Source organism: Ascaphus truei, unplaced genomic scaffold, assembly GCF_040206685.1.
Source record: "Ascaphus truei isolate aAscTru1 unplaced genomic scaffold, aAscTru1.hap1 HAP1_SCAFFOLD_1116, whole genome shotgun sequence".
Taxonomy (NCBI): Eukaryota; Metazoa; Chordata; class Amphibia; order Anura; family Ascaphidae; genus Ascaphus; species Ascaphus truei.
Window position 1 is genome coordinate 44,915 of NW_027453982.1, and position 62,586 is coordinate 107,500.

At 42.2% G+C, this 62,586-nt stretch overlaps 1 pseudogene; it reads left to right on the top strand.

Annotated features, from left to right (window-relative positions):
* The first annotated feature begins 23,368 nt into the window (after positions 1 to 23,368).
* LOC142475226 (cytoplasmic polyadenylation element-binding protein 3-like) lies at positions 23,369 to 60,706 on the top strand (annotated as a pseudogene).
* The last annotated feature ends 1,880 nt before the right edge of the window (positions 60,707 to 62,586 follow it).

Consider the following 62,586-nt stretch of genomic DNA (forward strand, 5'->3'; position numbering starts at 1 on the left):
GGACAGCGCAGATTACTGAACACACAGTATATTGAAGCGCTGTTTATTGTGAGGAGCTATTCAAGCGGCATTACCCACCAGTATCACCTGTTAATCTAAGGAAACAAAATGAGGGAGTGCACAAAGGATCCATTGAGCCCCAAATCTATCCCTCACTATAACTCCTTTGCTTTAATCACAAATTATATTACACACTGTTCTTTCTGGAGGTCATAATAGGCCAGAAGTCAAAGTATCTAATACAGGGGTCTATTCAAGGGCCACCAACAGATCAAGTTTTAAGGATATCCCTGCTTCAGCACAAGTGGCTCAATCAAATACTCAATGGAGTTTAGCGCCCAAGTTTCATGGTAACATGTAGACTGCATTGGGCTTTGGGGAGAGCTCTATTTTAGCACCCGGAACCCTATTTCAAACTTTTACATCTGCTCAATGGAGCACCAGACTTTAAAAAATAAAAACAGCTATGGAAAGGGCAGCAACATATCTTACAGTACAAAAATTAAATGCAAAAAAAACAATGATGCTGTTCACCCTACGAGGAAGATTTGAGTCCATGACTGAGCAACTTGTGCTGAAGCAGGGATATCCTGAAAGCCTGACCTCTTGCGGAATGGCGTTGTCCATCCCTTACCTAGTAGCTTCTGTGATAGACAACCAATACATTATTTGCACAGCTATATTTATTAACTAATATGTTACCCATTGTTATGTAATGGTTTTTTAATTATTATTATTTAACAAAGAGGGTTTGATGGCAAATTTGTGAAAATCAGTTTCTGCCAATGCATTCGAACACCAAAATAATTATATACATTGAGCTCAGTCAATTGTTGTTTACTATATTATTTACAAGGTACAAAGGAGGTCTTCTTCATTTCATATACATAGTGCAGCAACGTGGTTCAACATTCGCTATTCTTGCACTGGAGGTTACCATGCGGTAGCCATCTGCACTCCCAAGAGACTTGCATCTGCTCTGATATCGTTCAAGTCCTACAATGAGGCCATGCTCACTTCACCACACTCTACCCAACTGATATATGTACACTCCACTCGGTCACTTGCCTATGTCCCCAAAGTGCGCAGTCTTTAAAAAGATGATATTTTTTAAATGTATACAATTACAATACATATCAAAAAGAATAGAGTGCACACACAAGAGAACTTCTATGGTGTATTATCTTTAATGCATATGGATAAAATTCACATAAGCTAATGCACTCACAGTACAATAGCACATGTACATTTTATCCATATGCATTAAAGGTACTACACTACAGAAGTTCTCGTGTGGGTACTCCACTCTTTTCTATAGATTACCGAGTGACAAATGAACTTGAATTTGTGTGGAAAGATCTCCATTGGCTATGTACCACCAGGAGCACCCATTGAGTGAAAGAACTGCAATAAAGATTGGTTACATCAAAAGTATTCTGTTCAATTTTCAATTACAGACTTTGTTCAAATATAACCAAGACCGTATATTTCTAGCACATTCCCATATTGCTGATTTACATATGAAAAAGCTCTGTACACTATATTTCACCTGTGAAAAATTATAATGTTGGTTCATGAAATGGAATAATCTACAACAAATCTTATACAGAAATGCACGTTACCATTCAACAGTGTGACGTCTAACTTTAACTAGGTAATATTGTCTGATGGTACCATTGATTCATAACCGTAATGTTACAGGCCTATGGAGTAATATGATAGGCCAACATCCAAACCCAAACACAAACCCACTTCCTAACTAATCTCTTTAACCAAAAAACACCAAACTCTAGTGAACAAGACTTTTCTTGGTCTTTATGTATGTGCCCACTTTCAGATTTTACGGTATATACGTACCTAATGGTGGGAGAAAAGTTACAGTATGACAAAGTAAGTGGCACACTCAAATTTGGTATCAGACACAAAGAACCCTCTCTGAAGCAGCAATACCCACCAGAAGCCTGTATGAGTTTAACTCCATGTTCATCGCATATCCTGCACACTGAGCATATCCTACTCTTTAAAGCTGCAAATCAAACACTATCTTCCTACATGTTTTTTTTTTAATAAAATCAGTTATGTACTATGAGAAAATACTTGCAGCATTTTTTTTAAACAACTCTGACTGACATTTTTAAGGTATTTTAATGTAACAAGCCTTTTGTTTCCATAGCAACCATTTACAAAATCACAGATACTGAGTCAATACTCCTCTGCAGGCATTTAGTGAGCCCCCAAGTCAAATCTTCGACGATCGATCACAGGAAGACGGATGATCGGCACTTTAGCTAATTACTTATTGTGTGGATTGTATTGCTGAACATATTAAGAGGAGAGAGGGTTATTTATTTATACAAACAGCAGCTTGGTTGGACTGCTGCTTTAAAAAAAAAAAAAGGGGGGGGTGGGTTCCTGACGAAAATCATGATTTTCTTCATCTCTAGCGTCCAAGTTCCATGGATGGTAACCTTGTGACTGCACTAGGCTTTGGGGAGAGCTCCATTTTAGCCCCCTGACCCATTCATATTTCATGAATATGGGAAGGATGTTGATCCAGGGAGTAATCCGATTGCAAATTCTTGGGAGTCCGGAAAAAAAATTATTTTTCCATTTACGAGATATCATTGGATGATATTTCACTGGGGATTTTGTTTGCCTTTCACTGGATCAATATACTGTAAGAACGGATATACAATGCATAAGGTAATTTCTGCATTGGTGTTAAATGCATCAATTTATAATAATTAAGGTAAATTCAAAACTTTACACCACACTAGAATCTGGTGTGCCTGGGCTGTCAGTCTGTGTTATTCCTTCATTCTGGAGACTACGGCCCGTAATATAATGGGCGCGCTTGCTGCGCCGTGAGTGCACGCGGCAGTTATAGTTGGCTGTGGTTAGCCAGCCATTGTATGCTAGGGCCGCGAGCGCATGGCAGTGAACGTAGAGCCGGGCGATAGCGGGAAAGACTCAAAAAGTATTTGCGCCGCTAAAATGTATGTATGTGTACAATGTTAATAAATATTTTATTCTTATTACCGTGTCTTTTTTTTTTTTCATTTTAAAAATATATTATAAATTACACATACATACATATACATATATATATATATATATATATATATATATATACACACACACACATATATATATATATATATATATATATATATATATATGTATAATTTATGCTATATTTGTAAAATGAAAAAAAAACACATATATATATACATAAAACACACAGATCACTGCCAACCTGTCGCTCCCGGCAGCATGGACCACCATACACACAAAGTGTGCGTCACGTGCACTCGCGTTCGCACAGGCGCACGCCCGCACCTACTATAGAACAAGCTTAACACAACTAAAGTCTGAGGCAGCATAATATCCACTAGCAGGGAGATCTACTGCAAATGTGTAAAGGTAAAATATAAACACAGGAATAAAGTACTTTTTCTTAAAGAAGTATATCTTGAAGGCTTGATTGATACTTCATAGAAACACTATGGGAAGATTCACCAAGCACACAAATCAAGTTATTGTACCATAATCCTACGTTGACTGCCATTCAAGCCAATGGCAGTCACAGTGAGTGTGGTGCGATAACCAAGCAGAAGGTTATTTCAGTTTCACTTAGGGAGTTTATGTCATCTTGCATCTCCAATAATGGAGAAGGGGAGAGCTATTTTGTTTCATTTTCATTAAGGAAGCAACTGTACTTTAAGCTTTACAGTGGATGGGGTCGCTCAGCACCAGGGTGCCACCGGACTGCAGTGCACTTTCTGGTCCCAGGAATGATCACATGACACGACTGGCACCTGGATGTAAGTGCCTATGACCTTTAGCGTGCTAGGGCCCATGCTGTACTAGGTACATTATAAAGGCACTGTAAAAGGTGAAGTTCTTTGAATTAGTAAGTAGCAGTGCTCCTTACCAATGTCCATCATCACTCTAAAATGTATTCTGTTTAACACAATAATGTGTTCTTACATAGAGCTTACAGGGTGTGCAGCTCTGTAAATACACTTTTGTAGGCATGAGTCCCTGCCCTGTAGAGTCTACAATCCAGTTGAGGCACAAGTAAATAAAGCGACTTCTTGACTTCTGCAAGGTCACAAGAAGCTAAACTGGGCTCCATGCTACAAAGTCAGTGTTTTCAGAGTCAGGGCCTTTACTCGCTGAGCCGCTCCTGCCTGCCGCCCAAGTCACCCCACTTTGGTGGCCAAATAAATCACCTTTTGACTTGCATCAAATATTAATTGTGCATATTACAAGCTGGTGTTCTAGTACTCGCAAGTATTGATTATTACTACCCGCGTACTTGTATATCCTTACATGCTCATAATTACACACACATAGGTATATTATACACACACATACAGTATACATGAATACAACTGCCCCCTACCTCCTATCAGACAACACACATCCCGACACGCGTCCCCAGCCTGTGAGCATTCACTTCACAGTGACCGGCATGTGCACCCTGGACACGCGTCCCCAGGGTGAAAAGAGGTGAGCTCTGAGGTGTCCTCGCCTCCTCCCACTCACCTGTCCAGGATCTGCTGCAGGGACACGCTGTTCTGCTCGGACATGATGCCGACCCCTCCCCTTCTATCACAGCCACCTTCCCTGACTCTGCCCGGACTAGGCCTCACACGCGGGCCTCGCACCGCCTAGCCGCCATATGGGGAGGAGGACAGTTAATCAGAGCTGGGCTGGCGCGGGACTGGCGCGCGGGGGAATGATGGAGTCCGGCTCCCCGCGCGCGCGCGCTGATCACTGTGAGGTAATAAGCTAAGCACAAGCCGCGCGCCGCCGGTGATAGAACGCCCCCCTTCCCGTTCGTGACGTCACAGGCGCGCCTCTGACGACGACGACGACGGCGGCTCGCGAGCGCTGCTGCACGCGCAGCCGGCGGAAGCAGGAAGTGGATGTGGGTGAGCGCTTGGGAGGTGTCGCCTAGGTAACGGTAGCATACACCGCCATGATTTTGGGGGGGGGGGGGGGGGGGGGGTTCAAGGCCTGAGAAGTATCACTGATTTGGATTCAGCCTCACTGATTTATAGTATCAGCAATCTCACAGATACAAAACAGTAGTTTTCTAGAAAATGTATTTTTAAGTCCCGTCCCCCCTCATCTCTGCATAGTGAGCAGATGAATGCAGTCAGGCTCGGGCACTACAGGTGTCGCCTTCATAGGATAAATCGGCCATGGGGTTTCTGGAGCACAACAATGACTCTTTGATGGAAAAGTACTGCTTGAAAGTGAGACCTGTGAAGTCTGCGGGTGTCATATTATAAATGAGGGTGACCAGCCTCAGATAAGTGAGCCCCGCTGGTAAGGAGTGTAGCTGACTTCCAATAATTGAGACCACAGAGAAACATGTCCGTTATGTTTCTTGGAGTCTCATTTATTTACCGCCAGTGTCAACTGTTTTCAGTATCAGCAGCACCCCTATCATTTTTTTGGTCCAAAATTCCCAGCTAAATCTCACTTGTCTGAGGCATCTGGACTCGCTGAGGATGAGCAAGACTGCCTCCCTGATTACAAATAGGTGACTGTCACAGAGAATGGGTGGAACTGACTTCCAATAAGTGAGCCTCCCTTAACATGCAGACTGACCAACATTTTGTGGGTATAAAATAGGTACCGCAGTGGTTCATCTACTCCATGCTGGTCTGAAGTACTGCCAAGAAATCTCTATGGAAGTCCCACAACCTATACAGTTTACCACATAACTTTCTGTGCAATAGTTACCACTTTTCTTACGGGAGCTAAAAACCTAGTGTGCCTGATAAATAGGTACAGTTGGAGGGTATGAAAATGAGCGAGAATTTGCCCAACCATAGATACTGCTGTTATTATTATCAAATATTTACCCTCCTGGGGCTTCCACTGAATTATTCAGCTGTATCATAACATCTCCAGCTGTAGCTTGTCCTGTACAGACAGTCCTCGGTTATCCAACGGAATCCATTGTGGGAGTAGTGTTGGATAGTGAAACCGTTGTAAAGTGAGTCCCATGTAAGGCTGCCGTCCCAGTGCATTCTACAGCATGTGCACAAGCACTGCCCCCCAATCAGACCAGGCCCAATACCTACTTCGGCGTGCATTTGGCAGCCGCGCTGTACTGCAAGTTTTCACAAAAACAAAAAATTTGGAACTTGCGACTGAGGCGTGGCCATGCCCCTGCTGGCGGTTTAGCCAATGAGGGCGAGCCAGCTGCGTGAGGTCATGGCCATGACCCCGCAAAACCCCTGCCACGCCCCCATCCCAAGATCGCGTGCTACAGTGCTGACTGGGACCGTAGCCTTAATCAGTGGCGGCGAGCGTTGGTTAACGCATTCAGGCATCGGATAACGCATTACGGCGTCGAAAAACGGCCCACAGGGTTGCATTGTAAAGCGTTGGATATGCCATTCGTTGTAAAGTGAAACGTGGATAGCGAGGACTACCTGTACCTGGTTTCTATGCCCCCACATGCCACATAAATATCAGCTGCACATATTGCACCTGCCTTTCTGAGATCACAAAGATCCCACTGTCTCCTGTTCCCATTGGCTGATGCTTGGGACCTACACATAGTCTAAGCAACCGGCAGATTGATGACGCCACTACATTTAAAAAACAAAATGAAGATCTGGTAAGTATGTTCTCTTTTTATTTTTAAATCTTTATTTAAGTTTTAAACCAGATGCAGAAAAAGCAATTAAAAGAAAATAGATCGCAAAGTTACAACACGATAAGAAATCTTTCATTTGCAATTAAATTAAGTTGTGGCAATTATCCCATTAGATTGTTATTTAATTTGCATATAAGTGTGGACGGACTCTTTATTACATGAATATTATTTAATCTTAAATATCAAGGGAGTGTGAGGGTAAAAGATTATACTTTAAATTAGGAAATGGGGGGGGGGAAGCATATATTCAGCCATGGTTAATAACTAATGTTTCCAAAAAAAGGTGCAAAAACTAAAAAACCAAGATGCATGTAATCCGTTTTCTACACTTCCCCCTACAAAAGTAACCGTGTCCTAAAAACTGTAAGTGTAAATATAAAGCTAAGTAAATATTTAAAAATATACTAAAAACATGTTTAAAAAAAGTCTCTCCCCACAATGCCTTTCGTAGCACTTTGCAAGGCATTATAGGGTGCCGCTTCGGAGAGCAGAGCAGTGAATAACGACAGCTCCCGGTTCAGCTATGAAAAAAAAGTTGGGGAAAAAAAACAGGACCAAAAATTGAGATCATACTGCTTTAAGCACTTTCCTATAATTGCATCTAAACACCAGCTATAGATATTCTATTTCTGGTTACTTGTTTATTAATCACTTTAAAAACAAGTTGCATTTGTAAATTGCTCAGGGAAAGCACTAATGTAGCTATCACAGATGGGTTATGGGTTGGACACGCAACAACAACAGCTAAAAAAATACTGCTGATCAAAATAGAATATGCAATATAGCTGATATGGTATATCTATGAATATCAATGCAAAATGGTGCTACATTTAAAGATGTTCTTTGTCTGTGCAGGAGTGTTGCTAACCGCCCTATTTAAAGAGGATGCTGCAATGTACTTGTATTGCAAGGCGTTCCATCAGTGGAAGGGTTAAAAGACAATATTGTATATGATTTTGACCTTCTGGCTGGTTTTTACAGGCCTGTATCCTATCATGATAACAAACCTTTGCCCCTTGGATCAGCTGGTACTGTTTGGCTCAACAGGAACTGATAAGGATGCACAGTTATTTTGTTGCTCATGCCTCACTGCAGCTGGATTCTATGTAGATTTTCATTGTGGGAGCTGGCTGCCTGCCTGCCTGATTTTCTGCACCATCATACCAGCTGCAATGTCAGTGCCTTGTGTAGGGAGAGGGGCTGTTGCTTTGAGAACAAAGAAATGATATGAATTGCATAAACTGTAACCTAGGCGCTGTTATACAAAGGCAGCAGTATTTTTCCAGTCCTCTTTTTCTTTGCTTTTATTAAAGCCAGAAAGCTGGAGCTAAGCTGCTTCAATTTCTGAAACATTCATTTAATTAAGCATCACCTCTATGCAAGAAATAGCCTTTGTCATTCCTTAACAATGTGGCTCTGTCTCTGTTGGTGGTTTTGTATTTAATGCTTTATTGTTGTAATATGAATTTATTATGCTCACATTGGCTTAGTTATTTCCTTGGTGCTTTTTTCCAAGGTGCATTACAAAATTTGGTATACAAATGAACATTTGATTGCAATATATATATATTAAAATAAGACAAGAAAACAAATTGGAAAACTTTAAATATAAATATGATTTAAAAAAATGGCTGATGGTCAATAAACATTGTGTTAAGCATTGAGAAATCTAATTGTCTTCCTTAAATAAATGTAACCATGCTTAAAGCATTAGTAAATTGTGGGACTTCCCATTTTAAGGATATTTTGACAGAGATTATGGTGTAAATGAATTTAATTCACCCCACAATCTGGGACCAATGACATTTTTTAAAAATCAACGTTTTTGAAGGATAGTTAGGAGGCAAGGGAATAACGAGGCATTTCTAAGCAAACGAGTTATAACATATTGATCAACTACAAGATAATAAACAAATGGTCTTTATTGAACCCTGAATAGCCCCTCATGAATCTGACACGGAGAACAAAGGCCCATATTTACTAAGCTATCTTCTGCAATAAGACACGTTCTGGTGTTGGCTGACACCGTACTGCCCTTTGAATGGGACACAAGGTGTCTTCCGGTGCAGAAAGGGTCCCTGCGGGACAAATCTCAGAGAGAAGGCAATGAAAGTAATGTATCTATTGTCAGCATATAAATCAAATTCCAAGGTGATCTTCCCAAGTGAACCTGCATAAAGTGTAAATAAGATTGGTCCTTTACACAACTCCAATAGAGAGTGGTTTGGGATAGGTTATACAGGCATACCCTGCATTAACATACGCAATGGGACCGGAGCATGTATGTAAAGCGAAAATGTACTTAAAGTGAAGCACTACCTTTTTCCTACTTATCGATGCATGTACTGTACTGCAATCGTCATATACGTGCATAACTGATGTAAATAACGCATTTGTAACAGGTTTTATAGTCTCCCCGCTTGCGCACAGCTTCGGTACAGGTAGGGAGCCGGTATTGCTGTACAGGTAGGGAACCGGTATTGCTGTTCAGGACGTGCTGACAGGCGCATGCGTGAGCTGCCGCTTTCCTATTGAGCGATATGTACTTACTCGCGAGTGTCCTTAAACCGGGGTATGCCTGTATAGTGCCACCAATTTGGATATTTTGCATGTATTAAAAAGTGACACTATTACTTTAATATACTATGCAGTTGAAAAACAACGGAAACAAAATGACGATAAATTGCTTCAGTTGGTCTATGCTGCAAGTGACCTACAACCACTTTGTTTGATTGTTATCAATCTGGCTTCTGAAATAGTTCTTCTTTCAGTAAACAAGCCATGAATAAAGCAGCAAACCACACTGTTCATTTCTCTTTTGGAGAGGGGGAGTTTTAATCACCTGAACCGGAGGGGTACCCAGGAGTTGATCTGTGGCCCCTGATGTCCACAGATCCCCCGGTCCCCGTGATATTATTCCTTTTGTCCGGCTTTGTCACACTTGAACCGGTCAGCCTATAGAAAGCAGCATTCACATTGCAGCAGTGTTTGATGACCTGGTGGCCATGTTTGTAGTTTTTTTGTGTCTCATATGCACAACAAAAAACAAAATATATTGGGAACCAGGGGATCTCCAAACTTTGGACGACTGCCTATCGGCTCTGGAGGATCCCCCGGTTACGGGTATGCTTTAAAAGAAAAAAATGGAGAGAAGAGGTGTTAATTGCTACTTTAAGAGCATGTAGTTCAGGACAATATTGAGTAATCCGCCTTGACCTTTCTGCTGTATTTGACAGGATGCGCCAGAGTCTCATCTTAGATTTGCATTCTCCTGACATTTTGGGTTCTGTTTATAGTTGGTTTCCAATTATTTATTCCATTGTTCCTATAAAATAAAGGGGGTACTGATTTATCACGTTGCTCTCATTTGTTCATTGGCGTCCCTAAACCAGTTTCTCACTTCTGTTTTGTTTTCACGGCTAATCCTGTGACTTTATTATTTTGCTCTAGGTCAGGTGTTTTTCAATAGGGATTCCGCGGGCATCTCTACAGGATTCCCCTGCAACTTTCAGGTCATTTGAAAATGGTACCAAATACAGAACAATTTACAATGCATCTGATCTCAGACACACTATTATAGAGGGTTGAGGTTTCGCAGATTTTCACAATATAATTATAGGGTTCCTTACCCCAAAAAGTATTTAAAAAAACACTGCTCTACTTTAACCTGGAGAGAATGCTTTGTAACGACACAGGGGTATTATTTACATTTTTTAGCCTTGCCAGTTCCATGGCTCCTAATGCAGTGAAGAGGTAAATATTTGCTACATCTGACAATGTTCCATGGTGGAAGCTGTGTGGTTAGAAACTAACGTCACACATTTGAAGCAAACCGAGCAGTAGCACTTGAGTAAATAAACATTTTATAGGAGGCCGTGCAGTGAACTGTAAGGTCCTAGAAATCTGCCACGTGGCACTTGTGGGCCATAGCCAATGGCTTCAAAGTGGCCATTAATGACATCACTATTTGTGACTACAGTAATTGTGGGGCAGCTTTATACTGGAGGTAATTAAAGCTTTAGTGAAAACCTATTATTGAATTTCAGTTCAAGGCCTTTTGTTCGTGGAAAGTTTCAAGCAACATACATGATCTACTAATGTTTTCTTTATGTATGGCAGGTCACTGCCAGATTTTTTTTTTTTGTTTTTGCAATACTCCCTTAATCCATTTTAAAGTCACATCATTTTCTATGTAATTTCTATTGTGGATTTTATCTGAGCCCAATAAATTACTGATCTGCAGTATACCAATCTTTTAAATGTCTTTCGAAAATGCTAGTACTGTATGTTCATTCAGAAGTTTGTTCCATTTCAAGTACAGTCAGTCCTCGGTTATCCAGCGGAACCCGTTCTGGGAGTAGCGTTGGATAGTGACACCGCTGTAAAGTGAGTCCCATGTTAATCAGTGGCGGTGAGCGTTGGATAACGCATTCAGGCGTCGAAAAACGGCCCATAGGGTTGCATTGTAAAGCGTTGGATATGCCATTCGTTGTAAAGTGAAACGTTGGATAGCGAGGACTACCTGTAAGGCACATTTTATTTGGTTCTACTGGATGCTGTATCCGTGTCTTTTTGTTTCTTATTTGTGCTGCCATTTTGGTGTGTTGGCTGAACAGACCCAAATGCTGTAAAGTGTTAGGGCTGTTATACACAGCATGCGGCCGTGCGTGCCTATGCGAACGCGCATGCACGTGCCGCATGCTTTTTTTAAGTATACTGTGTTGAGTGTATACAGTGTTGAGTATGTTTATGTGTAGACGTGTGTGTGTGTGTGTGTGTGTGTGTGTGTGTGTGTGTGTGTTTATGTGTCATTTATTATTTATTAAAAAAAAATTGTTAAAAATAAAAATGTATTAGACTTGTGCATACACACGCACACGCATACATATATATATACACACACACACACACATACATACATACATGCATACATACATATACACACACACACACATACATACATTCAGCGCAGTTAGCAGCGCGAAAAGATGAATTTCCACATCTTCGCCGCTGTCTGTCGACTCCCCTCTCCCTGCCGTGCGCGCGCGGCACATCTATAGAAAGGCTGACTAACGTCAGCCAACTAAAAATCCGTGCACGGCACTAGAACGTGCCTAAAAGTGAAGAAAATAGATGTGTGTAGTGCCTAGCCTACTCACGTATCTGTTATCCTTCGATGGTAGAGATGTGGGCACCTTAGAAGATCTGTCAGCTACACTAGCAGATTTACAGATTTGACGGTGATGGCAGTTACTAATTTTGGATTCACGATCTATGCTTTGAATAGTAGAACATAGGGGCCCTTACATCAAGTGTTATCGCAACCATTCCAGAGTTAACCCCTTTTGACTTGCAATAACCCCTACCCCTACATGATGCATAGGCCCCATAAACTTTCACTTATGGTTTGGGCTGTGGTCTACTTGGGAGAAGGTTTATCTTAACCATTGCTGGAGTTTTTAGCCAACACTGAAGGTCTCAGGTAGGGAATGAAGATACTCTTTACTTGTCATTCAAGTTATTTCTTAGGCTGAGTCCCCGCTGGCACTGAGCTCGCTGAGCGGGCGGCGCTTGGCACGGTTACTTGCATATATATATGCAAGTTCCGGCTCACATGATGCGCGCATGCGCGGGCACACACGCTCGGCGCTTTTGTAAATAAAAATGTTAAACTTTCCCGCTTGCACAGATAGCCCGCAATTGCACCCCCCCCGCGCGCGTGTGCAAGTTGCAGAACACCCAGCGCTCATGCTCTAAGCATGAGCGTGCTCAGCGCCAGCAGGGACTCAGCCTTAAGAACCAAAGATGGCTTTCGAACCTACTGAATGGTAGAAAATCAATACAAGTAAACCAACTGTTTCAAAACCATGCATCTATGTTTGTGCTTGTGAAATGAAATTACCTTTCTCCTCTATTGTTACAAGAACAGCAGTGAGAGAAGATGTGAACAATTTCAGGTAACAAATTTAATTTAATACAGTGTCCCATCTGCAAAACTGATGCAAACAAATAGCACCATTTTTATCAATCAAAAGGAATCCCAGGGAAAGCAATGGGAGTTTTTTATTTGCTAAATCTGGTGCAATTCGTTTATATAGCTTTAGACCAGGACTCAGGGCCTGTCTGTTCATATCATATCAACAGAAGACATTTCCTATGACAAAAAGGGAGTCATTGGGGATGAAAAGGGAACTTATAATGAATAGCTCCTTAAAGAACGGTTATAAGGAATATTAAAGCAGCCAGTGTGCTGTGTATGCTCTGAATTTAGTCTAAAGATACTTCGGCAATAAGTGAAGAACGGCAGCACCCAGAGTAAAGTAAATACTGTCATATGAAGAAGCTCTGGATATTTTGGAATCCCTATGTAACCTGGATATGGTCAGAGCGACAGCAATTGGTGATGTTTAAAATCCCAGTTCTATTCAGTAGAGTTGTCAAAGATATAATAAGTACCTGGGCAAATCCCAGAGATAAAGTCTTCAGGATGTTAACGTTTTACAAGATTTAAAAAAAAAAAAATGCTGCCTCTATATTGCTGCAAGACTGGACAGCACGGCGCATATAGTATGTGTTCCTCAGGACAGCACGGTGCATATAGTATGTGTTCCTCAGGACAGCACGGTGCATATAGTATGTGTTCCTCAGGACAGCACGGCGCATATAGTATGTGTTCCTCAGGACAGCACGGAGCATATAGTATGTGTTCCTCAGGACAGCACGGAGCATATAGTATGTGTTCCTCAGGACAGCACGGAGCATATAGTATGTGTTCCTCAGGACAGCACGGAGCATATAGTATGTGTTCCTCAGGACAGCACGGAGCATATAGTATGTGTTCCTCAGGACAGCACGGTGCATATAGTATGTGTTCCTCAGGACAGCACGGAGCATATAGTATGTGTTCCTCAGGACAGCACGGCGCATATAGTATGTGTTCCTCAGGACAGCACGGTGCATATAGTATGTGTTCCTCAGGACAGCACGGTGCATATAGTATGTGTTCCTCAGGACAGCACGGTGCATATAGTATGTGTTCCTCAGGACAGCACGGTGCATATAGTATGTGTTCCTCAGGACAGCACGGAGCATATAGTATGTGTTCCTCAGGACAGCACGGCGCATATAGTATGTGTTCCTCAGGACAGCACGGCGCATATTGTATGTGTTCCTCAGGACAGCACGGCGCATATAGTATGTGTTCCTCAGGACAGCACGGCGCATATAGTATGTGTTCCTCAGGACAGCACGGTGCATATAGTATGTGTTCCTCAGGACAGCACGGCGCATATAGTATGTGTTCCTCAGGACAGCACGGCGCATATAGTATGTGTTCCTCAGGACAGCACGGCGCATATAGTATGTGTTCCTCAGGACAGCACGGCGCATATAGTATGTGTTCCTCAGGACAGCACGGCGCATATAGTATGTGTTCCTCAGGACAGCACGGTGCATATAGTATGTGTTCCTCAGGACAGCACGGAGCATATAGTATGTGTTCCTCAGGACAGCACGGCGCATATAGTATGTGTTCCTCAGGACAGCACGGCGCATATTGTATGTGTTCCTCAGGACAGCACGGCGCATATAGTATGTGTTCCTCAGGACAGCACGGCGCATATAGTATGTGTTCCTCAGGACAGCACGGTGCATATAGTATGTGTTCCTCAGGACAGCACGGCGCATATAGTATGTGTTCCTCAGGACAGCACGGCGCATATAGTATGTGTTCCTCAGGACAGCACGGCGCATATAGTATGTGTTCCTCAGGACAGCACGGCGCATATAGTATGTGTTCCTCTGGACAGCACGGCGCATATAGTATGTGTTCCTCAGGACAGCACGGCGCATATAGTATGTGTTCCTCAGGACAGCATGGAGCATATAGTATGTGTTCCTCAGGACAGCACGGAGCATATAGTATGTGTTCCTCAGGACAGCACGGCGCATATAGTATGTGTTCCTCAGGACAGCACGGCGCATATAGTATGTGTTCCTCAGGACAGCACGGCGCATATAGTATGTGTTCCTCAGGACAGCACGGCGCATATAGTATGTGTTCCTCAGGACAGCACGGCGCATATAGTATGTGTTCCTCAGGACAGCACGGCGCATATAGTATGTGTTCCTCAGGACAGCACGGAGCATATAGTATGTGTTCCTCAGGACAGCACGGAGCATATAGTATGTGTTCCTCAGGACAGCACGGTGCATATAGTATGTGTTCCTCAGGACAGCACGGAGCATATAGTATGTGTTCCTCAGGACAGCATGGCGCATATAGTATGTGTTCCTCAGGACAGCACGGTGCATATAGTATGTGTTCCTCAGGACAGCACGGTGCATATAGTATGTGTTCCTCAGGACAGCACGGTGCATATAGTATGTGTTCCTCAGGACAGCACGGTGCATATAGTGTGTGTTCCTCAGGACAGCACGGAGCATATAGTATGTGTTCCTCAGGACAGCACGGAGCATATAGTATGTGTTCCTCAGGACAGCACGGAGCATATAGTATGTGTTCCTCAGGACAGCACGGTGCATATAGTATGTGTTCCTCAAGACAGCACGGAGCATATAGTATGTGTTCCTCAGGACAGCACGGAGCATATAGTATGTGTTCCTCAGGACAGCACGGTGCATATAGTATGTGTTCCTCAGGACAGCACGGTGCATATAGTATGTGTTCCTCAGGACAGCACGGTGCATATAGTATGTGTTCCTCAGGACAGCACGGTGCATATAGTATGTGTTCCTCAGGACAGCACGGTGCATATAGTATGTGTTCCTCAGGACAGCACGGAGCATATAGTATGTGTTCCTCAGGACAGCACGGTGCATATAGTATGTGTTCCTCAGGACAGCACGGTGCATATAGTATGTGTTCCTCAGGACAGCACGGAGCATATAGTATGTGTTCCTCAGGACAGCACGGTGCATATAGTATGTGTTCCTCAGGACAGCACGGTGCATATAGTATGTGTTCCTCAGGACAGCACGGAGCATATAGTATGTGTTCCTCAGGACAGCACGGAGCATATAGTATGTGTTCCTCAGGACAGCACGGCGCATATAGTATGTGTTCCTCAGGACAGCACGGCGCATATAGTATGTGTTCCTCAGGACAGCACGGCGCATATTGTATGTGTTCCTCAGGACAGCACGGCGCATATAGTATGTGTTCCTCAGGACAGCACGGCGCATATAGTATGTGTTCCTCAGGACAGCACGGTGCATATAGTATGTGTTCCTCAGGACAGCACGGAGCATATAGTATGTGTTCCTCAGGACAGCACGGCGCATATAGTATGTGTTCCTCAGGACAGCACGGCGCATATAGTATGTGTTCCTCAGGACAGCACGGCGCATATAGTATGTGTTCCTCAGGACAGCACGGCGCATATAGTATGTGTTCCTCAGGACAGCACGGCGCATATAGTATGTGTTCCTCAGGACAGCACGGAGCATATAGTATGTGTTCCTCAGGACAGCACGGCGCATATAGTATGTGTTCCTCAGGACAGCACGGCGCATATAGTATGTGTTCCTCAGGACAGCACGGCGCATATAGTATGTGTTCCTCAGGACAGCACGGCGCATATAGTATGTGTTCCTCAGGACAGCACGGCGCATATAGTATGTGTTCCTCAGGACAGCACGGCGCATATAGTATGTGTTCCTCAGGACAGCACGGCGCATATAGTATGTGTTCCTCAGGACAGCACGGCGCATATAGTATGTGTTCCTCAGGACAGCACGGAGCATATAGTATGTGTTCCTCAGGACAGCACGGTGCATATAGTATGTGTTCCTCAGGACAGCACGGTGCATATAGTATGTGTTCCTCAGGACAGCACGGAGCATATAGTATGTGTTCCTCAGGACAGCACGGCGCATATAGTATGTGTTCCTCAGGACAGCATGGCGCATATAGTATGTGTTCCTCAGGACAGCACGGCGCATATAGTATGTGTTCCTCAGGACAGCACGGCGCATATAGTATGTGTTCCTCAGGACAGCACGGTGCATATAGTATGTGTTCCTCAGGACAGCACGGAGCATATAGTATGTGTTCCTCAGGACAGCACGGCGCATATAGTATGTGTTCCTCAGGACAGCACGGCGCATATAGTATGTGTTCCTCAGGACAGCACGGAGCATATAGTAAGTGTTCCTCAGGACAGCACGGCGCATATAGTATGTGTTCCTCAGTAACGCAACCTCAGTAAGGATTGCTTTAGGACAGCCACAAAAATGGAGAAAGGTTTTGTTAAAGGATATTGTTAAGCAATGTGTGTGTGTGTGTGTGTATATATGTATAGCAAATGGATATATTACTGTATGCTCATCTGCATGTCTTAGACAGGTCTGCAACCCTGCCTTTCACCATTATCACCCAACATACAGCACTTCCACTGCAGCAAGGGATTCTGGGAAATGACATGCAAATGAGCACACAGTGCCACTTTTTGCTTCAAAACCATTCGACATGGTTCCCTATAGGCTTAAGCTTGCTGCATGGTCACAGCTTTGAGCACAGCCAGGGTTAAGATGCATAGCCAGCAAACCACCCACAGACAGCTGTTTCGAGCTTAATGGGTCTCATCAGTGTGGGGTTGATTATGCTGGCTATGCAAAAAAAAAAAAGAAGCAAGGGACAGGGTTTACCATACTTAGTTAAGTTATGGTGGGTAAAAAAAGTGACAAAAACCCTCCACAACAAAGCATATAGTGATAATAGTGAAAGGCGAGGTTGCAGACCTGTCTAAGACATGCAAATGAGCATACAGTAATATATCCATTTGCTATATGCTTTGTTGTGGAGGGTTTTTGTCACTTTTTTTACCCACCATAACTTAACTAAGTATATAAGTCTCCGGAACCAGAAATAGCGTGGTTCATCTTGGGAGAACGTGTTTTGATTTCTCTAATAAATTCATAGGCAAAATTGGCATAATTGCTGCTTTAATTGCCATGCAAGGACCCATATATAAGTGGGATCTCACAATACAATGTTGAGGTGTTCTGGGGAGTAAGTAAAGATTACAATCATTTTATGGCAAGTGGATGAGGGGTGTTATGGTAAAATTGCTATGCCGTTTCCGTGTTAAGCAGCATAGTTTGTTACCATTTTCAAAACAAGTTCCTTACCCCCTGAAATGTATATCTATTAGGTGACCTGACGCTACACCTGACATGACAGTCTATGGCATATGCCGACATCTGGGGAAAAAGAAAGAAAATGTATATTAAACCCTACAAATTGTAGGGTTGGTTAAGAATCTGATGACTACAGGCAACTGCTTAACATCCATCCCATTTATCAATTACTCTTTGTCCATTACAGTATATTGTTATGGTAAATTGGAATTTTCATCGAGGCGAAAGTAGAAAAACTAGTATAAATCAAGTATTGTCTTGTACAATGACCCCTTATGAATAAAGACAAGCACTTTCAGTACACTTCCGTTAGCTCAAAATGTTTTAACAATTTTAATGTTTTAGTTACACATTAAATATTTTTCCACGCTGACAATAATTCTGACAGCTCGTGCTGATCCAGTATACTAGAATGGCATTGATTTCAATGGCAGTTGGCAGTATTTAGAACCAGCCCCGTAATACCCAGTGTTTTTTGTTGGAGTACTCATTCCATTTTTTGCATTTTAAAGATCAATTTGATTTTGTGGTGTATGAGTTTTTGGTTATACAATATCAACTAAAGTATGTTCACAGTATAATCACACAGTTGGTGTCTGTTCTACCCTGCTGGGTGGTGTATTGTCATTTCTAGAACACAAGGCTCAAATGACTAATGTATTACTAGGGCCCACACATTATCGGCTCATCAAAAACCGCAAATGTATACCTAAATGTTGACAATCAGAACAAATGTAAGTATACTAAAATGTCACACTATGTACCCAACATATCACATTGTTAGATGAAATTACTGTATATGGCCGATACTTTGAAACATTATATTCATATTGGAAAACATAGTTTAATGTAAAAGTGAAAAAATTATGTTTACATCTTGAAAACAATATTTTGCCATAGTCCTGGGGAGGGCTCAAAGAATACTGCAAGTGCAGGAGAAACACACCTAACAATGTTTTGCGTTCTGGGGCATGATTTGTGAATGTAAACAGGTAATTGACATGCTTTTCTGTGCTGCTCCCCAAATGTAGTGAGACTTTATTCTAAACTTGTATCTCGCAATGGTAATTCCTGAGCCCTGGTTTAGTTTTGTGGGCTAGAGGTCAGAAGCTTATCCAAATAACTGTTGAAATCTGTATTTAACAAAGAAGTCAAGCTAATGCTGTCTCTAGATTGACCTTCACTACTAAAATCAGACACTCCAAAATATATCTGAGCACTAGCCATATCAGAAATTCATTGGCAGTCAAATGTAAACTAGCCACAGTGTGTAAGAGCAGTTTCTCTGTAAAACATTTGTTTCAAAGGTTTGTGTTTGACCCCTACAACAGGCCTCTTTAATTTGCTGCTCCTGGGCCAAATCCGGCCTCCAAAGGACCTTGGATTAGTCCTTGGACTATCTGCCTCTGCTGATTTTATTGCAGTTGATCAGGCAGCTAAGTGCAATCTTTCCCACTGCATTGAAGTATAGTCATTTTAAATACATCATTTGCATTGTGGTAAACTTCTGGCCTTTCTACGTGTGTATATATATTTTATAATTTTTTTTTAATACTGCACTTTAAAAACTTAGTTGAATTTCTCTGCTGTACAATTTCTACATGCAGCGATAGATTGAGATGTGCTACTGGTTGCTGATCTACAGTATGCTAACAGCCTGATCCTTTCCTGCGTTTGCTGCTATGTGTAATAAAAAGGCATTGAGATGAGGGACAAAACCAAGTGTATCATAAGATTATGCTTTGCTTCCTTCTATTCAAATATTGATGACTTGTTATTATGCTTTAATTATGTAACTTGAATTAGCATAGGATTTATTTTTGAATGAATATTCTAAAATGCATAAATAAATAACCAGCCATACATTTAGTAACCTGATGTGATGTTTTGCCTATTAACAAGTACTTTTTGTGCGACCCTTCTGCTGCAACGTAGCAAGGCAGGATCAACTCAACTGTGGGGTTGCAGTTCTGGAGAAATAAACAGACCCGTCACGTGCCTGTACTTAAAAAGACTACATTTCCCATAGCTCTATGCGCGCGCATGCGCTCTCCCCTTCCAGTTGTCAAAGTGCTCTTGGCGATCGGTCGTTCGCTTGCAGCAAAGCGAAAGAAGAACACATAGCATTATTTTATCGGTCATTAAAAGTGAACACAAAAAAAAGGTAATTATAAGCGATACAGAGAAGCTAATGCGTTTTATAGCTGCATGCACAAATCTATTTGGATGACTATCCATTTAATTGTATGGTCCCGGGCTGAAATTTAAGGGAAATATATACTGGAAAATGGTATATTTGTGGCTACGATATTATTTTTCTTCCGTGCATCCAAAAGTTAGTATTTATTATGTAGTATCAATCCGGGCTGGGTTTATTTGTGAAATGTAGGTCTTGACCTTGAGCAATCAAGCGAGTTTGTGCCTGAAAGGTAATTAAGATTGCTGATTGCAAATCGACCAATGCATTACTAAGGCAGATCGACTTCCTATTCATCTTTAGGTGGATGTTTCAAATGTGCCTTAAATTCCTATATTCGGTCAAAATAAATTGGTATCTGAATACAACTGTCCTTTCGCCATTGTATAATATGGACGAGATTACTGGCTATTGTATTTGTACAGTATGTGTTATGTAGAGGTCAGGGGGGTACTTAATCCCCCTAAACACACACACACACTTTTATCTGATTGGGGACAGTGGAGTGAACAAATTAATGTGCATATAATAGAGAATGTTACCTGTATTTTTAATTGAAAGCTGCTTAGGGTGATAACTGGTTATCCCCTACAGTCTTTAAACTGTTTTTGTGATTGGGGTGTGCCTATCCTCTCCCATTTTGTATGCGTACGTGTAATTAGCAGTCGTATACTAATGCCCCACCTAATGTTCATCAAAGTATAGTTGGACATTTCTTACAACTACCGATATATTGTCATTCCCAAGTGCCATCATAATTGTTGGTGTAGATGGAGTAATATAGAATCCTTGGTAGAAATATCCTTTCTCGCCTCCCTCACCTATTTAATAAAATATCACATCTTTATTATAGTTTATCAAATTGTATCCAATTGCAAGTGTGAAAAAAACTATAAAGAAGGTGGTGTGTGTGTGTGTGTGTGTGTGTGTGTGTGTGTGTGTGTGTGTGTGTGTGTGTGTGTGTGTGTGTGTGTGTGTGTGTGTGTGTGTGTGTGTGTGTGTGTGTGTGTGTGTGTTTTTTTTCACTGCCAACATTTTCCCAAAAAATAGCTGCTATGTTTATACGTTAATATTTCCCATTTGAATTGTTCATTTAACACTTTGATTAGGCCACTAGCAAAGCAATGCCACGCAAAGGATTAATTGAATACAACAGGCAGAGAATATGTCAGTTAATTAAAGTAGGACTTTGTCATACTGAACCCACATTGGCTTTTCTGGGGTGCTGGGATATTGCTTCGTATTTCTATGCCTTGCACCACCACTGAAGCTACAGTACAGGCTGCTGATCCTCACTGTGTACTGCTGCAGTACTGTACCGCAGTACATACACTGACTGATCAGAGAGATACTTCCCCTTATCTTTCTGCAAAAACCCACAGGACAGAGTCCTGGCTTCCTGCTGCCTCTCTCCTATATACAGTACAACTACACAAACGCAAAGAAAAAAACCCAACCAGATCTTACTGAATTAGCACACATCAACAAAGGCAGTATTTGCAATGACAGATAAGGATGCATCGCTATGCAGATCTCTGCCAAGTGAGAATTAAATTACTGCTTTATTTCCTAAAACGTGCTAACAATGTTATGCAATCATATTTTTACTAGAACAAGTGCTCAAGAATGCAACGCCCTTTAAAAAGTTGTATGGTCTCTTTGACGATGATGTCTGCAGTTAGCAAGTGTATATAGCTAGTATGCAATATAGTAAGAATATATGGTTAATGTTATTTTTTTAATCATATTTTGGCCTGAATTTAAATGGGTCTATTAAACATTCTTAGTGTTGTGAAGTCTAGAATTGCATATTTGCCTAATGTGAGTTTCTTCATTGTCTCAAGCATTTAGAAAATAGGGATTCTATAATGAAATCTGTAAAAATAAATGAATCACATTCACAGGTGTGTTATGGCTTGGTGGATATTACATGTTTCAGCAATTGATGAACGTTTCTTCTTTGTTACAATACCTAAAATATATTTCTTAAGTCACTAAATATTACAATGTGAAATATTAGGTATTAAAAATATGGTGTGTGTGTGTGTGTTTTATATAATGGTCAGTTAAGAAAACATTGTTCCAAAATGTCCAATTCAATATTAGTTGAGGTTTTGTTTAAGATTACTCCACCCAACGCTGTTTGAAATCACCTTTTGGTGATATATATTTTTTTTACTAGTAGCCAGAGCCTGGAATGATTACAGCAAGAGATGTAACACAATGTTACAGACCTCAGGGCTATTAACCTATGTGGAGGATTGTTTTGTTATGAATCCTTTGGGAGGAATGAATTGTAATTGCAATACAGAACCAACCTTTTATGCATAATGGTAGTTTCTATGAAATATTAACTGGTTTTTTTTGGAGGGGGGGGGGGGGTTCATTTTAAAGTATTTCTGTGCCTATGCATATTCCACTTTTACCTACCAGTCTCTTGCTGCTTGCACTTAACAGAGATTACTCCGTTTCAGAGCCTATGTTAATTTACCAACAATCTTCTATTGTAGGAAACATTTCAGATTAGTGGATGGAATAACATGCGTGTATAATGTACAATGTGAGGGAGAGAGAGTGCTGGAACCCCAAGCAAAGAAACATTATTGTAATATATGTAAAGTACAAGAGGCAATTCACTTTGGAATAAAGAAATGTTGTGGAAAATAACCACACCTATTTAGTATTCCAGTCCCATTTGTAACACGTTGACGTTTTCTAATCGATTCCCAGAGATCTCTCTCGATCTCGATCTCTCTCTCTCTCTCTCTCTCTCTCTCTCTCTCTCTCTCTCTCTCTCTCTCTCTCTCTCTCTCTCTCTCTTCTCTCTCTCTCTCTCTCTCTCTCTCTCTCTCTCTCTCTCTCTCTCTCTCTCTCTCTCTCTCTCTCTCTCTCTCTCTCTCTCTCTCTCTCTCTCTCTCTCTCTCTCTCTCTTTTTCCTCTCTCTCTCTCTCTCTTTTTCTCTCTCTCTTCTCTCTTTTTCTCTCTCTCTTCTCTCTTTTTCTCTCTTTTTCTCTCTCTCTCTTTCTCGTAAAAAAATAAATAAATAATATGACTATGGATGGGCAATGTGCAGGGGTATAGTATGGGCTGGGTAGGTGGTGTCTCATATGCTTTGTCACTAAAAGCTGTGGGTGTGATTTGGCAACCTGCAGCTGGGAAACTCAATCATTGTGCAAGGTTAGCGTGGTAGGGAGAATGAATGGGCTGGGAAGCGGTCTCCCTGTTGAGAGGAGGGGTGCTGCAGGTCTCTGATCACAGGGCAGCAGTGTCTCATAACCTTGCTGAAGGACGCAGCAGTATTTATTGACGTATGCAAATCATAACCTTGCTGAAGGACGCAGCAGTATTTATTGACGTATGCAAATAGCACAGGGGATGGGAGGTGCCTGCAAATCACAGGAACCAGATTCCGGCTCTCCGTGCAGGCTGAGAGCGCAGAGTTCCGGTGCGAGAGCAAAGAGACGTGGCGAAATAGCAGTGTAATCTCTCTGTATAAGCACGTCTCTTCATTACACGGGGAGGGCACACGGCTGCAGCACAGGGGGCGGGGGTGAGCTGCTGCAGCGTTTATTTCTGCAGCCTGTGGCACTATTAGCTGACACACTCAATGGGGGAGTGGGACTTTGCATCGGTTTGTGGTGTAGTCATTATCGCAGGGGACGTTTAGGTGACAATCATAACCCGCTTGTGATTTTCTCATGTTTCAGCTCTGCAAATCATGCAGGATGACTTACTGATGGACAAAAGCAAAGCTCAGCAGCGCACAACAACAGCAGCAGCAGCAACAACAAACAACATCCCAAGCTCCCAGCATCAGCAGCAAGATCCCAGCTCAGAAGCTTCCTGTGCAGCAGAGCCCTCCAGTGCAGAAAGCAGCCCCGGTGTCAGCGCCCCCACCCTCAAGGAGAAGATGCAGATGGAGTCTCCCATTATACCCGGTCTGAGCTTTTCCTCAGCCTGGCCAGCAGGAGCCCCCAGCTGCGCCTTCCCTGTCCCCATCGTTCGGCAGCACTTGGTCCACAGGAGGCACTAGCAGTGCTGTGGATGACAGCTTTTATCAAGGGATTACTCCAGTGAATGGGACCATGCTCTTCCAGAACTTCCCCCACCATCACCATCATCACCACGTCAACCCCCGTGTTTGGGGGCACCTTCTCTCCCCAGCTGGGCTTGCACATCAGACTCATCAGCAACAGCAGAGGAGATCCCCTGTCAGCCCCAATACCCAGCCCCCCTTATAACCAGAGAAACGCTTACAGCCATCAGCCCATCCTAACCAACAAGCCCTCTTCATCCTCCTCTTCCTCACCATCCCCCTTCCAGCTGGAATACCAGCAGAATGCTGCCTGGAATACACACCCTCCAACCCATGGGGGGCCCTGCAGGCTGGGAGGGACCCCCAGCAGGGCAGTAGGGGTTGGAGTAGGGGTAGGAGTTGGGGTCCCCTCCCCACTTAATCCCATCTCCCCAATGAAAAAAACCCTTCTCCAGCAATGTGATCGCCCCCCCTAAATTCCCTCGAGCATCTCCTTTAACCCCCAAATCCTGGGTGGAGGACAACGCTTTCAGGACAGATAACGGCAATAACCTATTGCCCTTTCAGGTAATAAATAACTAAACTCTGCCCTTCTTTGTTAATATATATTTATTTTTATACTAAATGCGTACAGATGTGACCCTGTCATTGTCCGCCATGGTACTGTAAAATACAACCATGTCTGAGTTTTGATTGGATTCCATGTGAATGTTGGCAGAGTATGTCATAAAATACTAGAACATTGCAGCCAGTGGAGCAGATCACATCTGCACATTATGTGGTGCCCTATGCTTCATCTTGCAGGCTGCTTATCACCCATGTATGCCTCATTTAGCTCATGTTTGCATTTGTGTTTTTCACATCTGCTGCAAGATCCCCATAGGATGCCAGAATTCATAACGTCTCTTTAATGCTTTTATATGCATATAGTAAAAAATGTTATATAGTAACATAATATTTGAAATTGAGTGTTTCTATATATCATACCCTGACATATCTACTTATTTTTATAACTTATAATGCATAATTTTACCAACAAGTATTGAGATCAACAATGCAGGGAAGCACATATAAAGGGTTATAAAATGTAATCACGTCACAATGGCAGTCAGGCACGGAAAGCATTTTTTGTATCGTCTTGTCAATTCTGCACCATATGGCTGACTTTGCTTAATTTAGTGCTATGAAGGTTTAATGGCAGCGCTACTACATTGCATTAATGCTGAAAATACTTTTTTATTTAAACCATTTTAATATAAATATAAACATTTGATTTTAATTAACTTGTGTATATTTGGTCATCTTTTTTTCTTACTAATGTGTGTATTTTTAAATTAAGAATTGTAGATGAAATGCCAAAATGCTACCAATGAAACATAACTAAACAAACATTTCTATTTTTAGGATATGGTTTTTTTTTTTTAGTTCTGTGTCCATATACAGTATGCGCATTTCAAATTGGCGTCAAATAATGTTGAGCATACTTAATAGTTAGAATAATGCAGACATTATAAATGCACTGCAGTTGCAATTCATTAGGATATTAACTATATAAATGGGATTTTTAATTAATAACTTTTAGTCAAAAAACTCCCCCTACTTCAACTCAACTGATTTGCTATTGATCACAATTCCAAATCAATAATACAGACCCCCATCATGCATTCTCTTTAGAACATATCATCTAAAATCCTTGATAAATATACGTAATTGCAACAGTGTTTGTGCAGAACAGACCTTTATGCTATGAAGTGTCTGCACAGTCTACAGTAGATACGTTGCACTAAAATATTTAAAGCTGCACTGTTCTTCCAGAGTATTGTTATTTAAGCTGTTTGTATCAGATCAGTTTCACAATTTGCAACAAGGGAAATACAATAATTTTAAGCCTTTGTATCCGCAGAATATATCTAATTGTTTTATTCCTTTTCGTAATGAAATACAAAGTATGTTCACTTATTTACGTCTTTAACACCTTATTTTTTTTTGTTTTATTTGGTGATAAAGATCCATGGTTCATACGATAGACAGTATGCAGTAATTTGTGGTGCTACTATTGATTGCTGCTGTGACTACCAGAATTTATAGAAGTATTATAGCCTTAGGTGGTGTGACATGCAACAGAGATGGGCGTAGCGTTAGCATTCTGCAAGCATTGTCTGTATGTAAAGGCAGACGTTTGGTATAGGCTCATAACAGCTGTTGGAAAATACTGGAAACCCATGCATGTAGAATCTCGCAACTGAAAGACTTTAGTAGTATTTACTTGGTAACTCATTTCAGTTGCCCTTTTAGCAGGACAGACCGAGGCCTGCTGAATTACGGCATCAATTACTTCCTTACTAAGCAGTATTCTGGGAGACTGTCTCTCGGTATTCTCTCGTCTCCCCTTTTTCCTGGGGACGTGGATTTCTGGATGCCTGTTTTTTTAATAGTTGGGCAAACGGAAAGAAGCACTTTTTGGCCATATCTATGTTCCCATAACCTTCCTATCGTCTGCATTATTTTATTGTAACCACATTCTTGCAGTGCTGTGACACAGATACTTTCATTTAAGAAATGCTTCTAGTGTCTAATCCTCTTCATTATATTCTAGTTTAGGGTGCATTGCTGCAGTTGCTACCATTGGGTAACCCTACCCCATTAGAGATGCGATACCCTTTTTACTCCCATAAATAAAGCAGCACTATATTATTCCTAGTTGGAAGTTATCACCATAAATAGAGTATGCAGAGGAAATACATTTCTGTCAAATAGAATCCTATATACAATCCAAGTTATTTTTCTTCCTCTTCTCACTTGTTTCCTTGTTAAATTTAAGAATATTAATTTGGTTCTTTTGGGCTTTTAAACTTCTGAGTTCCAGCCTTCTTCCTGACAGCTGTCAGCAGTATCTTGACGCATAGTATCGACCATGCCAGGAATTGGTCTGATTCACATTGTAATCGCCCAAATGTAAACAAATCTTGGAACCAAATAATGCCTCCGAAACAAAATTGAAAAGGGGCAAGTGTTTTGTAGTGTGCTGTGCTTATGCTGTCATATCTAGAATGAAATATAAATTGTGATGGATTTCTGCTTTAAGCAGGTGCACAGTTTTCATGTTTGACTGGTAGGAAAGACATTGCAGTGTCAGTTTTCAAGCTAGTGTGGAAAATGACTGTTGCACGGCCCATAGGAAAGTATGTTTAACTTGCATCAGAGTGAGAGCGCTCATCCGTGTAATGGCTTCTCTGCCATTTTAAAAGTTGGGCTATCATTTTAAGATGGTTGCTGGCTTTGCACATTCAGACCTGAAAGGAGAACAATAAATGTCATGGAGTATACAATAGGAACTGGTTTTGTTGGTGACCAGTAGGTTGTTTCTTATAGCAGAAAATAACGCAGCAGCAATTCTAAAGTGACATTGATTAAGGTTGTATTATAAAGCAATCAGAGGAGACTGGTGAGTCGTATGGTGGAGACAGGTGGAAAACGAAACAAGATACTCGGCTCTGCTAGTCACTAGACACAAATATTAATCTATGTGCAAAAGAAAGAAACAATATTTTGACAAAACAATTTGTTCAGCTCTAGTAGTGATTAGACAAGATAAAACTACTCGAAGTGCTAAAGAAAAACACAATGCTGAAGAACAAGGTTTATTGCAATAGATGCTAATTTACCAACAAGGTACTTTGCGGTATTTCTATACCTTCAAAGTATACAAAATAGCCGATTCAAGTCTGTATGCACTGTGTGATTGCATCAGAGCTATACATGTACCGAGATAGGGCATCAAACAAACGTGTCATTTGTCGACCGTAAAATAAGAGGCCATTCAGTTACATTTATCACCCACAGCGGTGAGACTTGGCGCAGAAATAACAAAACAGTGTTATACATCATATATGATATTGGTACTGTATTATCATAGGCACTATAAACACAATTCATCAATTAATTTCGTGGTTGGCAAGTTGCCCACTAAACTCTGTTACAAAACATGGAAAGAGGCACATATGAGACCAAGAAGGCACTGGGACTGCGGGTGTCTCCATTAGTAGGTCTTAATGAGACCACTTTGGATTGCACCAGTCTATATGCTATCACTGCACTGCAACCAGGGTGAGACGGAAGACTCGCATTACAGATTATCCACTTAAAACAAACGTACATAGTTTGCTTTGAGGGTTCATTTACTCCTTGTGCCATATACTAGTGTGTATTGTGCGTGACCCTAATTTGCAGGTGCACCACTAGGCAATAACACTATAGGAAGTGTCCTATATACATTTATATGGCCAAATAAATAGGAGCTTATCTGACTTCAATAGTGGTTTACGTTGCCTTTTATTATTATTTTATAACTAAATATCAGTATGTATGACCAAAGTATAGATTTTTAATATCGTCCAGTTTGTAGATCTATCAGTACCATTATGATTTGTTTTGATACGACTCGCCAGTCTCCTCTGATTAGCCTATCCACCTCCCTGGTAGCCCACAGTACTATATTCATTGCACTCAAATTTTAGTTCGAGCGAGGTCCCCCCATCTGTCCAGATGTATTATAAAGCAGCTTCAAAAGAAATAATTCAAAATGGAACTGTATTTAAGTGCTCAGAAAAATATGACTCCAGTTTTAGAAAATCTCTGAAGTATGGGCTCCATATGGGAAAGTAAAGTTGAATTTGTGTCGTATTTGTATTGCGAGTGTGTGACCCGTGAAGGGAATAAAAGCTTTCTGGGAAATTTGTTGTAAAGCACAATTTGAGTGTGTATGACTGCTGTCTTCTTTTTTTAAAGCAGGAATACCCTCGAAATAATTTTGTGTGAACTTCATCCAGGGCTCTTCAGATCTGTACCATGCTGATCCTATTACAGGGCTGCTCCTGCTATAGGAGGTATGAACCAGTGGGCTAAATAGTCATGGCTGCCTGTAGAGAACAGGGCTGTTCCACTCGTTCATTGGCATGCTTGCATAATGCTGCGGACTGCCACGTTGTTTCCTTAAGGCTAAGGCCCCGCTAAGGCCATTTGCTGACCACTGGCCTGCCGGTTCAGATTAATACAATAAATGAAGCAAGGGGAACTACTGTCTTACAGGTCAATATAATCAGTATTTATTATATGCTTGTGAAATAGTAGGAATTTTGTAAAGACTTTAATTTGTATTCCTATAGCAGCAGTCACCGAATGTGTGTATCTGGCGACCACATTTTGCTTCTGCCATGGTTTAAGGTTCAGTAATTCATGTCATGGACGTGCTATAATTTAAATTAAAATCACACTTCTTAATTAGCGATTTCTGTCAGTAGTTGCTGCACAGATAGGACAAATTATTTTAGTAGTTGTGGTCACCAAGCCAATTATACAAACATTTGATCTGTTTTTCTTCAATAAATACTAGTGAGTGACAGCATTATACGCCTACACATAATGAATTGGAATCTCATTTAGCGAAGATTTTTTTTTTTTTTAATACAAATATTGTGTCCTTTTTATAGGTGAAGATTACAAATTCTGCATATCCTATTCTATATCATATTTCATTGAATGATAAATGAAAACACAATTCATTTGAAAACTGGTAGGCCCAATTACATTTTGGGGGAAAAAGACCACTAAAGTAAAGAATTGTGCATAATTGTTTCTCACTTAGAGTATTGTTCATTAAACTGTGATTGTGCCGATTTGAGCATGGAAGTCCATTGAACTTTCACAGCTATTGTGCCCCCATCTCAGCACTATTGCAGTCTAAGGCCTCGGCCATGTTACCTGCTTGCATGCTGACGCTCGCTCATGCTTGCCACTGAGCCGCTACAGCCGCAATTAGAGTGTCTTTAGTAGGGGCTCGCCTACGCTTCCGCAAGCGCGCGAAAGCGTAGGTCTTAGCATATTTTAAAAATCAAGCGCTTGCCGGAGCGCAGGGCCGGTCACGTGAGCGGTTCGCCCAATGAGGGCGAACCAGCTCCGTGATGTAACTGGCCCGCCCCCTGACGGCGCGCAGGGCAAACAACCGCTAGGCCAGGGAAAGCACCCGCTTTCCCTGCGCCTCAGCACGCAAGCGAAGAGCCTGGACGAGGCCTAAAGAATAACCCTTTTAGAATCTTGTACGTTAACCCAACTCGTATTAAATGCATCTATGCATTGAGTTAGACAAAAATAATTAGGGAAATGTAATGTTAGCTTTGGCATCTTCATGTTAAACTGTTGGGGAACGTCAATGTTCCACGGTTTACTAGTTCCTCGCATTAAAGGAAATATTGTCATATTGTTTTGAAAGAAAAGTAGATCCTGTTACAAGTCGTGGTGACATGCACTGGAACATGACATTTTTCAGGAATCTCTTCTTCGAAAATCTCTTCCTCTCTCTGGACTCTGGTCACTTATTGTCTTTTTCAGTGTATGGATCCATCATTCACGCCCCCCTCGGCGCGCTCTCAGGCTACCTAGACCCGCGGTCGGGTGTCCTGCCTCCTGCGGCGCATCTTGCGGATCAGCAAATGCCAGCGCTCCATCTAGGGGCGCGCGCGGACCGCACTCGGCTCTAAGTGGCGTTCCCGCTGGCCCCGCCTCCGGGCTTCGTTCGCGCGGTCACGTCATCATCCCGTGTGTGCGTCACCCGCGCACGCGCGCAGAGTCTCCTCCGTTCCTCTGTGTAGAGGGATACACCTGTGTTGCCTCTCTCAGCCAACCACAGCCAGGCATACTCCTGAGTATGCTCCCAGCTCATTGGACTATTCTGCCTTATATGCTTAGCCTGCATATTGGCTGGGCATAACCTTGTTTATGTGCGCTGTGTTCACTGCAGTCTTGCCCCCTGTCTGAGCCTTGCCTGTCTTGTCCCGTGTTGCCTGACCTTGCTTGTTATTAGATTCCGCACTGCTCCGCTCCTGACCCGGCTTACTAACGACGATCCGTACCTCTCCGCTCCTGACCCCGGCTTACCCACGATGATCCGCACCTCTCCGCTCCTGACCGCGGCTTACCCACGATGATCCGCACCTCTCCAATCCCGACCTTGGCTAAAGTACCTGCAACGATCCATACCTCTCCAATCCAGACCTCGGCAAGTATCACTGACCATCCTGGCCTCTCCTATCCCAACCCGGCTCCCTCGACTTATCTACACTCCAGATGCGCCCTTGCGGCTGTGGGTTGGCGTTTATCAAATTTCCGCCTCGGCCCCGCGGTCACGCCTTGTTTGTGGTGAGCGCATCGTTACATTGAGGTAATCACTTTGCTGTCTCTCTGCTACCTCAAACGCAACATGTCCAAAACAAATAATCATTTTTCCTCCCTCTAATTGTAACCCTTTGCTGGGACTTCACGATGACTGTAGACTCCAATATCCTCCCGATACCACAAGCCAGATTTTAGGTGTCATATCCTGACTATTCCCCCTCCTTTATAGCACACATCTGGTTCCTCAAAATATTGCAAAACTACGCCTTTTCCACACCATGCAATCCACCAAAATTCAAACGCACTTTTCATATCCCGACTAGGCTACTGTGACCTGCCTCTTGTAGGTCTACCCTTGTTTGAAATGTATCCTGCCCATACATCTGCTTCACTGTGCAAATTCCCGGTATTGGCTACCTATACCCAGCAGAATCAAATTCAAGGTTCTGAGTCTCACCGACAAAGTTATTATTTTTTTTTTTTCAACTTTGTATTTTATTAATTTTTCAGACTTACAACAGTTTAAACATATTATAACATGGGTCAATTTTTCTGCTGTATGTACTGCCAAACCAACTCCCAAATAAACACACTACACAAAGACTCGGGGGGCGGGGGAGGGTGACACATTAGGAGAGAGGGGGGAAGGGGGAACCCCTATGCCTCAGCTACTGGTTCTGCATGGACCGCTGCCTCTCCTGACCTCTCAAGCTCCGCGTGCGGCCTTTCTGACCACTTGATCCGGGACTTCAATAGCCTCTATCAGTCATGTCCGTCAATTTGTTATGGTTATTGCTATTCGTTGAAGGAGAACTCGCCTTTCACTATCACAGCCAGATGGTGGCATTGCTCACCCCCGTGATGTCGGTTTGCGCACCGACAAAGTTCTTAATGACACAGCCCCTTTCTCCATTTTCAATCTTATCCCCAAGTATTCTCCCACATAGTCACAGCTCATTACCTACGGCTCGTCTCCTTCATTACTTCCTCTATAAGACTTTTTCAGGGCTGCTCCCCAACTGTGCAACTCTTTACCGCGCAACATTAGGCTCTCAAAATCCACCATGTTAAAGAGGCCTATTTAACACCCGAAACACAAGCCTTCATGCTGAGTGACATTTTGCCTCCACCTATGCTTGTAACATCACCCTCTCATCCCTTTTAGACTGGCTTGCACCAGGAGCCTCCTTATCTAATGTTTTATTATGCTTTCATTTGTATTTCATGCTCTGGTCATTACTGAGCTGGGCAATATGTCGGCATAATATGAATTAACGACAGTAGAAGTAGTGGTAACATTAGTCTTGGTGCCATGGAGCCTCCTCCACCATTCTCTAGACACAAAAATATCAGTAATACAGCTCTGGCTTGCGCAGGAAGATGTTCCTTACTAAGGATTCTCAAAATGTGTGGGAAGTGTGGCTGAACTTTGCCACAAACATACAATTAATAGAATTCTTCAACAGATGTGACATTCGTTTCTTAAAGTCAGCAGCAATTTAAATATATTAAATCATAGCAGATTAATGTGATGCAGTGCTCTGATTTATTGCATTTGGGGTATGGATGTCTTTATTTCTTTTATTTAAGGACACAACAAAAATTCCCCAGTTAAGGACATTTAAAATGTCTCTTTTTTTTTTTTTAAAGGAGAGAGCACTGTTCTAGAAAATATTTTGGGCACAGTTGCCTTTACTTGCCACCATTTTCACCGTCATCAGATACATGATTGGAAATACAGACACACAGACACACAGACACACAGACACACAGACACACAGACACACACACACAGACACACACACACACAGACACACACACACACACACACACACACACACACACACACACACACAGATACACACACCATTCCTAAAGTAATGTAAGTAGCATAATTTGGCATGTGCACAATCCGAATAGAGTAATAAATACATCACCCAGGACCATATTAAGGACCGACACCATCAGTTTGCACCATACAAAGGAATACGGCACCGTGCAGGTCAGTAGTATCAATCGGATAGTACTAGAGCCCACATAATCCAACGTTTCGGGCCTCTTACAGAACTGCGCCGATGAAACTCCTGTAACAGGACCGAAACATTGGATTCTGTGGGCTCTAATACATTGATACTAGTGACCTGCATGGTGCTGTATTTCATTGTCCCGCGCAAACACCTAGATTTGTGTGCGTGTTATTTTTAAACGTCATTGCAAATACTCTAAATGAGACTGCACCTTTTCAGCTCGGGCGTTTTAGCATGGTAATATTGTGCTTTAAGTGTTTGTCATTGTAAACCTTCCTCATTCTTTCCTGGAAAATAATTTAGCATGACTATGTATTGGCATATGTTACTGTATTTCCCTCCCAGATCAGTTTGACAGTGAATGCATCATTAAGTAATCATTAGCAGGACCCCACCTCCCCGTCACAAATGAAATAATGACGTCATCTTCTGCAGCAGCTGGCAAAAAAAAGTTGTATTGTAAGAATTTGCTACTGAACTTGATAATTGGCACCCAGCATGTTCTTTTCATTCCAAATTAATATTATACTTCTTTCCGTATCTGCATTTTTTACTTCAAAGATCCATTATTGCCATGAAGTATTTTGCCATATGTCACGCTAGACAGAGCCATCTTTGCTTACTGAAGTGAAATGGAGGGCAGGGAAACTGAGACTGTGTATCGTAGTTACAGCTCCAGCATAATTTCTTCACCACCTGCTGACTAATGGGCTGCAGCTTAAGGAGATAAGGAACCGTGATCAATTTTAAATGCAACATGTATTTAGGAATGGAAGACTTGCCGTTTTTATTGATCATTTTATGTGTTCTCTCAGATGAAAGTAATGGCTCTGCTACAGTTACATTACTTATTCATTGAAAAGGAGACGAAGGAAAAAAGCATGCTAAAATGGACATATCCTTCTGTCTTCAAATTGTACATTAATGTAAATACAGAAGCTTGCTCGCAATCCTATCATTCCATGTCAAATGTTTCTTTTTTGTTAATGTGTCACGTTTGCTGGATATTTTAACATTAAAGAATGCCTTAATATTTCTTCTCTTTCTCGCTCTGTCTTTTTCTCACTCTCTCTTTTTCTCTCTGTCTCTCTCTCTCTCTCTCTCTCTCTCTCTCTCTCTCTCTCTCTCTCTCTCTCTCTCTCTCTCTCTCTCTCTCTCTCTCTCTCTCTCTTTCTTTCTCTCTTTTTTTTCTCTCTTTTTTTTCTTTCTCTTTTTTTTCTCTCTTTTTTTTTCTCTCTCTTTTTTTTTCTCTTTTTCTTTCTCTCTCTCTCTCTCTCTCTCTCTCTCTCTCTCTCTCTCTCATATATTTTATTCAGTGACGCATTTATCTGGAAATATTCTTCAGTTTGTTCATTTCTTATGCTTTTGAGGTATATGGGTGGTTCTATAATCCACCACTTCCTTTTCTTTTCCTCATTTGTACATACAATACCGACATTCCGTTCACATTGGCGCTTTTGGTGCAAACCCTTACACCACATTGGTTCCTGTTCATCAGACTCTGTCTTTGAGCAACATCTGTCAGGAATGGCACTTCTCGTGTCACATAACTAAAGAGGATCTTTTATCAGGTAGCTGAAGGCACACTAGTTGAGCTTTGATGTTTAAATGACGAGATGTCTGTTGCCTATAGGTTTCTTAGAACTCCTAGTTTTACACTCGCTCACCGGTTCATCATGTTTGACAACGTCATAATTTCTGTCCAGATGAGTTAAATTAATTTACCAACATCTCTCCTGTAACCACATATTGCACATGTTATTCACAGAATTTGTATTACAGGGTATTATAATATTAATAATATCATTATTTTTTTTGGGGGGGGGAGATGTAGTGACTGTTATAAAACATTTTCCTAAGATCTTTCGCTTTGTGCTAACAATCAGTTGGCGACCTCCAACTCCTTTTAACTTGAGGTATCGCAGGTATACAGATGACACGCAGATATCTCTCCGACCTTACGTCACACTTGCAATCCAGTCCCAAGTGTCTAATTGCCTCTTGGCTATATCTTTGTGAATGGTGCTCCCCTGCCTCAAACTCAATATATGTAAAACCTGAGCCCCTCATATATATCCGCCTATACCTGGCCTAATATGGTGGGCTTTGTTTTCTGCAGTTTAGATTTCTCGTTTTACTACAGAAATAACACCTCCGTAGTGTTTAGTCTAGCTGGCTTCTCCGCGAGTTTGGAAGTAGGTCATAAATTGGACTCGTTTGAATATTTCATGCAAAGCTATGTTTCTGCAAAACTTGGCAGTAGATTTATAAATAAATGAGGTTGTTTTCTGGCATTTCAGCGCTGCGCTTGTACATCCGAGTGGATGCCAAAATGAGAACTTGCCATTCAAATTGAGAGAGTTAAGGACTCCTTTGCACATGCCAGTTACTATTGTTCTTTATGATCGAATTTTGGAAGTCTGGTTGGATTTGACAATGAAACCAGATGTTTCCGCATTGACCATAGATGTTAAAGATGCAACCTATCTTGCACACCTGCTTACATATCACCAATGAATTTCAGCATTCTAGTAATAGAGATATATTGGCCTTGGTGTTCCACAGTATCTATTACTCATTTGCTCACCAATTTTTCCTGAGAATGGAACCCTTGGATGTACAAATGGTAGATGTGACGTCCTGTTCTGTGTTTTAGCCCTTGCAAGTCTGTTGTGTGCCCTGTGATCTGGATCTGCAGCCCTCTTTCCCAGAGTTCCCTTCCTCACCTGTCCGGATCTGCTATTCCGGAGGGATGCGTCTCCACACAAGGCCTTGTGGTGCTTCTGTGCTCTGCTGCTGAGGTCTCGTTGACCCTCCCGTCTCCCTGGTCCGGAGGGGGGTGCCAGCAGATTCCAGCTGCTTGTGGCTCCTTTCCACACGCAGGAGCCCCCGGATCGCTTCCGCTGGCCTTGATCTGTTCCCGTCCCCCCGCTCAGCGCTCTTCCAACAGCTTTCTAGATGCTGGAGGAAATCCCTTCTATGGACTGTCATTGATCGAATTTGGTGTGTGATATCTTTCAATGGAGAATATCACAAGTTTTCTCAAAGGAACAAAGCCAAAATACGGAAGGGGTTGGGGAATCCTGGTGCCTTTGCAATAACATTTCTCTGCCCGCCTACATTTTTATCCCTTTATAATTTTGTAACTAACAATGCAATTTTACCCCATACTGTATACTGTACCATGAACGCCAGTTCTCCCTTGTTAACACTTCTATCGATGACCCTTTCCCCTGCTTTTGCATTATTATATCCCCCTTTTTTTTTCCCGGTCTAATACTTGCATCATTTCTTATCAAAATCTTCCATAACGTGTATTTTGAAAAGCAACAGTCTACAGCTCTAATGCAAATCTTTGCCTGGCTACGTATACTTCTGCCCTGACATTGATTTGCTTCATCTTGTTAGCCTGCATGTTCTGTTAAACACCCCAGCATTACGTTATGGCGTATGTGGCATTTCTTTTGGACCATCGAACACCAGAAAGTGCTGCCGTGAGGGTGGGATTGCCTGGGTATTGTTATTTCCATTTGTTCTTCTCCACAAATGTCTGTGTAGACAGGATTGTAACCTAAACTCATTACTGGAATGCAAACCCGATGCATGGCGGGTTTCTCCATCTGTAATTTACACGGCTTCCAAGTGGAATTTATATTCTTGTCCAGTTCTGAGACTGCATCTCTTCTATTTGTATTTTTTTGTTCTTGTACAACGCATTATAAATGTGGCCAGATTTCAATTCACAACCATTGCTTGTAAATCCGTTGGCTGTAAAAAAAAAAAAAACCCAGCATTGTGCACTGGCCTAAATTTATATTCAATACGAAGGTTCATTGTGTCCTCCTAAAATATGAAATCTGTACGATCATAATAAATAAAAAAAACAGCTCGTAATACAAATGGTAATCATCCCTTTAACATTCCTAGAAAAATTGAATAGACATTTTTAAATGGGCACAGTTTACAAATCAGAAATCACAACGACTTCTTAAAAGGTTGGTTGAACAGACAATGTGTATTGTAAAGTCGGGTAAAGGTAGCTTGTGCTGTACATGTTGGCAAGTTAAGATATTGTTGGACATTGCGGCATTTTGATCAGTGTATCCGTATCTCAGACCTGCAATGTGCCTGGTCCTTGATGTTTCTGCTCTGCCTGGCCCCTATCTTGGGGCCGTATTCAAGTCCATGGCCGTTTTAATCCAATTGCAGAGTGCAGTCAGCCACTTTTTTTTAATAATGCTGTAAAGCAGGGGTGTCCAACTCATGTCCTCAAGGGCTACCAACAGGCCAGGTTTTCAGGATAGCCTTGCATCAGCACAGATGGTTCAATCAGTCAGAGACTGAGCCACTGTTTGAGCCACCTGTGCTGAAGCAAGGATTTTCTGAAAACCCGATCTGTTGGTGGGGCTTGAGTATGGGAATTGCCCACCCCTGCTCTAAATCCTCTATTAAATATTATGTGAAGCTGTTTCTCCATGTCAGAAAAGCCTATTAACCATATTTTCAATGGAGCCCGGAGCCTTTCCTGACATGGTGAACCCGCTTCACAGCACATTGAATCGAAGCTAGTGTTGGAGTGTATTGTCAGGTCTTAGATTTTGTGCACTGCTTACGTTAAAGTGCAGCTGAATTACAGTGCAAAGATACAAAAAGGTTGGCACTAAGTGGACTTGAGCACCAACAGTTTTGTTTCTTTGCAATTCAGTTACACTGAAAAGATATCAAAAATGTATTTGTAGTTGTTGGGCATGTCGGGCCCCTTGCGGGCCTTTCTCAGGCTAGGTCCCCAGTGCAGCCGGCGGTGCGTGCGGTCGTGCGCGCGCCTCTCACCAGCCCCTTACCTGCTCCCTGCCCGGCCCCCGTCCCTCCACGCTCCCAGGCTCACTGCGCACTGTGACGCATCAGCCGGCAGGGGCTACAGCCAGTTTGTGATCTCGAGCGGTGACGCATCACGTGGTGTGGCAGGGAGCCAATCGGAGAGGGGGGAGAAGTCTGCTGAGGTGTGTGTGTGTGTGTGTGTGTGTTTTTGTGTGTTTTTTTTTTTTAGTTTGACTGGTGTCGTGGCCCCGCCCCTTTGTCATGGCCGCGCCCACACAGCCCGTTTTGGCCGCGCCGCCTGTAGATCGCGGTATAGCGCTCTGCACGCGCCGCCAGGTCGCAAGGTGGACGTGCAGGCGCGTGCAGTGGGGCCTCAGCCTTAAGGTACAGAGCAGATAGAAATTGTGCTATAAATTCCTTAACAGAGGGCCACAAAGTGAAACAGGGCGCCACAAAGTGAAACAGGGCGCCACAAAGTGAAACAGGGCGCCACAAAGTGACACAGGGCGCCACAAAGTGAAACAGGGCGCCACAAAGTGAAACAGGGCGCCACAAAGTGAAACAGGGCGCCACAAAGTGACACAGGGCGCCACAAAGTGACACAGGGCGCCACAAAGTGACACAGGGCGCCACAAAGTGAAACAGGGCGCCACAAAGTGAAACAGGGCGCCACAAAGTGACACAGGGCGCCAAAGACGCTATGGCTGCGATTATACAGGAAAACGCCCATGGTGTCTCCCGTAGCGACACCACGCGGCGCAAAAACAAATTTCGAAAACGCATCAAATGTCTCCTGCTTTGCAGTAGCAAGCGGGAGACGGGTGAGTTTGGTGTAGCCACTTCCCACGTATGTATGAAACTTGTTTTTGCGCCGCGCGGTGTCACTACGGCTGACACCACGGGCGTTTTTCTGTATAATCACAGCCTATGACGTCGGTGCTGCAAAACAGCCGTAAAATAAACAAATACAAACAATAGAACAAACAAAGGGTTACAACATACTATAAACTAGACAAAAACATAAAGAATAAATGCAATAACTGCAAGTTGAACACTCGTATGTTTCATAGATATGCATATGTGATACATAGATATGCATATGTGATACATAGATATGCATGTGTGATACATAGATATGCATATGTGATACATAGATATGCATATGTGATACATAGATATGCATATGTGATACATAGATATGCATATGTGATACATAGATATGCATATGTGATACATAGATATGCATATGTGATACATAGATATGCATATGTGATACATAGATATGCATATGTGATACATAGATATGCATATGTGATACATAGATATGCATATGTGATACATAGATATGCATATGTGATACAGAGATATGCATATGTGATACAGAGATATGCATATGTGATACATAGATATGCATATGTGATACATAGATATGCATATGTGATACATAGATATGCATATGTATATGTGATACATACATATGTATATGTGATACATACATATGTATATGTGATACATACATATGTATATGTGATACATACATAGTTTATTTTACTGCTGTTTTGCCGCACTAACGTCGATCAGCTACAAATACATTTGTGATATTTGTCACAAGACCACTTGAGTGCTCACCTTTCTGTGCCTTCGGACTGACTCCCCTGTGGGGTGACCCGCTGCATTGCGGGACCACTACTGCTGGGCACCGGTGGCAAGTATACTGGTTATGGTGAGTGCACCACACCGTTCAGCTGAGTTACAGTGCAACAGGAACACCGTGTGTTATTACAGAGGTGCTTCATACATTTCCTGCATATTCTGATGCTTTTCTACCCTCCTTTTTTTCATTTTTGCCCAGTTTTCAGTAGGTGAGTTTTTTCTTGTCACTGTGCCTGGGTCGGTAAACCCTTTCAGCAGAATCCGGTTCTGTGTCAGCAGTAAAAGCTTTGAGCTTTTGTGTGTCGGTGCTTGTTGGATAGCGTATGAACAGCAGCATCCAATTTTCATTGTGTTTCAAATTGCCCACTACAAAAAGATGCTCTACTTTTATCCTACGGTCTTTTGTATGCTATTCTTTTTGATGCTTTTAGTTCCCTTCTGAGATGATTTTGCAACTCGAGTGCTTATTGTAACATCATTACTGATATCTCAAAGACAGGGTGAGGGAAGGTCATGTTTGTGTGTAAGAATGTGCTAAATTGAGACGGATTGATAGATCAAAAGTAGCAGAATTTATAGCATTAGTGCTAGTTGCTTTTATAGGAAGATGGCGATTGATGTTCGCGATCGATTTTGTCCTTACCTGGAACACCTTACACTTCTTGGTGCTTTAGGTTGGCTATCAAATTGAAGTATTGCCTAATTTGTTCACTTTCATTGTTCACTGTTACATTACTCTTTGGCCGTCAAATAGGTGTAATCCCAGGGTCCTTTCCACTTTGGATATATGCATGGACAGTACTGTTTCACATGGAAGTGTCCTGGTACAACTCTACCTTTTTAATATTTGAAGCTCGGAACCTTTTGGCTGATAAGTGAGTCTTGGGGATTGATTACGTGCTTTCTGTGTGTTCACATACATCTCAATTAACAGTACTGGAATCCAATTACTACCGACTCTTTTTTATTACTGAAGACCGCAGTGGAAAAACTGCACCCATTTCATTTTCGGCTTTTTAAAACTTGTTCTCCCTTCCTCTAAACTATTAATCCCTTCCTCCCAACTTACAGCCATTTTAATTTAAAAATGTTATTCCATTTTCTAATATTATGTATGCTGTACATTTCCATATATAAATCTACATGTTTCCTTTTTACAGGACACAGGTTTTTTTTGGCTGATATGCCCGCCTTTTGTGTTTTCCCCACCACCCCACCCCATCCGACCACATGCTGGTACTTGGCTATCCTTAGACATGCACTCTACTTTTCTTCCGCGAATAAGGCACGTTCGACAGCGCCGGGCGCGTGCGCGGATTTTTAGTTGGCTTCTATAGAAGGGCCGCGCACAGCAGAGAGAGGAGAGCCGACAGACAGCGGTGAGGATGACGAAATTCATCTTTTCACGTGTGTGTGCGTGCGTGCTTGCGTGCGTGCGTGCGTGCGTGCGTGCGTGCGTGCGTGCGTGCTTGCGTGCGTGCGTGCGTGCTTGCGTGTTTGCAGAAGTAAAAAAAAAAGATTTATTAAAGTTTTTTTTCTTTAAAAAATCTTATCTAGGACTTTCACTCACACAACCCATGCAAACACATACACATACATACACACATACACACATACACACACATATACATTACCTGCAGCTTTCGGCACTACATACAGGAAAAGCATGCGGTACGTGTACGCGCATTCGCATAGGAACGCGCGGCCGCATGCTGCATATTACAGCCCTAACTGACTTAAAAGCTTTCACAAGCCTGAATGAGGCAGCGGTACAACATCGCAAATGGAGAAATGTTGCCACTAATCAAACACTAATTTCATGTAGCTGGAAATGGAGGCATGTCTAGTCTCGCTGGCCAAATGTAAACAAATAAGTTAGGTGGGTGCACAAAAATATATTAAACTCTAAGCAATAGGTTCGGCTCCTCTATATTCGAGATGGGCGAAATTTCTGCCGGATTTGAACTCCACCTCGGATTGACAGTTTCCTGTTAGCTGCGGAATAGTCTCAAAGACAAATATGGTTTCTCCCCGCCCCCCCCACTATAAATTAAAATTCGTCCCCCCTATATAATATCTCTTCCGTGTGGGAGTGGCAATATAACTCCTATATATTATTTTTTTTCCAAATTCCGCATATTCCGTGGCACTTCTGACGCTGCATTCCGGCCATGTCATAGCTTTCATGCTACGGATCGGATTGGGCAACAAAAGACCATGTAATCCCACAAAACGAATTCAGACTATTCCCCCCATCTCTACTCTACCTATAACCAACATTGTATATATACGTTGCTATATTTATTTTCTTCATTGGCTATTGTTGTGCAGAATAAGAAACTGAAGAGACAATTTCATGACAAACCAGTCTTCTTTACTTCCACTGAACTGTTTCTTTTGTTTGTATAGTGCAGTGGTTTTCAACCTTCGTTTTTTTGTTTTTTTTTGTTAAGGAACCTCTTGAATTATATTGTGAATTTCTTCGGATCCCCAACCCTCTTCTCCTCCCCTCACCCCCCTTCGTCTGCTCCCGTCCGTCCCTCTTCACCTGTTACACTCCCCACTTACACCTCCCCCCTTTAACACTCCCCCCTTTTCCCCTCTTACACTCCACACCCTCCTCTCTCTGTTCCCCTCGCCACACACACCCCCTCCAAAAATCTTAGCTTGGGATGAGGAGACTCAAGTGCTGCGCCGGTAGCTCCCTCCTCCGGTCGGGAGGAAGTTGATACCCGACTTCCGCCGTTGACCGGAGGAGGGAGGTGATTGAAGTGAGCGTGGGCTGCTGCTGCTTGGGAACCACCAGGCCTGGGGCAGTTGTCCCAGCTCTTTCCCCCGTCGGCCGTGGAACCTTGAACGATGCCCGTGGAACCCTGGCAGAAAAGTACTGGTATAGCGAGTCACACACATTTACCATTCTGCTGTTAAAGCGGCAGACCAAGCAATATCCTACATGTGTTTATTTATTTATTAAATCAGCTCTGTACTGTGAGAAAATACTTGTAGCATTTTTTTTTAAACAACTCAATGACATTTTGAATGTATTATAATATACAGTAACAAACATTTGTTTCTATAGCAACCATTTACAAAGTCACATCCTCTTCTGAAATAGGCTCTGGCACACCCCTTTTTGAGCCTTGCCCTCTCTCTAGCAGTGCACCAATTGTATCTTGTGACTGCCTGGTCACATGATCTTCCCCACAGAACTTTGCCTCATTGGTCCTCTTCTGCTGCACTGACAGCCATTTAGTGAACTCCTAGCCGAATCTTTACCGACTGATCAGCAACGTGGCTAATTACTTCTCATTGTGTAGATTGTATTGATGCAAATATTAAAGGGGATTTCATGCAAAACGCCTGTTAGTAGAAGACTTTTGGTCTCAAAAGTATTGGCTAATTTGTGACTCAACATGGATTAAAAAAAAAATAAGGGTAATTGTTGATCGTTATGTGATCAGCTTCCTAAAAAATCTTCAATAAAGTGAATTTTTCATTGTTTGCTTTCTGTGCTATCTGGTAATTATTGTTCTTCTCCAGTATTACTTTACACTAATTATGCTGCCAATGTTAGCCAAACAAAGCAACAAAGGGAAAATGGTCTGGATCAACAATGAACCTGTATGTACTGTACAATGGCTGACAAACGGCCTTCTCTCAAGACAATCGGTACAGATTGTAAAAACACTGCAAATGCATTTGGTTCTTATGGAGACCATAAAAGTTGAAAAAAGTATTTGAAGTATTTGAAAAGTCTTCTACTTTTCTGACTTGTTTACAAATACTTACATTTAACCTATTTAATATGCCTCTCCAATTAGTTTGTTTTGGTCCTTGATGGGGCTGCCCATTTAACTGTAGCTCAACAGCTAATGCTTTGTGATTGGATATACAGATGCAGCGGCGAGTATCCCAACACTTGCCTGGGAAAATCTGGGGCAATCTCTCAGTAATGCTGCAACATTTCTGTGACATTTCTGCAGAAAGACTAATGGCCCATCGAATTAACACAGCGGGGATCCCTGGTCAGTTTGAATGGGACTGCAAGGGACCCCCGCTGTGTTAATTCGATGGGCCATTAGTCTGTCTGCAGAAATGTCACAGATGTTGCAACATTACTGGGAGATTGCCCCAGATTTTCCCAGGCAAGTGTTGGGATACTTGTAGCTGCATCAGTATAGAAGGGGAACCAGTCCTGTAGCTTCTCTTTGCAACAGTCAAAGTAAAGGAACCTGAATGCATTCTCCTTTTATATGCAACGTTAGCTGCTCTATCAGTTCGGCTTGGAAGACCAAATTTGTGCTTGGTCTGAATCATACGTTTATAATTTAGCCGCCTTGGTTTTAGTATAAACAAAGCATGGGGCTCTGTACGTCTTGCACCAGATTTATTCAGATGTTATCGTTGTGGCTATGTTAAGAAGTTCATATTCCTTTCCCTACACTGAAATTAGGCGGGTGTCTTGATCGATAACTATTTTTGGACTTTTTGCTGCTGGTTAAATGTAAGTTCTCGAAAACAGCAAAACTACATTCCCCCTTTTTGTTTCTTATTTGTATATGTAAAGCGTGTGACAATATATAATTCTACATTGTTACCTAAGCTGGCAGTCGTTTGGTGCTCCTGTTATAAACCTGTCAAAATCCTTTTGGTTTCACTAATATAATGGCTGCTTCAGTCAGTGTAACTCAACGGCTACAATGTATCCTTATATTATTAAGGTAACATATTGTTTGTTTACAGTTCAAATAGCTGGATATATATTGGCAACAAATTCTTTTAAACAGGAAAGTGTTGCAAAGATCTTGCACTGCTTGGGAGGTGGGCTAAAACCTGCTATAGAAATCAAAGGATGCTTTAAAACGCATAAAAAATAGTTCTGACTTTGAAACTGGATCTTCTAAACGCAGGGGTGAGCAAACTTTTTATGCCGAGACCCCCTTTTTCTCCATGAAATTTCTCGCCCCACCCCCCCAACCTTGCCTGATGTAATCAAAATCACATGAAAAAAAAAAAAACTTTATTAAACGGTATATAATGTAAATACAAATGTCTAACTACTTACATACTTCAACAGCTCGCGCTTGCAAAATTAGGCTGCGTCCACGCTGCCGCTGAGAGCGGTGACATCACCAACTCTCCAAGCATGAGCACGGGGGCCTGCATAGTTTTGCAAGCACGAGCGGGGCAGGGGGACGTGTGTGTGTGTGTGTGTGTGTGCGCGCATTGACTACTGCTGAGCGTGCTTCAAAGTCAATTTTGTTTTTCTCCCCAAGCGCCACGCTTGGGAGGGCGTACGTGCACAAAGGCAATACTTTTGGGGGGGCATTCATCCACCTCTTTGCTACCTCCCTTCCTCTCCCCCCCCCCTTTTTTTTTCCTTCTCCCTTTTTCCTTCTCCCATTTGCCTTTTGATTCTCCCTGCTCTTTTGCTTGCAGTGTCATCCAATCTCCTACCCACAGTATTGTGTATTATTTTTTTTTTCCGTTTTCAATGTTGTGTTTTCACTTTTTTGTTTAAAATTATTTCTGTGCATTCATAGTATGATTGATACAGTGGCAGCCTACCCTTTCACTTGCAGAGGATCGCAGCGAAGCAGGTTCCCAGCGGAGGAGAGCAGGAACACAGCGCTATTGCAGGGCAGACACCGGAGGGAGGGGCGTTTGACATCACAGAGCTAGGGCGCGCTCCTCCCCGTACCTCTGAAGCTCCCACGTGTGCGCATACACACCATCACGTGGCCGCCACCTGCACTATCCTGTTCGGCTGCCCGCGCACAGCTTTTTTGCCCTCCCGCGCACAGTGTCTGCCGGCCTGCGCACACCAGTTTTTGCCACACGCCGCCTGCGCCCCCCTAAATAATCTTGCACCTCCTCAAGAGGGCGCGCCCCCCAGTTTGCGTACCGCTGCATTAAATTACAACACACACACTCAATCACAACACAGACACAGCACACATACTCAATCACAACACACACACACAAACACACATACTCAATCATAACACACACTCGTATAACACACGAACAACACACACTCAATCACAACCAACACAGACATACAGTCACACACACTTTCACCTGGGGGGAGTACTAAGCATGCTCCGGTCCCCCGTGTGCTGCTGCAAACTGGGGCGGGGAAACAGACAGGAGGAGGAGGGGCTGTCTGTGTGCAGTGAAGGCCCCGCACCAAGGCCCCACCCCCGCAGCAAGCCACAGCACAGAGAAGCAGCAGCACGCAGCTTGAGCTTCTTGGCCTCCCGCGCACAGCATCTGCCCGCCCCCAGGTTTCGCTGCCTGCGCCCCCCCCCCCCCCCAAATAATCTCTCCAGTTTGCGCACCGCTGTTCTAAAGGGCACATAATTCAGCTGTACCGGGGGAAAGCCCATCTTTAAGGACTGTAGCATTCATTTGTATCTTGAACTATCCTTTTTAATTTATTTTGATCTGTTCATGTAATGAACAGTTACTGGGATCTGTAGTTCAGTGGTCAGAAACAGAGAACACAGGGGAAATGGTATTATGGCATCTTATGCTACTTCCCAATAACGTTCTTTAAAGACAAATATAGAAAGTGAGCAGTGAGTATGGAAATAGAAAGCTTCTGGTTTGTAATGCTAAAAAGTAGGGTTATAAGGTCATGTAGTTCTTTATTTAGCAACCAGATCTTCACCCCCGTTCCCTTCTTCATTCTACTATCCTACAACGGTTTCTGTATAACCAGGAGCAAATGCAATGTATAGGAACTCAAAGCAGCATTTCATGTTCGAGAATGCAGAGGTTGTTTTTCTAAGTGAACAGTGCTTCGTTTACAAAGACCTATCACGATTTAATGGGGCCTCCATAACATTTGTTCGACATACGCCAGTTGTGGGACCACTCCTTTGACGAGTGACCCTGCCGTTGGGTTGGAGATCAGCAGCCGAGAGTAGCACCAATTAAGAACAAGGCGGGCCGATCAGGTTTGAGTGTTTCTCTTGCATTATTAATATATATATTTTTGGATGGCTAGGGAGCTGTAAAGGTCTGGAAATGTATACAGACACATTTAATTATACCCATTGTATCTTGATCTTTTAACCTTACTGCATCACAAAGTCTTGATAAGAAACTATTTTATGTCAATTCTTAAGCAAATGTATGGATTACGTTGGCTTTGCTTTTCCCAGATGTTTTTTGTGCCAATAGAATGTTTGATTTGTACTTGATTTGTACAGTCGTGAGTTATGCAATATGTCGACCTGAGCAGTTATCCATTTAAACGTATGTAAACAGTCTGGTACGTAATGCAGGGAGAATCACGCTGTGCTAGTTTTACTAGATAAAATAAATTAAACCAATGCCATGAAGCTGTGGTCTTAAAGCGGCATATTCTGTACTGCCACCCACACACTTGATTCGCTCGGTGGTCTCCCCAGGAGGTAGTCCACGGGATTTCCCGCTCTGCCTGATTACAAAACAATACATTTAAACTTGGCAAAAATAATGACTGCTGGGGGGGTCTGTATTGCTCCAGCAGTCAATAGGAGGCCACAAAGGCAATTTTGTAGATGTTGTGGCTTTCTATCAGCGCTCCTTAGAGCTGTTTCTCCCCCAGCAGTTCCTAGCAAAAATGAACAGATTTAATTTTGATACGGTTAGAAACACATACAAAATCATGCAGGTAAGGTAACAAATCATGCTGCATTTTCATATACGGTAGTGTATTTGTGATATATATAACACAGAACAGAAAGATATCAGCGCTAGGACTAACACAAATGAAATATTATAAGTGGGTAAATGGGTGACTAATAAATGTACTGACCCAGGTGAAATGAGCTAGCAGGATGCAGCCCTAATGAGGATATGTCTATCCTGATTAAATGGAAGAAAGAAAAAAGGCGCAATCTTGTACTGTATAGCAATAAAAACAGGAACATTTATTAATTAAGCAAGGAAGGCTAGGTGACTGAACAGATTAAAACAAACACAATGATGCCAATAGACACAATAAACACAATATATGACAATAAAAAACAAGAGTACTCTTGAAAATAAAAAAGAAGGGAAATGTGACCAAAAAATGTCCAATAACGCAAATGTAGGAGGCAGTGAGATGTGGGAGGAATTGTCACTCGATAGGTAGCAAATGACTGGAGCAACAAATGGGGAGAGGTAATTGACCAGTCAGATGATAGATTGCGGATGCAAACGTGGAAAAATCAGGCTGATATTGACCTCTATAGATGGAGATGGGGGGTAAGCAAATAGCATAGACAAGGGATTAAGGAATGGTCTCACCAAAGGATGTAACCGCGATGACCACAGGTGTCTCCACGTCCCTCCATCAGCACACAAACGAAATCACGCTGGAGATGAACATGTGATGCTGATCCGGGTAACACTGAGACGCTGTTCCACTTCCACTTCCTGGATTAACCCCTCACACAAGACATCTGTATTCGTTCAAATTGAATATTCACTCGTGTCTCTGCTTGATGTCAGACTCAGACTCAGCCAGACAGACAGACAAATGCAGCCTTCCACTTTGTTCCGCCAATATAACTGAAATAGTTGCTCTCACTCCTCACATGCGATTAGGCACTCCTCTCACAGTCAGCTGTCGGACATTGATGACGCGAACCTACGCCATTTCGTCAGCTGTTGCGCTGACTTCTTCAAGGGTGAAGGGTATATATATATATGTATATATATATATATATATTCCATCTTCTCTAACCAAATCCCTACATTGCAATTTGTCATGAATAGAAGGGGTTTTTAAAAAAAAATTATTTTAATGCTTTTTAAATCAAACTAGCTTTAAACATCTGCAGTCGGGGGCGGTAAGAGTGAGTACTTTGCATACTCATTTAGTTCTGCAACTGGCATTATTAAACCCAAATAATTGCATTTTTTTAAAATAAATTGCTTGAAATAGCAATCCGGAGACACGCCTTTCCAGTTATAGTATATGGCGAAGCCTGAAACGGCAGCTTGCATTTTCACTTCCCATGGTTAGAAATATAAATGCTGGATACAGGCTTTTTACTAGCCTTTGTTTTCTAGGCTTTTAAATCTAGGGAAGTACATCATTTATGCCATTTGGTTTGCCACCAAGTTTTCGGATCGCCTACAAAGTTCTGCTCCTTAGCTTTTAAGGCTCGCCATCATGTGCTCCTTTCTATATCAGCTGTGATCTCTTGTTATGCCCCTGCTCGTCTTCTGCTCTCTACCCACAGCTGTCTCCTTTCCACCCCTTTCACCTCTACTGCTCCCTCTCGCCTTGAACCCTTTTCCCCCTCACTGCCCCTTTACCAGTGGTACTATCTCACAGTCAGTATACACCAAGCACCTTCTCTCCCCAACTTCAAGGCAACCCTGAAAGCCCAGCTCTTAAATGAAGCATCTCATTAGCCTGGACTCCTGGCTAATTGTCCCACAGTCCCTCCAAGCACTGCCATCTACTGCACTTCTTTCTTCACCTCCTGTTTCTGTAAGTTTCCCAGCATACCACTTAGATTGTAAGCTCTTCAGGGCAGGGATTTCCTTTCCAATTATCTGACTTTGTTGTGTTTATTGTATAATAATTACCTGTTCTGTATTGTCTTGGTAATGCGCTGATTACACTGTGGGCCCTATATAAATACAAATATACTGTACATACATACATACATAGAATGTCCATTAAAATATGTTCACTAGATGCCATAAACAAAAGGTATAGTTGATGTAGGAAATCAACCAGTGACGTAGTTGGATATGAATGCGTGAATTCTATTTTCATAATGTCCTTTTTCGGTTCACAGTATGACCCATTTATTGCTTGCGATGTTTTGTAGTCGAAAAGGTCGTCTGTAAAACGGGGTAATGGATGCATACCTTGTAAACGTCGTGTCTTGCTTCTCACAGCTGTGACTATGCATATGAAGTTGTGCATAATTATGTTAATCGATTTTAGACCTTTTTAACAACGACCAGACAGAGACGCAGAATCCAAACCTCTTTGTTTCCTAATGTTAGAATACCTGCTTATGCAAAGCCATTTCTTTCGTGGATAAAAAAGATAATGGAGGCTTAGTTGTGTCCGATATTTTCCCTCACATCTCTGATTGCCCTGCAAATTGCATTCTGCCTTATTGCCGAAGAGTTGAATTTCGGTCAACCTTGGTTTGCATACCTGTCAGCTCATTTACATGCCTCAATAAATGTGTGTGTATATAGTAATATGCACGCAAGCATGTTCATTCCGATCACGCCAGCATCCGTTTTACTACCTCCTCTCTGCTCAGCCAATCCTGTGCTGCTCTGTGAGGTTTCCCGTCCTGGTGCACACATTCTCGCTATTTGCTTCGCAATCCTACACCCCCAGACCCATTTTGTTTGGTACACGTGTGTGCTCCATCTGTGAATTATTCCTTCCACTGCATCAATTACCTTTCTTACGCTTGTAAAGGTTCCCTTGTGTCAATAGGAGTGGCCAACTCCTGTCCTCAAGGACCACCAACAGGGCAGGTTTTCAGGATACCCCAGCGTCAGCACGGATGGCTTAGTGATTCATTGAGCCACCTGTGCTGAAGCAGCGATATCCTGAAAACCGGACCTGTTGGTGGCCCTTGAGGACTGGAGTCGGCCAACCCTTCTTCATAGATGGGATGGGGCACTCGCATTAATTGGCGTCCTTCGGTGCTAGAATGGAGAGAGATACTGAGAGAATCCCCCACCCCCCCAAACAACAAAACCTCAATGTACTGAAATAAAACGCAGGCTTCCACTGCACTCAGGATTTAAGTTATCTGAGTCAAACAGACCTTTTTGTTTTTATTTTCAACTTAAATTTTTATTGGTTGCTCACATAGTTTACAAACATAGTGTCTTCGTATACATTACAGAATAGATTACATTTCTGAACCAACGTCGAGTTTCTGTGATCCAGGACCATGATAAGCATCCCAATTTACAGGAAACAACACAAACAGGACATACTAGGTGAACAAAAAGACAAACAAAAACGACGAACACAAAAAAAGGGGGGGTAAGGTAGGAGAGAGAGGGGGGGGGGAAGGAAGGGGTGCCTCACCTGTAACTCCGCCGAATATTCTGTGGTCACTCATTCGCCGGGTCTGCCATGGGGAATACTCCCCTGCCACGCTTGTCACTCGTGACACCCGAGTGCCCGCTTTCCCTTGGTCTGGGGGTCCCTATTATGTCACATCAGGCTGTCCCGTCACAACGCCTTCAAGCGAGAACGCACTTAACCTTATCAGTGCCAAATCGTGGATCAAACAGACCTTTAATATATTTATTGTGGCAGCGGGTGAAGGAAAAATTGCACAACTTTCGGGGTGGTTACCTTCTTCAGGTGGAGTAATACTTTGACATCTGTCGGAAACCGATATCTTCAATGCTTAGGGCAGTGGAAACCAGCGTCTTCTTTCGGTCCCATGTGTCTATAAAGAAATCTGGAATGTTTGTATGTTTTCATGATCACTACTGCTTTGCAATAGCAGGTTACATGGACAATAGCTGTAGAATAGGGAAAAAGTGTGAAAAGAGCTATAGATGGCAGTTTAGAAAAGGGAAGAAAATGTAACACTGGAAGGATGTAGCGATCAATACCCCTGCAGTCTTAATAGGAAAACAGACGTCGCCTGACTTTAGGGTTTAACGATCTCACTTGGTAACTGGTGTAATTGTGTTACTTTAGGATATGTTTTGCAGCCAAGAGCTGAACAGTGTGTTCCAGTACCTTTAAAGGTTTGGTTACCACACCACCTTCATGCCTCGTGCCTAAGAAGTGCCCTTGCTCATGTATTGCGGACAGATTCGGGGGTAAGGGACAGTCTCTGGTTATAACAGAAGACCGGTAAAAAGCTCAGGATGGTCCGTTCACACAGCAATAATTACGCCATGACCTAGGAATGGCAATGTTGAGGAAAGTCAAACACGCTTGAAAAAGGATTCGCGTGATTTGTAAAGCGCCAACATATTCCACAGCGCGGTACAACGGGGGTGCAGAGATTTGATCATTACATAAACAGAGTGGCATGCAAATAAGGACAAACGTGCACAAACAGGTACAAAGAGGGCCCTGCTCGTGAGCGCTTACACAACAGTTGTTACAAGCTAATAACTGCTAAACACGCGTATTGCAGGAAATACTTTGAGATGTAGATATGCACACATGCTGGGTACCCGCTCAGGGTCAAACATTGCAAAAATGCAAATCTCTACTGCAGTGACTGACTCTCCTGCTGCTTGGGCCTATTTTGTGTTTCTCCTCCGTGTGAAGACTTTAGGATTTTTAGGTTACTGTGTTGATTTAATGGAAGCAATAATTTGCAGATGCGGCACAAACACATTGATCTGATCTGTCACTTTGTTTACCTAATTTCTGTCACCGTGGCTAATTATGTAGCGGAGAAGCTGCTGAGGCTTAATTTCTTGTTTATTTTGCCGCATCTGATTGCTCTATCCTCACATTACCATGTCGAGCGTCTTGAAATAGCTTTCCTTCGATTCCTGGGGAAGATAATAGTTTATTGACCTGCGCTGAATTTGGAGGTTGAAGATGGAATATGTGACTAGAATAAATAAATGCTGATTTAGATCTAAACCTGTTAGGGAAGATGTTTGAAGTTATTCGGATGGGCAGGCAATAGGACAAAATGTTCTTTGAAGTTGATTACTAATCCAGAGAAGATGTTTGTTTATCTGACCTCTGTGCGTTCTTTTTTTGACGAGGTATCAAATATATAAATTGTGTGATATTATTTGCCACGCTCTTGAAAACCTATAACCGCTTCACTGCGAGAAGCGCCTGCAGAATCCAATTTAACAAGCTCCTTTCTGGTGATTGCAAGTTGTCACAAGAATGTCCTGGAAAGCTGCGTGTTTCTCGTGGACTCCCCGCCTCTTCCCTAAATGTGGTCATGCTGCAGTGTGCCGCAGTACAGGCCCGCTCAGATATCCAACGCTTTTGCTACTAAAGGAACAGAAACCTGATGCGTTCTCAATACTTGCAACTGATGGTACCACAAAGACTATGCAAACACACCATATATAGACACAGCTTAACCCCGTTATAACGCCATCCGTTACAACGCGAAGCCGCTTATAGCGCGATGCAAGCGTGGCTCCCAACTTTTGTATTTATGAATACTTTACAACACGATTATTGGTATCTTAAATACTTTATTGAGCAATGCATCCAATTGCACATTATTTCTAATGCGATCCGCTTATAACGCGACGTGATTCTTTTGACCCCAAGCACAGCGTTATAAGGGGGTTGAGCTGTATGTGTGTATAGACACTCTGGTGTCACTGAATGCTCATCTTTTGTGAGTTTCTTATTGTTGTTATTTCTTCACCTGGCTTTGAGCAGTCTCATTTCCATGTTAAGTACAATGGCAGCTAGAACCCGAGTGATTGTAGCATTCTGTTTACATTGCACTTGGAGCCACTCCCAAGGATATCGCAACGGGAATCTATTGAAGAAATCGGAATAAAGTTTCCTGTAATTACATCATAGGGAAACAGAGACGCTTTTTAGACATTTAACTGCCAATCATTGTCTTTAAAAATAAAAAAAAATATCAATCCGCTTTTTAACTTGAAACGCGGCTACATTGTGTTCCCCTTCGTGGTTTAGCTTTTTTTCCCCACGTGGAGTCTGGTGATGATTCAGAAGGTAAAACCCCAGTAAACAAAAAGAACCTAAACGTTTTACCTCGGCTTCCTAAATCTGAATAAAAGGAAGACTATTGTCATCAGAATAAGGATGTTCCAGTAGTTTCTGTGATCCATTTGCTACTATAAAATTACCTTTTAAAGCATTATTTAAAAAAGTGTATAGATCTATATCTATATCGTGTGTGTGTGTGTGTATAGATATATCTATATCTATATATGTGTATATATATATATATATATATATCTATATATGTGTGTATCTATCTATCTATCTATATCGTGTGTGTATAATATATATATGTGTATATATATCTATATCGTGTGTGTGTGTGTGTATGTATATGTATATATGTATATATATATATATATATATATATATATATATATATATATATATATATATATATCTCACACTCTCAGACTGTTAATGCCCCAAAAGGCAGTTCCGTGCACGGTAAAATGGTATTCTTATTAAATTATATATGATCACAGTGTGGCATGGAAACACAAATTTCCTTTTAACACTTAATTTGTGTCCGGTGCTGGTATTATAAACACCATGGTGATCCTATATAATCTCCTAAGAATAAGATTTTACTGTGCATGGAATTGCCTTCTGAGAGTGCGGCCATCGTGTGTGTATATATCTATATAGATATTATATAGATAATTTCACAAATTGGAAAGATGGGAGCACTCACAGGTCTATATTTATGTAATGAGAACAGAGATCAACGTTTTGGTCCTTACTCGGGAGCGTCTTGACTAATTCCATAAATATAGAATATGACAAGGATCTGGGAGTGCTGGCCATCTTTCCCATATCATCTGCTTTTCCTGCTATGTGCCCAGGCAAGAACATCTGGAAATGGTGAGCGCTCATCCACAGACGTGCCTGTGTGCACACGTCCGAGCTGCTGCAGAGAGAGGCATTTCCACATTGTGTCTGTCTGCTCCAGTTTATCAAGGTTCTTTCTCCATCTGCCACGTTGCTTTCTGTGTCCCTGTGTCCCTAGCAGGAGTTACATGGCGCACATGTCATGCAGGGGCGGCCAACTCCAGTCCTCAAGGGCCACCAACAGGTCAGGTTTTAAAGCGATCCCTGCTTCAGGACAGATGGCTCAGTCAGAAAGACTGAGCCACTGATTGAACCACCTGTGCTGACATTGGCCATTCCTGTTGTAATGCAATGTGTCAAATTCTATGACTGATTCATTTGCGGATCTAGACCTGAGGTTAAACTCTATAAAGAGCAAAACAAATTAACATTGCTGCAAAAGCCCCTTGTTGGGCATTGATGCGTCTTGCGTTTTATGCAGAATACTGGCTGCAATTCATTAATAAAGCATCAGTTCCCTCCCACTGATCCATTTATTTTACCAGGTTGGGAAGTGGGTTCCCTGGAGCTGTAACTTATTCATTTATCTCCAGGGAACCCCCTGATTACAGAGATACCGGCACAGTAACGTGTTTGTCTCGTTCAGGGATAACAAGATGGCTGTTTAAATCCCCTACTCTATGCGTGCCAGTAAGAAGCTGCAACCTCAACCCCAGGAAGTACTGGGGCTACTGTAACCAAAAACTGTGGGGTCCTTGGTGCTGAGAAACCAGCGGTTCATCTCCTGGGACCCCCTGCTCCCCAACCTGAGAGAGAAAAGATAAAAGGTCTGGAGCGGGGAGAATTGGTTCTTCAATCTGTTAATATGTTTGTGGCAGAAATATGTGACGGACATACTGTGGGAGTTTTCTGCCCTAATAAGTTGATGGGAAATGATCTTTGCAGAATGATTGACACTCAGTCTGCGAGAGAGATAGGTCTCCCCTCCCAGAGGTCGCGTTGCAGGCATTCTCTAGTGTATTTTGCCACTTTCATACTGATGTTAATCCACCGAGATATGATCAGAAATATGGTAATCCGTGAAATCTCATTTTGTGAATGTTTGTATTCAGGCTCTGAGCCTCTTGACACAAGGCTGTATTTTCCCCCCCTAGTAAATTGCTTTTTCACATCTCCAAAGTAAACTTTTCCTATATCAATTCCTCTGGGCGGCCGATTTTGTTCCTAATATCAATAGCAAATGTTTAAACACAAACGCAATGTCTTTCTAAATCATCAATTATTTGCTCCTAAGCAGGTTTTTTTTCTTTCCACAACACCTTTTTGCATTTGCTTTATGGGCAATCAGTGCCTGCTTCCTTGTTGCTTACCGCAAAGGTTGCGCTTTACGTCATGTGCTGTAATTGGTAACCGATCCGGTTATCATTGGCCTGTTTCCGGCACTGAATAGTTCCTGATCACGACTTATGAAAGCATTGAACTTTACTGAGTGATGCAGATGTAATGGTAATTACACTGCTCTGAAAGGTCAGGAAGCGCTGACATTTCCTAAAGCAGCGAGCGGTGTTGGGTAACCAGGAAGGTTTTAAGCATTTATCGCTCTCATTTTTGTTATTGAGCAGCAATGCTACTTCCCCACTCCCTTTTTCTTTCGCCTTATTTTTATATGTAAAGCTGTGACAATGTATAATTCTACATTATTACCTAAGCTGGCAATCGTTTGGTGCTCCTGTTATCAATCTGTAAAAATCCTGATTGTGTGCATAATGGCCGCATTTCAGTTTCAATCAATCCTCGAGTCAGTGTAACTCAGCAGCTACAATGTATCCTGATATTACTAAGGTAACATTATCTATTGTTCCAGTTTACAGCTCAAATTGTTGCCAATGTTGCCAGCAGTTTATCACAAATAGCAAAGTGTTGCAAAGATCTTGCACTGCTGGGCAGGTGGGCTACCACCTGCTATAGAAATCAAACGATGCTTTAATACTCATTAGAAATGGCATTAAGAGTTGAATTTTTAAAATAAATAAAACCGTCACTATTGTCTAATACTACAGGGGGGAGGGGAAAGGGGCTATTTAAAGATTGTTTAAAAAAAAAAAAATGCTGTTTAACCAAAGAATATAAATAGTATGTTAAGTTTAATGAAGAAAGTTGAGGGTCATTCTAGAAAGTGTGCTTGAAAACCGTGGCGGTTATATCCAATAAATAATAATAACATGGAACTGAAAGGAGCCAGACTAAGGGAAGCGCTATTTAATAGGGTCTATACTTTTTCAGCAGATAGTAATTGTCACACAGTGCTTTATTGCTCCATCTGAACGATTATTGAGGTAATATTCTCCTCGGACAAGTGTAATAAACCGGGACACCTTAGAGACGACTGGTAGGATCGTATTTTTCTTCTTCTTTTATACCACACTTCATACCGCACGGACTGTGACGATTTAAATCTGATGTGGACTGCTCTGTAATAGGAAAGATGGTGGTAGATTTAATCTGCTTCCTGCAGTAGGATAGAAGTCGATCGTGTGTGTGCGACCATTGTGTGCGACCATTGTGTGCGACCATTGTGCTGTGTGCACTTTCAGGCTTATTCATTTGTTGCTGCAATTGGCAACTAAAATCGCAAATGTGCATGTCAGCTTTTTTGGAGCCCTTTCAGCATTTGTACTGCACACGCAGATTTTTATCAGAAGCCTAATGAACAATATATATGTGTAGCCCTAATTAATGTGCTCGAGTGCTCAGCTAATTGTAATGTCATGGATAATTTGTGACTGCAGTGCAGTGCGGTGCATAGAACGACCTCTAATTGTTGACTCCGGAATTCTGATCTTCTCTCTTAATGAACGTCAGTCAGCGGTTTGACTTGGTAGAGCAGTCTGGAGAAGAGGTTGGTTTAACTTTCAACTAAGCAAGGATGAAGTGCTGTGTCTGAAGGGACAAGTGCTTTTTAACCTCCTTTATTGTGGGAGAGGTATGGCAAACGTTGCAGAGCAATGCCATTAACTTGGCTAAATGCACAAAGCCACAAATAATTGTTTAACTAAAATGATATGACAAAGGTGACTGTAAAACACTCACCATAAATGACACAAAATAACACAACTACAATAAACTTCCTGGTTCCGCCCAAAAATGTTACTCCGAGAATAGGTGTTCCACCTACTCCTTAACCAACTACTGGCAGAGAAGAGGTTAATCAGAAGTTCAGTGCTGGCTTATTTTAAGTTTTCTTACATTCTTCTTGGAGGCTATCTGGCATTTCCTTTCAGCTGGCAAATTAATTATATGAGGAATTCTGTATGGGCTGTCCTACCTCATTTGTCTGGTTGAAATGAAGGTGACTGCTGCTGGAGAATGGTCTATCTGCAGATACTTTGTATTAATTGAATGTAGGATATTATATGTATCCAAGTGTTGTCACATATTGCAAATTTGTGGTGTACTAAAAGTGCTGTTAATAGTGTTTGAGCTGTTACAATATATTAACTTACAGAATAATAGTCATTGGAGGGATAGACTGCAGCTGACAGTAGTCTTCAAAGTGTGTGTGTGTGTGTGTGTGTGTGTGTGTGTGTGTGTGTGTGTGTGTGTGTGTGTGTGTGTGTGTGTGTGTGTGTCACTCATTAAGTGCCTTTTTTTTTTACAAAACCTCACTTCCTGATCTGGAATTTCTTCATATTTTTATTGCAAAAACTCATTAAAGATGCCTAATCTTCAGAACTTGTCCTATGAAACTACCTTCCTTTTTAAATGCAGATTTTTTTTATTTCCTGTCAAAAAGTACATTTAATCTCCTTTTCCTCAGTATTCAAAGAACGTAGTTAATGACGTTTACCTCTACAACGACGATATATTCTAATATTGGATTGGAAAACTTGCAGACGAGCTAATCGTTAACTACCACAGCAGAACACGTCCACACAGCACCTGTACCGATCACTGGCACATTGCATGGACGTTCCTATTCGTGACTGGCTTTCTAACACATCGGCAGTCAATATTAAAATAATAATACTTTTGGAAACATGTGCAAGGTATTACTTGCAGGGTCCAAAATTCACATTTTATTTCCCCCTACATTCCCACGTGCTGCCAATTCATCTGCATGTGCTGGATCAAATCACTTTAAAAGTTAGGTGCCCCATCCATCTTTAGCTTGCCACGAGCAGGGAGAAGCCCAGGAATTATGACCAGGTTGTCTCTAGAGTAAGGACTGACATGATCTTGAACATAAAACCCCCCAGTCCCGATTATGAACCACCATTGCAATTTCTCTCCGGTTTGCTTGCAAATTCATCCATTGTGTTGCTCTAGTCTAGTTACTCCATAAGAAAACAACGTCAGTGATCTGCTCCATAACATTCCCCAGTGTGCCACTTGCCCTGGGTTAATACAAAACGATGAAAGAATGCATTAAATAAGGTGTTTGGATGGCCTTGTTTAGTAGTAGTACTAGATTAACTGCTGTGACCATGTTTTTTTCCTTATTGTTTTGCTCATACATTTACTCTGCAGGTCTTAAAAATCATTACTTGTCTTTATCTGTGTAAAGAGGTTTTCTTTGTGTATATATGTTTAAATATCACCTGCTATATTTTGCCTGCATGATAGAAATTTGTTGTCCATCATTTTCAGAGTATAGTACAGGGGCGGCCAACTCCAGTCCTACCAACAGGTCAGGTTTCTAGGATATCCCTGCTTCAGCACAGGTGGTGCAGTCATTGACTGATTCACTGATTGAGCCACCTGCACTGAAGCAGGGGTTTTCTTAAAACCTGGCCTGTTGGTGGCCCCTGAGGCCTGGAGTTGCCCCTCCGGGTATACAATGTCTGTTTAGCATGCAATAATGTCCTAACGAAACCTTGTTACTGCTATTATTGTACTTCTATTTTGTTCGCTTTTTCTTTTTTCTTCCAGGACCGGAATAGGCCCTATGACTCTTTTAACTTGCACTCTTTGGAGAATTCCTTAATGGATATGATAAGGACTGATCATGAACCTCTGAAAGGTAAACACTACCCTTCCAGTGGACCCCCATTGAGTTCTGCTGATATAATGCGGAGGAATCATTTTGCAGGTGAAGATTAGTGGTTGCTTGCTTGGTGTTTACTTAGGCTTAACCAGTGCAAGACACTTCTGGAGAGACTTGTGGGAGTCTGGGGATTTTGTTATCATTTGTAAGTGTTATTTGTGCCATTAATTGCCATGATGCATGGGTAGGTTTACTGTGGGATAAACGAAAATGTAGGTGCTATTTGGCAGCCCAGGAGGGAGTAATCTGATGATTATACTGTTCCTGCAGTGCAGTCTAGCTATCTATGATTGGAACTAACGCGTTATATTAGTTCTTCACTGGTTGCTACAATATTATTTATTGCATCAAGATATTGAGCTTCCTGCGCACTTGTACAAATACGTCAACAATCCCTGCTTTGGCGAGGACAATGCAGTATGTACTAGAAACATGCAGCACAAGTATACCCTTCAAGTATGAGTTTACAATTCATTATCTGGGGCCTGGGATACTGTAAAAAGAGTTGCCCAAGGCCGCTGTTGGTCCTCAAATGGTCTTTGCCTCAGGTTAGCTTCATTAGTTCCTCTTGGTTGACAAGACCACTAAATATTGTGTCTTTTTGTCTTTTTGAAATGTTAATTTACATGTAATGTTATAACTGCTTCAACTTCTATGTAAATAACTAGACTTTGAATTAAACAGAGTATCCATTTGACATTTATTGACCTTGGTTCATGGCGTAGTCCCTTCCAGTGGCAGTACATGTTTAATGGGTTATTTCATGTATTACTGATGCCTTTTATACAAGCACAATTACAGAACAAAGCATGTTATCATTCTTTTTCAATTGGACACTAAATCATGTTGTTTCCGTGACAACCTGAAACTTGGGAGGCATTTAATACCCAACGTATCCTCCCTGTTCTCCTTTCTTGTCTCCTGCTCTGTGCTCTGCTTACGGCCTGGCTCTAGTGACATCGTCTTTGGGACTGGGATAAAAACAGTTCCAGCCAATAGGCCATTGATAGGTAGAGGCTGAATTAAGAAGAGTCCAAAGAAAAAGAACAATATTTATTTTTCAACAAACCTAAAAGGGCATTAACTTATTTTTGTTTTTCCTTTTAAAGGGTAGTTACATTGGTTTAAAATTACGTGAATTACAACAGTATTATTTATTTTTCTTTTCTAACTACAGTATATGAAACCACCCACTGATTTGATGCACTTATTCATTTATTACCTCTATTTAAAAATAGACGGGGTCATTCTAGTTTTAGTGAGTGAAGTGAAACCGAATCTTTCCTGCTTACCCAAATCCTTCTTACTTAGATAAGACCTGTCTAACGGCCCATGTTAACTTCCTGTAAACCACATTGATATTTTAACCATTTGTTAATGGTTGAGTTAGGCAGCACAGACTTCTTCATTCGAATTTATGAGTGAATTCTTCCTCTTTCTTCTTAAAGGATCAGTTTCTCCTTTATCCCTTTTTTTTAATGTTTATTTTAACCCCCTCCCCCCCTTCTTAATTTTTAGCTCCAGGGATCCTCTGCTTCCCATCCATTAAAAAACAAGAAGGGGGAGACTTGGGGGACTCAGTGGGGTAACTGCTCCTTTAAGTGGAAGCTGAAATAATAATGTTCTATTCCAAGTGGTCTGCTGTTAATGGTGGGGTCAGTTGTGTGCTGGATGCAAATGATTAAAACATTAAATACAAACAATGACAATACATGTTTACGTAGACATTGATGTGTATGACTTGATAAATAGCTGTGTTGACATCGGACTAGGGGATGCATTGTTTATCCTTGATAGCTAACGGTGCCGACCAGTGTTCTACGGAAAAGAGATGAGGCACCTTTTTGTGTTTGAAATCCGAGTGTTCTGTGCATACAGTAGCAACATAGAATACTCACAAGGGAATTGTATAACCCTTGTTTAGTAGCCAGTGTAGTAAGTTGGTTTAGAATTGGACATTTGTGTTCAAGCCTCCACAGTACCATCTTCCTTTTGAGTATTCACAAGTTTTCTCTCTGCCATAGCTGCTGCCTAATGTTGCTAATACCATTGAAGATACTACACTGTTGGGAGGGCTTTCGGGGATTTTGTAAGATAGATTAGGCTTCAGTTCTATACACTGAGGAAGTGGCAGGCCAATTTTTTCGAGCTCCAACTACATTAGTTCTCTGAGCTTACAATTCCCATTTCTTGAAGTCCGTCCCCGACCCCATTCACCTGCTCCTACTTTCTTGGTCCAAGTGTATGTTCCTAAGCAGACTGAACTACTGAGCCGTAATAATTTAAAAAAGTAACTGGTGCACAATAAGCTTGTACCCCATCTCTCTACAGATCACTTGGGTATACAGTGAAAATCAGCATTATATTAAGAGTAGGCACGGCGAGCCTTGAGTTGAGCATGTACTGAAGACCACTGCTGTGCAGGCAAACGTGCTACCAAAATATGAACTTAAGGCTGCGCTTATAGCGACGCGACGTTGCGTCAAAACAAATACATTGCTGCCGTCGCGTGCGCTTATAGTATGCGCGACACGACGGAGCGACGGCTTAGTCGCGATCGCTGGAAGTCATCTCAATTTTATTTTTCCAGCAACCGCAGCCTAACGTCAGCGTCGCTGGCACTATAAGCGTAGCCTAAGACTCCAAACAAGGGTTGCAGTTATGTAGGCTTAGCCTCAATGTTAAGGCTGAGTCCATAGAAGGACAGGCCGTGCTGAGGCGTGCGGACGCTCAGCACTGAGCCCCTTCATCCTCAATGAGGATGCCTTGAGAGGGCTCGCGCGAGCGTCCGCAGGCGTGCTCAGGCGTTGGAGTTTTCAGCCGAGCGCCAAGCTGTTTTTCAGCGCGCTGTCGGCTGAAAACCTCCAATGAGAGCGGAGCTGCGTCAACGTCACGGCGCCGTGACGTCGGCGCAGTGACGTTGACGTCAGTGCGTCGCGGGCGATTGGCCCAGCGACGTCACTGCCCCGCCTCCCTCAGTCTCCCCCCACCTGCGATCGCGGACGCTGGCTCGCCTGTATGTGCATGGAATCGCACAGCTTCTGCAGGCGAGCCTCAGCGTCAGCGCGGTGCAGCACGGCTCCCCCCCTCTATGGCCCGGGCCTAAGACTGGTTTGGAGTTGTGTGTTTTTTTGTTTTTGTTTTTTGTTTCGTTTAAACTTATTTTCCTAAACAATTTCTTTTTTTTATTTTTTTTTTTAGAAAAGGGTGAGGCAGAGTAATGAAAAAACAAATGACTACAGATTTAATAGTCATTATTATTTCCCCCCTGTGTTGGACAC